At 40.7% G+C, this 68982-nt stretch overlaps 9 protein-coding genes across 13 annotated transcripts in view; 4 read left to right on the forward strand and 5 right to left on the reverse strand.

Annotated features, from left to right (window-relative positions):
* Window positions 1–694: 694 nt before the first annotated feature.
* Window positions 695–8843, reverse strand: slc7a9 (solute carrier family 7 member 9; the record flags this gene model as incomplete). The annotated part of the gene is made up of 12 exons (XM_079163064.1): window positions 695–756; window positions 928–1102; window positions 1474–1623; window positions 2018–2114; window positions 2389–2492; window positions 2724–2847; window positions 3020–3064; window positions 4300–4399; window positions 4514–4639; window positions 5397–5639; window positions 6421–6568; window positions 8715–8843. The coding sequence occupies 12 exons, from the start codon at window positions 8841–8843 to the stop codon at window positions 695–697; spliced, it is 1503 nt and encodes a 500-aa protein (XP_079019190.1).
* Window positions 8844–12088: 3245 nt separating this feature from the next.
* nudt19 (nudix (nucleoside diphosphate linked moiety X)-type motif 19) lies at window positions 12089–15599 on the forward strand. Its single transcript, XM_079159710.1, has 3 exons — window positions 12089–12985; window positions 13239–13446; window positions 14079–15599. Exons 1-3 carry the CDS (start codon window positions 12188–12190, stop codon window positions 14300–14302), a joined length of 1230 nt encoding a protein of 409 aa, XP_079015836.1. The 5' UTR covers window positions 12089–12187; the 3' UTR covers window positions 14303–15599.
* Window positions 15600–20208: 4609 nt separating this feature from the next.
* On the reverse strand, window positions 20209–20949 carry LOC306700245 (regulator of G-protein signaling 9-binding protein; the record flags this gene model as incomplete). The annotated part of the gene is made up of 1 exon (XM_079165202.1): window positions 20209–20949. One exon carries the CDS (start codon window positions 20947–20949, stop codon window positions 20209–20211), a length of 741 nt encoding a protein of 246 aa, XP_079021328.1.
* A 9577-nt stretch (window positions 20950–30526) lies between these two features.
* zdhhc7 (zDHHC palmitoyltransferase 7) lies at window positions 30527–41786 on the forward strand. 2 transcript variants are annotated; one of them, XM_079159480.1, is made up of 8 exons: window positions 30527–30662; window positions 31703–31798; window positions 35265–35615; window positions 36789–36913; window positions 37060–37156; window positions 37578–37659; window positions 38256–38386; window positions 38665–41786. In XM_079159480.1, the coding sequence occupies exons 3-8, from the start codon at window positions 35271–35273 to the stop codon at window positions 38866–38868; spliced, it is 984 nt and encodes a 327-aa protein (XP_079015606.1). In that variant the 5' UTR covers window positions 30527–30662; window positions 31703–31798; window positions 35265–35270; the 3' UTR covers window positions 38869–41786. The 2 variants fall into 2 exon arrangements, with proteins under 2 accessions (XP_079015606.1, XP_079015607.1); XM_079159481.1 differs by having other exon boundaries at window positions 38686–41786.
* Window positions 41787–43004: 1218 nt separating this feature from the next.
* On the forward strand, window positions 43005–49347 carry terfa (telomeric repeat binding factor a; the record flags this gene model as incomplete). 2 transcript variants are annotated; one of them, XM_079163242.1, is made up of 13 exons in its annotated part: window positions 43005–43155; window positions 43557–43652; window positions 43821–43957; window positions 44041–44127; window positions 45044–45184; window positions 45541–45665; window positions 45910–46449; window positions 47127–47225; window positions 47892–48008; window positions 48098–48226; window positions 48518–48600; window positions 48691–48737; window positions 49071–49347. In XM_079163242.1, the coding sequence occupies 13 exons, from the start codon at window positions 43005–43007 to the stop codon at window positions 49230–49232; spliced, it is 1914 nt and encodes a 637-aa protein (XP_079019368.1). In that variant the 3' UTR covers window positions 49233–49347. The 2 variants fall into 2 exon arrangements, with proteins under 2 accessions (XP_079019368.1, XP_079019369.1); XM_079163243.1 differs by lacking the exon at window positions 47892–48008.
* An 84-nt stretch (window positions 49348–49431) lies between these two features.
* nip7 (NIP7 nucleolar pre-rRNA processing protein) lies at window positions 49432–51762 on the reverse strand. Its single transcript, XM_079163261.1, has 5 exons — window positions 51623–51762; window positions 51425–51511; window positions 51202–51340; window positions 50437–50577; window positions 49432–49982 (listed from the first exon to the last, which is right to left on the reverse strand). Exons 1-5 carry the CDS (start codon window positions 51676–51678, stop codon window positions 49863–49865), a joined length of 543 nt encoding a protein of 180 aa, XP_079019387.1. The 5' UTR covers window positions 51679–51762; the 3' UTR covers window positions 49432–49862.
* A 42-nt stretch (window positions 51763–51804) lies between these two features.
* On the forward strand, window positions 51805–56720 carry cdc42se2 (CDC42 small effector 2). 2 transcript variants are annotated; one of them, XM_079165053.1, is made up of 5 exons: window positions 51805–51884; window positions 53584–53823; window positions 54382–54483; window positions 54583–54661; window positions 56036–56720. In XM_079165053.1, exons 2-4 carry the CDS (start codon window positions 53770–53772, stop codon window positions 54655–54657), a joined length of 231 nt encoding a protein of 76 aa, XP_079021179.1. In that variant the 5' UTR covers window positions 51805–51884; window positions 53584–53769; the 3' UTR covers window positions 54658–54661; window positions 56036–56720. The 2 variants fall into 2 exon arrangements, with proteins under 2 accessions (XP_079021179.1, XP_079021180.1); XM_079165054.1 differs by having other exon boundaries at window positions 51838–51884; window positions 53671–53823.
* A 3419-nt stretch (window positions 56721–60139) lies between these two features.
* On the reverse strand, window positions 60140–64855 carry LOC306698022 (interferon regulatory factor 1-like). 2 transcript variants are annotated; one of them, XM_079162164.1, is made up of 7 exons: window positions 64714–64855; window positions 64443–64542; window positions 61817–61996; window positions 61554–61715; window positions 61396–61448; window positions 61076–61166; window positions 60140–60613 (listed from the first exon to the last, which is right to left on the reverse strand). In XM_079162164.1, exons 1-7 carry the CDS (start codon window positions 64801–64803, stop codon window positions 60513–60515), a joined length of 777 nt encoding a protein of 258 aa, XP_079018290.1. In that variant the 5' UTR covers window positions 64804–64855; the 3' UTR covers window positions 60140–60512. The 2 variants fall into 2 exon arrangements, with proteins under 2 accessions (XP_079018290.1, XP_079018291.1); XM_079162165.1 differs by having other exon boundaries at window positions 60489–60577.
* A 1518-nt stretch (window positions 64856–66373) lies between these two features.
* The window catches only part of LOC306701107 (uncharacterized protein), a 4871-nt gene continuing 2262 nt past the window's right edge, over window positions 66374–68982 (reverse strand). The window contains exons 7-10 of the mRNA XM_079166354.1: window positions 68956–68982; window positions 68730–68808; window positions 68053–68126; window positions 66374–67965 (exon numbers count right to left, since the gene is read on the reverse strand). The exon at window positions 68956–68982 is cut by the window's right edge and continues 67 nt beyond it. Coding sequence (XP_079022480.1) covers window positions 66981–67965; window positions 68053–68126; window positions 68730–68808; window positions 68956–68982 — 1165 coding nt within the window. The 3' untranslated portion in view covers window positions 66374–66980. The remainder of the gene's footprint in view (window positions 67966–68052; window positions 68127–68729; window positions 68809–68955) is intronic.

Here is a 68982-nt window from a genome sequence, read left to right on the forward strand (position 1 = left end):
ACCTTATACTCAACAAAATTGATACATTTAATAACAACCATAGCTTACACAATGCAACATTTCTTTCAGTATATTCCAGTGTGAAAGCATTATTAAATAATGCACAAACATCCTGACAGAAACTCTGATGTTTCAGTTTACAACCACAGGAGCAAGATAAATAAATGTTTCCACATTGTGTTGCATGCTCTGCTGAGCCTCCATGTTGTCTTTGCAATGCATTTAAGATGTTTCCCCCTTCCTTTTGCTCAAGTGCCGAGTCATGCTTAAATTCATACGTCATATGATCTTTGGCCCAGTAAAAACTTTATTGCACATTATGAAGAAATGTTTAACATATGTGCTTAATGATTCATTTAAGTGCTGGTTATGTTCATAGTAAAGTTGTGTTTTTGTCAGTGATTTATTTCTTCATGTGGAGAAAGACATCATGAGGATATGGTCAAACCCTCAGACTCCTCAGAGCCTTAGCATATCCAAGTGAATTCTAAAAACAGCAGAGGTATTCCTATAGGGCACTCTTAAGAAATGTGAATCCTCTTTTTTTGTCCCTAAACCCACATGACAAATTATTTCATCTTACACTCGTAGGTTTTTGAACACTGTGCATCCCCTTTTACTTTTGACATGCAGCTACAGAGGAGAGCTCTGGTTTTGGGCTCTGGTCTGACCTGGTTGTCGGTTCGGTCCCCTCTCATTCGGTTTTCTCAGGAGGAGCTACTTCCATCAGCAGCTGGAGATGCATGGTGATGGGCCCTACAAGGGAATGGAGGTCATGACGTCTCCATGACATCAGCACAACACAACGCTGTATTCAATTCGTTACTTTTCTACCTTTTAAGCACACTATTTCCAATTTTATTCTATACTGATGGTCAAGAACAAATACACATATTTCAATAACTTAAAATGTCAGAGTAAGCTTACTCATCAGTTTGCGTGCCCAGTTGACCTTCCGATGGACGAAAGGGTAGTAGAAGAGAAGTCCACTAAAGATGAAGATAGTACAGTAGAGGTACTCCAGTTCTGGCTTATCAATGATGGGAGCCAGGACTAAGTAGCAGGACACCAGGACGATTAGGCCTGGTATGACAATCGGCACCTTTGAGTAATCACACAATCACACACCTTCAAAACAAAATACAGCTTCAAATGGACACTTTCACTATTTCTGCAACTGAAAACTAATAATGCAATAGCCTATTGAGACTCAAAAATCAACTTGGTTGTATTTCAAACAACCAATCCGATCATTGCAACTGCGTATGGGTGAGACAAAACAAGACAGTATTTGCAAAAGCTTATTTTAAACTTTCAAAATAGTGAAGCCTATATTTAGGTTTCTATTAAGAAATGTGGAAAAAAATCTAGACAAGACTTGATTGTGTGTAAAGATAAAGATCCAAGTTAACAAGTTAACCAGAACACATAAACCTGTTGAGTCAAACCACTAAAAAAGACAGCAAGCCTCACCTTTAATGGTCGATGGAGCTCCTTCCTGGTGAAACGCATGACTATGAGAGCCAGTGCTGTCAGACCGTAAAACACCCATTGAGCAAAGCTGAAGTAGTTTATGAGGGTGTTAATGTCTGCTGGGATAATGTAGAAAATAGACAAAATACCCTAAAACAGACAGAGAAATGTAGTGTTAACTGGAAAGGAAACAACACAGTGAATAGATCAATTGTCTGAATTTGAGTGATATATTGTTTTTTATGTATATATATATATATATATATATATATATATATATATATATATATATATATATATATATATATATACATATAATAATAACAGTGCAAATAATAACAGTGCATGATATATATATATATATATATATCATGCACTGTTGAAATTACAAAAAGGGTTTTTTTGACGAGCTTTGAATTGTAACAAACTGTACTCAACATAAGGTGAACGACCATGCAGACGTCTATACGTTAAACAAGTCAGATGATCATAGAAGACCAAATTGAAAAATATACAAGAGGATCATTAAGTATGCAGGACTCACATTGAATATTAGAGCAGGGGCTGGAGTGTAGCGCTTCAGGCTAATATAGGATAAGATTTTAACCATGTGACCCTCTCTGCCAGATACATAGGCCAGTCTGTGAGAAGAGAGAAATATTTATTGTGCTGTTAAGTTTTTGTTGAACTGTACTTTCTTGAGTTTTTTTTTTTCGATTTCGATTTCTTTCCTCTTGTCTGTCTCTTTCGACTTCTCGCGAACATCAGTATTTTCTTTTTCCACTTTCAAACTCTGTTTACTTTCTTTCTCACACATACAAATATGCACACCACATTTTACACATGCAGACAGAGGAAAATGTATTCTTTTACTTCTGTATATTTCACAAATAATGTGACAGTTGTCTCTTTTACCTGCCAGCGGTGAAGCAGCTTCCATTGGCAGAGCCAAATGTAGAGAATACAACAAAGAGTGGAACAATCCAAGACATTGAGTAAAAGACTCTGTCTCCAAAAGTCTAAGGAAGCACAAACAAATCCTTCATTAAATGAATACTGAGCTGTTACAGAGGTTTGATCTAAAATGATATTGAATAAACAAAATGTACATATACTGTACAAATATGTGAAGAAATAACATGGCTACCATAGGCAGTTCTCATTATGTAAATTCATTTTTTATTTAACACCACACTGACAAGTCATTACTGACTAATTCTCAAACCATGGCAAACTTCTATGCTTCTTACCACGGCAACAGCTGGAGACAACAGCAGTTCAGTGGAGGTCATAACAGTGAAGTAAGCGACGTTGACCAACACGTAGCTGACAGATACCAAAGGGATCCCGATGAGGATGGCCAGTGGCAAGTTCCTGAGATGAGGGAGCGCAGCCTACCTTGTCAGACAATGCTGCTTTGACTTTTTGTAATGACCATTACGTATTGCAATAAAAAAAACTGTTCAGATTTCACTTGTATAGGTACCTCGTAAAAACTACTGAGTAGCATAAGTAACTGTTAAAAACGAGTTGTAGTTTGTCTTACCTGGATGGGTTTTTCAGCTCTTCTGTAATGAAATTCAGTTGATTCCTAAGAAAACAAGAAACAAGTTAACTTTAAAGGTAGCATAATGCCATTCAACAAGAATTTAAACAACTGTAGTTCTTTAATAACAGGTATTTGTCTTCGAAATAATCTTAAAACTTTGATCACTCTCCTCTTCAAAGCACCACACTGAAATTTGCATGGACTTGCTCAGCCAACCAGACAGGCCTAGTTTTTCCCTGCAGTGCTAAGTAAGTGTTCACTGCCACCCCTTCAATGTCAGTGACATGGTATTTTGGTATTCTATGCTGTATTTCACACAGGTGTTGCCATCTAATTGGCCTTATTGGTACAAAGGGGTATAGCCTTCACCCCTGCTGTGATCCCAACATGCGAGCATGAAAACGCATTGGTCACATGAGGTCAACCTTTCCAGGTTCCCTCAGAAATAAGTGACTGAATTGGAGAATGCAGGTGTCTTAAATGGACCTTACACATTACAAAGGAACCTCACCCGGGTTATAATGCTCTGCCACACACTCTGGCGTCAAGAGGAAGCTAAAATCTCCCAGGTGGACACAGCAGGAGAAACAAGCATTGTGCAACTCCAGTGTTAAAGTGCACACACAGGCATAGGAGATTACTAACACCTCTCTAAACCAACACAGGCCTCTTTTACTGTGCAAAGACAGAAACTATTAGAACTGTTCAACCAATGCATCCTTTAAGTACATTCAAAGGTGGGAAGACCATGACTGCTGGCTGACTTGAGGAATGGTGTTTTAGTAATGGTGCGCATGTACCATCCCTGAATGTATCTGATATGCACAAGACCTGAGGGAACAGCTGGGGAAGTTGCTGCCACTCGCTGGGCCCCACTGCACTGCCATGTTTCTGCAACCCAGTAACATGGTATCTCATCGCCATGTGGATATAGCATACATATAGCTGTTGACCATGCTTGAGAGATTTGTATTAGTTGATGACAATCCCTAACTTGGTTAACTGTTGTAACTGCACTATGTGGAACATGTCCTATTCCTATAATAATAAGGTTGCCCAAGGGTTGAATTCACACATTTGGAGAAAGGGCACGAGGCTCGAGAGTAGCTGAAAGGTTGAGAAGGGTCAGCAGTGCTCCTAATATAGAGCCAGCATAGCGGGAAACGGCTCATCGTATCGGTTGAGAAAGTACACTTCAATGCACTGCTTTAGATAGGAGTGTGGCCAACCCCATACATCATGTTAAAGGGCAAAGTGAAGTGAAGTATAACTATTACCATCCATCATAAGCCCAAAGCCCATTATAAAACGCAAGTCCGATTGCTCCAAAAGACGGTGACGTGGCATCAAATGCATTCGACAGATTCTCAGTGTTTCCTGGACACAAATATACAACAATACAGATATACATATTATTTAACATTATTTAATATTTCACTAGAGAAATTGAAAGAGGAGTTGAATATTAAAGACACTGAACATTAGGCCCACCTCTCGCCAGCATTACCATGCCGGCTACAACTATGACAAGGATGATGAAAAGTTTGGCAACAGTGAAGAAGTTCTGCACGTAGCTCGCCAGTTTGACACTCAAACAGTTGACGGTGGTGATGACAACTGAGAAGCAGAAGAAATTTAAGAAAATACAGTACAAGTGAAATAAATTGCATCCATAAAAGAAGAGATATTATTTCTTAATTACCTCAGAAAGTTGTCTTCCCCTTTTGACGTAGATTTGAACAATTTTATAAAATAAATATAATTGAATAAAAATGCAATTGCTTTCCTTTGTCCTTTGTTGAAATAATGTGCAGAATGTTTTATTATTGCATAGCTAGTCGAAGCCATCAGTAAACTACGTTGGCTCTTATTTCCCAGAGTCCCCAGAGAAGATAATTGCAAACTGTACTGAACATACAGTATATCATTCACCAGGTTAGCTGTCTCACTTTCAACTTTAATATTAGATCATTTTCTTCACTTCTGAAAATTGCAAACTAATTTAAACCTGCATTAGACATGTTGTGGCCACTAGGGGGCAGTTTAAATCACCTATAAACATGCACTCTCCTTTTACCTCTCTTTTGGTCTCCACCAACTCCTGAAGGAAATATCTGGCCCTTTAGATGGTAAATGCTCCAGCTAGACACTCAATGTGCCTGTCTGCTGTTTGGTGATGTAGTGTATAGTACAGTTAAGTTACAGGCCGTAAAACCAAAACAATGCGGAGGCAGTCATTTTCTTGGGGTTTGTCACTACGAGTGACTCGTTTCACATTACATTAATTTAATCCACTGTTCAACATCCATTATAAAAGCTTTAAATATGTGATCAATAAGTTGTGTGTAATACACTGCTTTTAAGTGAGACTTACTTATAGCTGCTGCTGACAGACACTTGGTAACAACAAGAGGAGGAGTACAGCCGGGATAGAAAGGAGTGGAGGCATATTCTGCAAAGCTCAGAGTGATGATGGCGAAGGAGGAGGGCTTCAACACCATAATACTGGTCCAGGAGAAAAGGTAGGCCAGGATGGGGCTAAAAGCCTCCATTAGATACGAATACTCTCCCCCCGATTTGGTGATCATGGTGCCAAGTTCAGCATAGCACAGTGCTCCTGTGTAGCCACACACACAAATACACATCAACACAGAGACAGAGAGAAGAGGAGAGATGTAACACAAACTCATAAGGGACTTTTATAATTGCTTCTGGTAGAAAATTTAAGAAAAATTCTAAACTTTCTCCAACCAAGAAACATTTGATTAAAGCAAACTCTCCGTCCACCCTAAAAGCCAAATCTGTGGTAATAACTTCATCCCCAGGAATCATAATGCAACCCTAATGAAAGAGTGGATTATAACACTAAAGGTTACTAAATATAATAATGTATGTGAAATATACTACAACCGATTTCACACGTAGTTGTTAGTTAGTAAGGAAAGGAATTAAAAGGAAATATAATCATTGATTTTAGGAACAAAATACTGTAAGTGCTGAGTGGTCAAGCCAGCCTGCCAAGACCAGTGAAATAAAAACTATGGTGAAATAATAACATGTTTTAATGTCATAAAGGTTCAAAGTCTATTACAGACAAACAGCAGATCATAATGTTTGATTACACAGATCTTTTCAGTGTGATAGCGATGACTCAAGTTAATTATCCCATGAGACAACAAGACAAGAGCTTAATCTTACAGCACTGACCTCAACGATTACAAAAATAAATGTGTATTGCATCATAAGGCCTTTTGTTTGCATGTGTTCTGTGTAAAGTATTACGTAAATTGCTCTGTGAATCTCTGAGCCAGTTTCCATACAAAGGCAGAAATCAAAGTAGGGAGACGTATTTTATGCTGATTACTGTAAAAAGATATTGGTTTGGATGCCATTCTCACCCAGTGTGGCTAACACGCCACAAGCAGCCCAGATGAGAAGGCAGGGTCCCACAGCTCCAGAGTACAGCAGAACAGCCTTAGGGGAGATGAAGATGCCCGAGCCAATCATCGTCCCCACAATCAGACAGATGCCACTTAACAGGCCAATCTGAGCACAGAAACAAGAGTAGATGTGTTGCTTCAAGGCTCACAGTTCAATTTCTCGAATGTTATCTTCAGTGAAATTCAGCCAGAAACGGTCAAAAAGAAACTTTCCTCTTTACATGCTCTATGCTGTGCAATGACAATAGTGTTTAATAGATTATGGGATGAATGTTGTGATAAAAAAAATGTTATTCATGACAAGGAAAACTTCAGATCAATCCTTCCTTTGATGGATAAAAGAATGAAAGCCCAAGTTGTCCTTATAAATGGTTCACTTCAACACAAATGTGGTCTTTCCAGCTAATTTGTTGAACAGGCAGTCCTGCAAACACGTCATTGGGGAGATATCTAATAGGGTCGGTCTCAGTGTCTCCAATTTCAGATAGGGAGGGAAGTACATCTAATCTAAACTGCCAGTTAGCCAGGCATCTCCCCACCCAAAGTCAGCCATGTAAAGACCACTGTGACCCGTCTACTTAATTAGGTGAAGGCCAACCAAAGCTAAAAGGAGAGTGAATACTGGACATGTTGCAGTGTGTGTTACTGGATGTATACAGACAATGTTAAACACTGCAGCAATAAATGCTTGAGAAGCCAATAGTATCTTAATGTTTTGTTTGTTATTATTCTTGCTTATTAAGTTTTTCAATATCTTCAACTCCTTTCCATTTAACTTTATAACTACTGACATATGGTTATCTTTTTAGCCATGCTAGCGGAGTAGCTCCAAGGATGGCAATGTGAATCAGTCGGTTGGTTCATGTTTGATCCTGAGTGACAAATATGTGATTTTCTCATGGTCCTCAGAGGAAGAAGAAGCCTCCTGACTGTGGTGATCCCCTGACTTTTTCTCTGGAGCCACCATAAGACTGACACTTTTGGTTTTTAGTGGAAAAGTCTCAACTTCTGAATGGCTTTGGTACACACAACCCACTGACTTTTCATGTACCAGCAGGTCTTTCAAGCTAATGATATTTCTACTAAATGGAGCTCAAGCGCAAGTTCAGTCAGGAAGACACTAACGGGTAATATCTGTCTCTCCTCTCCTTGTAATTACTCTATCAGCTGATTGGGGGCGTGCACTTTTAACTATCCAACCAGATGCGGCACAGTTTCCTTAAGCCAATCATATCTGCGCGGTCAACTTTAAAAGTGTTCTCTCTGCTGCTGTCATTTCAGCTAAGCAGACGCGACCCTCCTCCACCCCAGTCACCTCCAGTCAGCATCACATTCATGCTCCTGATTCATCATCAGATTGGAGCAACTCCCTTCACCACCACCACCACCAGTGTCTGGACTCCAGGGGGGATTAGGCCTATTGGACCTCGGTATCCCTACCCTCGGTGATAGTACTTCATGATGGAGTCCAATCGCCAAAGACTTTGCACTTTTCATATTTGCTTGTGTAATAAATCATTGTTAAACTATAAAACAAGTCTCTCCTGATTGAACTAATACTATACTGTACTAATTAGCTAATTGTTAGCATACTGGAACACTAAAGTAAGATGGTAAACATTGCCTACAAAGCATGTTAGCATGTTGACATGTGCATTTAGCTTAAAGCACCACTTTGCATGAGTTTAGCCTGCAGAGCTGCTTGTGTGGCTGAATACTCGTCTTGTTTTATCTGAGCACCCAAAAATAATCAATGACTACTCTCATGGGACTCTTTCATTTTTGCAACTGGAATGTATGCTTAGGAAGAATCCAAATTCATCCCACACAAGCATGTTGTGGATTTTATTATGATTTCTCATCTCAACTAACCAGATATGTCACCTTAAATACTTCTTAATTAGAGTGAGGGGAAATTATGTTGTGCTAATTTATTATTTTTTTTAGAATACGGTTATGATACGGATATTCAATTTAGGGCTTAGGGAGCTTAGGGGGCCTGGACACCACCACTGAGTGGATCACTGTGGCGTTAATATGAAGAGACGGTTGTTGTGGTACTCCCTGGTACTCAGTTCCAGCCCCCATTATTGTAAAAAAGTACAGATGATGGGATCCTACTGTGTGAACATCTAATGAGACTTGTTCTCAGGAACACACACACACACACACACACACACACACACACACACACACACACACACACACACACACACACACACACACACACACATAAAGGCTAACATACTCACATCTTTTTGCAGCACAGTAGTTTTCACAGGCTGCTTGTCTTTACAGTCCAAGCTGTGGCCTGTGGAGCCGTTCTGCGACTCCTTCCTCCTCCTGATGCTGCCTTCATCCATTTCAGTCTGCTGGTGCATGAGAAGACACAAATGAGTGCACACATTCCACACCAGTTACATTACCTTTTTTTTTTTTTACAGCACAAGTTGTGTTAGTGTATTTTGCATTGTGGATGTATCTAATCTAATCTAATCTTTGATAAGAATTTAAGGGAAACACTGTGTTCTTTTACCAGCGGTAGAAAATTCCTCCCATCTATAAAAACATTAAGGCTCACACAAGCACAGCAACTCAATGAAAATCCACCAAAACCATTGGATTGACATAGTTCATCCTGTGATGTTACTGATTTGTAAAAGAAGTTTGTTTGGCTTTGTACAGTGTTTCTTTTGGTTTCTAGATTATAAATAAATCACTGTGGCACAGTCGTTCTGAGCCGCTAATCTAGCCACACTAAGTGATATCTTACACAGCATTATCTGTTCGTGGAGCAGCTCATAAAAGGGATGACAGATTTAGTCTTTTAGAGGGACTTCATCTTCTGAAAAGCAGCTAAATTCATCTATTTCAATTTAGGATGAACTTTCCCGTTGCTGTAAGAGGACGATCATAAATTCCATTCCAAGAAGTCATGCACCTACAAACCATTGTTTGTTTGAAGATTGTAAATCAGAACATTGCAAAGTTTAGTACAATTATTGTGAGGCGTATGGAAGGATACTGTACATAGATAGAAACAAAGAAAGATCAATAGACAGATATAATTACGAGTGAGACATCAAACACAGTGATACTGTAAAGATCACACAGTCATCAGGATAATGTTTAACTAACAATTGCTGTGTAAATGCATAACATACATGGCAACTCTTTGTCTTGTTCACTAGTTCAAGACAGAAAGTAGATTTTTAACATAATAAGAATCTTTTAATTTGACAATGGCTTTGTTAACATACTAATTGAGATATTATTATGAATAAATAAATACATATGTCAACACATTTTTCACTTACATATGACGAAAACCACCTCTGTGATGCTCTATGAACCTCAAATGTTTTAAGTCCCGGTACAGTGAACCCACAAATAATACTGGGCCAAGTTAAATGAAGGAGAATAGGAGCAGGAATGTCTGATACAAGTGAAAACCTGGGGCTCCTTGTGACTGAGTTCACTCCTCCAGTGGGAGGTTTCCAGATCTTATTGGACATCCTGGACAGCCCTGCACGAAAGGGAGGTGGGTATGACAGGGCAGCAGAGTTGCTCTGTAGACACTTACAGGACAGTTTCAATTTTCAACAGAAAACTCTGAAACACTTCCTCCTCTTTGAGCTTGCCTAGCGTGACTTCCTTCACAATGCCTCTTTGATAAGGATATATGACACCCCTGCATGTGTGTGCATTTGTGAATGTGTGTGTTACATTACCTTTCTACTCTGCCTCTCCTTCCCCTCTCGTCTCTTTAAAGTCTTTCTCAACTTGCTTTTAACGCTGTAATATATTCCTTTCTGTTTATTTCCTGAACAGACCATTTTGTCAGTGTGTTATCAGATTTTATTATGAATATGTCTCCACTTCAGCATCAATTGTGTGAAAACTTCTGCTTCATTGATTTGGCTTGTGTATTTGTGTAAACTCCAGCTTTTTGTTGCAGACTGTTAAAGCCTTTGAAATGAGAAAGGGTTGAGCTAAGTATGAGAAGAACTTGACAATTTAGTTGGACAAAAATAGGGAAATTGTACACAAAAATGTGCAGATCTGTGGATTGTTTTTGATAGCATTGAATGGTTTTGGGGGCATGCTCTGTTAAATTTCTTAACATTAAAAATCAAAGGTAGAAATAACTTCAACAATTCAGCCTTTTATGAGTATGATATAGTCTCAGTGATAAACAGAAATAAGTAGAAGGTTTGCACAGTGCTCTATTTATTCACACTATAATACTGTAAAAGTAAACCTCAGTCTAAGTGGATCAAAGGTTACTGATTCAGGGTTCAATTTCTGTGTTCAGGCACTTATTCTCAAAGATGACATTCTCAAAAAAAAAGATGCAGGACATGTACGAATAGTAAAGTTACAACAATCTGGACTTTTTGCTGTGTAATCTGCTATTGATTTGTATATCTGACTTACTCTGGTGGCTGCAGCTCAGCTGAGGCACTGAAAAAGAAGGGACATTTTTATATGAAGCCTGTAAGAGAATTTGAACAACTGCTGCAGACAGACGCCTCGCCTGCTCATGAGAACAATTATTTATGATCCCAAAAAAAGTTTCAGACACATTCACCGGGTCTAAGAATCTGTCAAAGTGTATTTACAGCAACAATTCAGACTTGTGAGCCCTTGTAATATGCTTTCAGTGCTGCATATCAACTAACAGAGAAAGAAAATATTCCCTAAAAGTTTTAAAATAGTTTGTGACAAATCACAACTCATAGGCTGTAATTATTTTGTGGATTGTGATAATTCAATTAAACAGATTTGCAGAGAGCTGTCTGCGTGTTGCACACTCCTTACACTTAATTCCATACAATTTAGTATGCCAGAAAAATATTTAATATATCGTAATACGTCAATGCAGTATTTGAAAAATACCAGGATGTCCTCCGTTCGCATTTTGTGCTATACAATGACGCTTAATTGCTTTCATGGCTACTCTGACCTACATTCATCTGTGCAGCGGAAAGGTTCATGGAGCAATGTTATGACGCCAAAATATGTTCCAATTAAATGCTAACTACATGCAAAAGTACGGGCTTTGTCAGGGCAGAGCAGTAAAAAAGAAAAAGCATGTGATTTGTAATGCAGCTGTATGGCCTTACATGGCAGCTGGATTCTCGCGATGTCCCGAAATCACGAGAGAAATTCGGGATCGCCATAGAAATAAAATATTTTACACATATATTTCACATAACACGACGATAATGAATTCTCAGTAACAAACCATCTGGCATTACACGCTATGGTGTGATACTGGGTTGCAACATGAAACACATGGTCATTTAAACTCTAAGACAATTCTCCATCATTGAAATGTGAAGCATATCCTTCTGTCCTGCTTTACAAAATGACAAAAAAAAGATTATTTAAATGATGAATTTAAAAAAAATAATAATGACAATATAGGTTATATTGTATGAAATGAAAGAATTTTTGCAAATAAGAAACGCCTATTGGTCAGAGTCATGTGGACCGGAACAACGCCTGACCAATCCTCGCGCTTAAATGCTACGCAGGGCGGGTCTTGTCAAGACCAACGCGTTGGTCCTCCTTCAGACGCATGCGCAGCCGTCGAGGCTTTCGTCATAGGGAAGTAAACGTGGTTTAATCTGAAATATAGTGGTTGTGTCCTATAGCCGGCTGAGCAACGGGTAAACAACTTTGTAAAGCGTTTAGTGAAAATTAAGAAAACAGTTTTAGGATGAACACCACGCTGAAGCACTGGAAGGAGGCGGCCACTCTTATTCTAGCCGCGGGTCACAAGCTCGGTGCGGACACTTTAGCGTCAAGGACACCGCTGACAGCCGCTGCAGGTTCACCGCTGGGGAGCAGCCATGGACGGTCACACATGCCGCACACATCCAGCTGTGACTACGACGTTTTACTGCTGAAACGAAGCAGTACAAGTGGATTCATGCCCAATGCGTATGTGTTTCCCGGCGGCATGGTGCACCCTTCGGACTTTTCGAGTGAGTGGCTGGACATTTTCAAATCTTTCAGCAATTCTCCTAATTTTGGTTTGAGAAGTGTCACCCAGCCGTTGGAGACCAGACCTCCAATGTTCGCCACAGACCGACTGAAACTGGGCTCCCCTATCCCGGGAGAGGTCGCCTTCCGGATCTGCGCCCTGAGGGAGACGTTTGAGGAGTCCGGTGTGCTCCTGTTTGTGTCTAAACTGGAGGAGAGCAGTTTGTTAAAAAGCATAGAGGGCAAGTGTACCACGGATCGAGAGGGCCCGCTACCTCACAACGTAAACGATCTGTGCAGTCGTGAACTGAACAAGTGGAGGGATCTGGTAAACCAGAACCCCTCTAACTTCATACAGATGTGCAGAGAGTTGGAGGTGTTGCCCAACATCTGGGCTTTACACGAGTGGGGCAACTGGTTGACCCCCGCGGGCCGATACGGTGTGAAAAGGTTTGACACGGCTTTCTTCATCTGCTGCCTGCAGGACATCCCGCAGGCACTCCAAGATGAAAAGGAAATCGTGTCCTTTAGGGTGACTCATCAATTCAACACAACACCTTCACATCTAATGTTGACCAAAGAGTTTTACAGGGAAATGTAATTTTTTTTTGTTTGTTTAGTCTAAAATAAATGATAACTTTTCTTCTAGCAAAAGTTATACACTATTACAGCTTCTCAATTGTGGGTATTTTCTACTGTAAAACATTCCGTATGTAAATATAAATACAAAGAGAATCAAAGGGATCTGTATCAACATTACTGCTTCCTGTCTCTGTGTTTTTCAGTGGTCCACTCCCTCAGAGGTCCTCCAGAGCTACCAGGCACAGGAGTTGTGGATCGCCCCTCCGCAGGTCTATGAGCTCAGCCGCATGTGCCGCGTACCTTTGCTGAATGACCTCCACAACTTCTCCAGCCGGCGTGCCACGGAGGGCTGTGAACAGCTGCTGCCCGTTTATTCTTTAAAAGATGAACACTACACAGGGCTGCTGCCAGGTGCCGATTGTCTTATCTCACCTAACACACATCCAAACCAGCAGTGAAGCGTGCCAACTTCATGCTGTTTTTAGTTTTTTTATTGTCAACAAACCCCATGAAAACACCAAAACCAACAATGAACTGATCCCACTAACAAGTATCGTCTGTGTAGTCAAAGCCTGACATTATTCTTTTATACCATTGAGCTCCATTGTTGTCCAAAGAACTATTAAAAACGCACCAGGAGGCCATACTGTTGCACTGGGAGACATGTTATTTCATGATGATCTTGATCATAATGCAGTCATTCCCAAATACTCCATCCTGATGCCATACGTACTGACTATCACACCAAATCAGCTGCTCAATACTACAGTTAAGAAGTTGTAAAGTATTGAGACAGTGACCGATGTATTGCTGGTTTCGGTCTTTCATGGGATTTGTTGAATGTGAAATATAGAATTTGATCTTTTTTAGAATAGTGAAAACAACAGGTTTAGGTAGTTTAGCGCTATAGTGACTGGATTCTACTTGCCGTTATCATTTTCTAGCTAATGAGGTTATTGTTAGTGATGAAACAGTAACATGAATGTTTATGGCAGATTAACCATTTGTTGTTTTTCTTCTCTTGGGCTCTCCACTCTTTGCAGGTGACAGATGCTACCCGATGGCCCCTTCAGGAGACGCTGGGGTGGGTACGAGCACAGACCCTCAGCTGGAGGATCCTCAGGAGGAGGAGGATTCTGCACTGCACCGCTTTGTGACCGTAGATCCGTACACTGTAACTCTACAGATCACCATCACTCCCAAGTACAATCATCTGCTACCAGTTTCAGAGCAGACCTTCCATTATGACTCAAAAAGTAGGCTTTGACTCGCTCTACCTGTTGTAAGAGCCCCACAACTCCCCTGTGCACATACAGTGAAGCAAGACAAGTTTGCTGCTTTTCATAGGATCAGATGGGCCCTTTTCACCGCAGACATGTTGCCTTGTCATAGAAGGAAAAGCACAGTTGTTGCTAATCACATAATGCTCCTGTTCTATTCATTGACTGGCATGTTCATTTACAAGCTCGCAAAAGATCAGTTAGCAAACCCGTTATTTCAGCTCAACGCTGACATTACAAAACATTGGCACATTTTATTCAAAAGACGTATTTGTACCAATAACTCCTAATGATTGCACAAAGTTTTACTGTTTTAAATCCTGGTGTGTCCACGCTCAGCCGTGACCGTGTGACACATGCACAATACCAGAAAACTGAAACAGCTTAATGGAATTTAGCCATAGTTGATTTTAATAATAGCACCTGTTGCATTAACTACTGTGACATGTCAAAATGTCTTCAGTGGGAAAGGTTTATTGTGTGCTTGTCAATGACAACGACTCGTTTTCAGTACGTATCAAATGGACTGCATTAATGACGATTAATTATGCTTATTTATTATTTCTTCCGTGTGACTGTTGTGTCATCAGATCTGGAGAGGTCTGTCCCTCCACCAGCTCCCTTACTTGTTTTATTTTTAAGTAACACAAATTTGTAATTGATGAGTAAGGAGTGATTGCTAATGGCTTTATTGTACAAAGGTTTTACTCGGACACTAATTTCACATAATTTGAGGAGGCCACTTCTGGAGGATCATCATTGACATTTGTTTTAGTGTAAGCTGCTGAGTGTTGTTTGATTATGGAGCTCATTCCTTATCAAATATGCTGATTTTCTTATGATTGTTACTTGTGATTGTGCCCAAAATCACAAAGGACAACACTGGAGGGCTGCGAGATATGACCAAAATCTAGTAATTTCATATCTCAATAACCAACTTTATAGCAGTTTTCTGGTAAATTAATATATCGATAGCCCAGATGAAATAATCACATGGTTTTGTATACTGTTGTGTGAATTAAATACTTGACAAATGAAAAACACTGACTATTTCTCTTACTTAATTAAAAACGTTGCAAAATAATCAGATTTACTGACACATTTTGGTTAGTTTGTGCTTGTTATCATTTAGATTAAGGAATAGTGTTTCACAATATCTTGATTCATGACTTCCTCACAATATGAATCCATTGAAAGATGATAAATTATCATATTGAAATATCGCCTACATTGGCCCACTCGTGGTGAGGTATTAAGAATCATGTTATTTGTGGAAATAAATAATTGCTCTTAAATAACTTCCTGTCCAGACCTTGACTTTATGTTTTATTTTGCTCCACACTTTATTATGAAGTAACCATTTCATTTTGACCAATTTGAGCTTGTAACCATAGGAACTGTAAATATATCACAGGGATTTCGAGGTGTGTGTGTGTGTGTGTGTGTGTGTGTGTGTGTGTGTGTGTGTGTGTGTGTGTGTGTGTGTGTCATCAGTTATGGTGATCCTTCTCAGGAGGAGTGCATCTGTCTGGTGGAGACACTGCGGGGCTTCAACCCTTTCTCCTTTGGGTGTCTTCCCTGCTCACAGCAGTGTCCTCCATGGCATTTTGATAACTCATAAGAAAACATCTCCGTCAAATGGATTGTACCCTGTTTGCCATTTATAAATTAATTTATTATTAAACGGATCAATGTATTCATTATTAATTTCATCTTTTTACTGATGCTGTCTCACACTGCTGTTAGGAGATTTGTGCTTATGGTGGTTTGTGATGCTCACAGTGAGTGAGCTGAAGAAAACAGGCAGAATAATGAGACTGTGACAATATATACAATGCCTGCTCTAAAAAGACGATTTATACAAAGTAACTGTGTAGATGCAGTCACAGTATCTACTTTGTTCAAGGTGATTTAATACACAAGAAACGTATCACCTTGAAGTGTTAAAATCATTTGTTTGATGTTCTTTTAAGCACAATACATAGGATATACATATTTAAGGAACATAGTTTATGACCATGAATCTTTTTGGCACAGAAACGTTACACACACGTTAGATGCGACATACCAGTGGGCTGTGAGAGAGGAAGAGAAGGACTGATCTATATATAGAGTGATTAAAGGTATTGATTTTGGATTTGTCTGATTCTCTTCATCAAAAAGAAAATGTTGCTGCTTGTTTTTCTTCCAGCAAAGATTCCCTGAAGTCACTCTGACCTGGTCGGAACGTTTGCTTCTAAATTGCTGAGGCATACAGGTCAGCACGGCTCAATCTGATTTTCATCTTTTTTGACACACTTCATCTGTCAGCGTGGGGGGGGGGGGGGGGGGGGCTGCTGCTGAGGTTTTTGGTCCCCTGTTCAGCTCTGCCCTCCTCTGTCCTCACACCACGTCTCCCCCTTCTGCTTCAGAGTGCTGTGTTTGTGTAGGATGGCGGTGACAGAAGGGGGCCGATTTAAAGTAACATTGCTCAACCTTCTGTGCTGTTAGCGGCGGAGAGTCTGTTGAGGGTTTCTATGGCAACACACAGCCTTGGAAACCCACCGTCTTCGTCCAGATGAGGTGATGATGATGATGATGATGCAGTGGTCCGTCTCTGCCCAGTGTGCAGCTTGCCTCTCTGTCAACCAGTCTGCTCAGTTTGTTTGTTTCCAATGCGACGGATTGAAGTTGCTAAATGTCCCCGTCATTCATATAAGCTTAACCAATGTAGAGAAAGTCGATTTACTCACCTGTAAAAGGACACTTTTTTTTTATACCCAATGAAGCACATGCTCTAAAACTTTGATGCTGTTTCTATTTTGAGAAGCGGCTTGCGTAACAGAGATTGCAGTGAAATTGTTTTTTGGCATGCCTGAAACTTTCTCAAAGTTGAATCAAAATAGACTTTATCATGAACATTAGTCGTTTACTTGAAACTTGAGGGAGGAATTTTAAAGAGTTTCAAAAGGCTTTATCTCTTCCACTATTTGATTCCCCTCCCTTTCTTCCCCATGTTTAATTAATCACCTTTATATTTTTGGAACTCTGGATGACAATGTAAGTCTGTTGTGAATATCAAAGAGGTTCATGGCTCACTGTTAGCAGAGCTTAGTGCATCTGTGAGACGACAACAAGGACAAACCCTTTTGTGAATCGGGTGTGAGAAAAGCGCACCACTGATTTTCATGCATTAAATGCTCTCCCCTCTGTGCTTTTAGGAGTCGAGTCTTCTTACATTTCAGCTTTTTTTTCCTAAAACAATAATCTATTAATGTTTCTCTTGAGGTCTCTAACCTCGAGAGGGTGAGAAGAGACAGACAGCCTGGAATAAGAGATTAAAAAGGAAAAGGCGTTTGAGTAGTCCACTGAATAAACATTTAATGTCCCAAATGATTGCTATCCTTATCTGCAACTTCAATATTTTATACATGCCAGATTCTTCTTTCAATACAAGAACAATTTTATTTTGCTCCATTACTCCCACAAGGAGTCAGGCTTCTCCCCAGAAGAGGAGGGAAGCTTTAATTAAATGTGATCCTTTGAGATGAATGCATGCTTCCAAAGCCGGCAACTAAGGCTAAGTGTTCTTTGAAGGGGTCTATTTATGCAGTTATCGGGGGAAACTCCTCAGGATTGGGGGAAGAGATCATTAAAGTCAATTTAGAGCTCATTTGATGTGCAACTGTTGAATTGCGAGCAGTTACAATAGACTTTTAATTAGAATTCACATTGGAGCATTAATTCAAATGTATTTTTAAAGTCATGATGACAAGTTAGTGTTAGTGACATTTTTCAGCAACCGCAGATGATGAACAGACATGGAAGTATTTATCCTGAGGTCACATATGTTTCTGCCTGAAAGCACCAACTACCTGATGTAAAAGTTTTTTTAATGAATAGTTAAACAGAGGCTAGACACCCAATACTGACATACTGTGGATTTACATATCAGCTACTTCTGTTTATTAGTAGTTCTTAGTATCCCTTTACATACTTTTGATGTACTTCATCTTTAAATCTCACTCTAACATTTTTACATGAAAATATTCAATATTTCCTTTTAATACAGCCCCATGCCTTGCAAACAGTGAGGTGGTTTTTTTCAGTAAATTCCCTTACAATAATTTGCCAAAAAATATCTAATTTACTCTAAACTTTGATCATGTTTAATATATTGTTGATAAATCTTCTCAATTCTATAGTTTTGGAAAATCAAATTAAAACTATTTTGGAACCTTTGGAAGAGAGATGTGTTTCAAATATATAGTTTGGAGGAAGAAATGAAGTGATGAACCTTGAATTTTAAATATTTTTGATATTCCTTTTCTAGTAGTTTTACTGTTCCATTACTGTGAAAAGAAGTTAACATAATTGGCATTATAGATGATAGGAAGTTGTAAAAGAAAATGTATCTGCCCACAGATATTACATCTTTTTTGTTCAACCTTTCTGAATCCCTAATAGGGAAACACATGATCATCATACAAGAGCTTTGTGTAATTTCCTTTTCTTCTTCTTTTTATAAATAAATAAAATCATATCTAAAGAGCCAGTGTTGTCAGAGTCATGTTGTGTTTATTTCTATTAATTATATTATCGATCTTTGTTAAGACTTCTAACTTGAAGCTATTTCTGGGCTTACCTCAGGCTAACTCCCAGCCCATTAAACTAACATGTTCAGGCTTTGGCTCTGACAGCCATCCACTGTCAGTTCACCTACATGCAGGAATACCTTCAAAGACTCTTACAACTAAAACCATTAGGGAGTTAAAGCATCTGGGCGTCTCCCATCTATTTTAAATCGAACAGAATTTTAAACCCATTATGTCAAAGATAGCTCAAAATACCTCTGTGTACTACGATGTAGTATCTCCAGCTTTGCAGTGATTACAAACTGGGCTCATCTAAAGTCATCAGTTTAAACTCAATACTCCCCAAAGCCCTACACATAAAAGAGATACAACAGAAAACTGCTTTGGCATTGGTTGTAAAACACTTGGGAGCTATTTCTTCAGACTGCGAGCACATCTTCAAGTGTGTTTCAAAATTTTATTATAATAAATATACTTATGTATGTACATTATCTGACACAGCAGTCTGTATGAACAAACCCTCTATTCACATGTTGCAATGTATACATTCAACACTGCTTGCGAGAAAACCCTGAAAAGGAACATGAACAGGCTTACAGTGCATTATTAAAAGACTGTGGACTTCTCTTACGTCCCCAAGGCTCTTTCATGAAGCACATTGTGATTTGATGCAATGAAGTAAAATGGGTTTACAACAATTTGTCTATAGCCTACAGATTTTATGAAGTATTAAAACTGTGCTAACAGGAGTGCGGAACAGTGCGCATTTTATCACATCCAACTGGATCACTCTATATTACTTCCCATACAACAAGACCCTTTCCTTCTCTGACTATGCCCCCCTGCTCGTTTAAACACGTGATGATTTTGCTGGATTTAATTCATAAATGTAAAGCATCAATGCAGCAGAACATCAAGAGGAATACTTAACAGTAGGCTAGATTTACGCTTGAGCTTTTCCACTAATCCACTTGGATTACGTGTTGTTTGCATCATCCTGATGGCCAGACACTCACGTAATTTCATGACTCCAAAAATACACGACCCCTTGGCTCCTCAAAATACTTAACCTCAAATTGTGCCCGACGTCCATTCTATTGTTCTACATTATAACTAGTGCAACTCTTCGACTCCACCAAATACATTCACAAAATGCGAGAAAGATGAATAACTTCGCGTGTCCATATTTTTTTTTTCACCACCTCAAATAAAAAGCGCTTTCTCTCTCTTGTGGAGCTGCTGGCTTTTATTACCACGGAGACGCGCTCGTGGGCAGCCGCGCAGGGGTGTCCATCAGGGTGGGCTGTTGGTTAGACAGCTCAGGACATATTGATGACCAAATATCCTAGAACCACAGCGACCGTAACGATGACAAAGAATACAAGCACAGCGCAGATCGACGCAAAGCCAGCGTCCCTGTTGCCTCCCCCATCCTCATCTTTGGGCTCCTCTTCGCAGATGGAGATGACACCCACGGAGGAATTTCCTACACTCATGTTGGACTTGAGCTCCGCGCCTGCCTCCTGCTTCGCCTCGACGGCCCACGGCGCCACCTGCACCTTCATCTCCATCTCCTCCATCATCTGGCTCACATGGGAGATCTCGGACTGCAGGTCCCGGAGGTCCGCCGTGTCGATGTTGCTGTCCGCCTCGTACTTCATGTTCTGCACGCTCATGGCCCGGGCCGCCACGGTGGTGGTGCTGCCGGTCATCCCTGTCTGGATGAGGTGTCTCGTGGGAACCTTGAGGGGGAAATCCTGCCCTATCTCCAGGGACCTTTTCATGTCCACCTCCAGGAGCTCCATGCTGCTCGAGAACAGCACCCATAGGCGCTCGTACTCGGCTCGGTCATCCTTGCTGATGGTTTTGTCTTTGAGCAGAGAGGTCAGTTTAGTCCTGTTGGCCACGGCCAGCTCCTGGGCCTTTTTGCGGGTCCTCTTCAGCTCCTCGCGCAGGTTCTGCGAATCCGACGTGCTGCCCAGAGCGATTACCAAATGCCTGTAGCAAGCAGTCACTTTGTTCAAAGCGTCCAACATTGTTTTGCACTCATCTTTCCCCATGGCTGATTAAATATCTACTCTCCAAAAAATATGAAATAATAAACAAAAGAAGCTTGACGGGAAATGGCGAGCTGTTAGTGACGGTGCTTCATCCACGGTCATTGGTTTAGTTTCAAAAGGAGCACACCCCCAGCTTTACAAATCCCCTCAACGCACTAGTCAGAGCAAATTCCTTTCTATCCATGCTCCTTCCTGTCTGCAAGCAGTCACAGAGAGCGGCTTAGATATTAATGCGTTCGTAAATGGCTTTAGGCTACCTTTGCACTTCCCCACTCGAGATCAGACAGCGACGGAGCGTCTCTCCTGCTGGGCGGATGCTGAGTGGATGTGAAACAATCCAACCTCCCCTTTTTTAGGAGATTGATATCCAGATTCAGCTACAGGTGTCCCAACGTCCGCTTTCCGGCTGTTTGTGGAGAGAACACGGAGCCTTTCTCGTCAGCAGCTTAAAATAAAGTCCGTTAATGTGCAACGATGACGCGCGGCTGGGGAAATGGAGATCTTCACTGAGAGTTATAGAGAGAAAAATGCTTCAAAGCCTCCATAACGGGGTGCCAAACATCGTTTTGGGGTTTGTTTATCGGTGTGGGGAGCTGTCCGCTTCTGCGCCCAAATGATGAGGTTTAAATACCAGTAAGCGCCTTCTGAGGTCACATGTGTGCACGAAACAGAGCCATGCAGGCAGGGAAACAAAGCATCTGCGCTCCTATTGGTTTGATCCCACAGATGTCTCTTTGAAATGCCTCCAGTCATTGGCTGTTCTGTCCCTAATGTGGGCAGTGCTGTGATGTCTCTCAGCTGTGATGTCAAATCACAAAGTCCTAACTATCTGCCACTACCTGCCAGTTGTCATCTAGATTCCTGTATGTGTTGTCAGCTATACTTCCGGTGACAATAGAAGCAATGTTGCTGGTTGCTGACAAGATATTCAGCCTTTTTGTATTCATCTTTGCATTTAAAAATAGTTCTGGTAGAGCAAGTGTGTTTGAACTACCCTACACCAGTTTATTAAAGACATATGTAACTTGAAGTGTAGAGAATGGAACTGTGTGTAACAGTAACTGTGTGAGGTGTGTGCATAAGTGCCAACCACATAATAATTCATCATGTTCGCAAAGTCCATTAGACACGGAGCTGCCTGCACACGGTGTTGGGCCAGAAAGGATGCTGTTGTTGTGCCCAGTGTCGGTTGGATAATGTGTTGTTTACCTTCTTGGCTCCTGCTGTGTTGAGAGGTGAGAGGCAGATAAGACTCTGCGGTGTTTGCCTGTTGCTCTTTTTGCATTATTGAGGCGGATGAGGCCTAATGATCCATTGACTGCAGTGTAAAGCTAATGGACTTAAATGCAGAGGATGCCTAAGGAACTGAGGGAGAGGCTTGTTTGCTTTATTGTTGCATGGGGATTTATTCAAATCATTTTTTTTTTTAATATCCCATTGAAAAGTCATGCATATTCCTTCAAATTGACTGCATTATTACGTATGCACGACCATCTATGACTCCCTATTTCATAATAAGATTCATTAAATCTAGCAATAAGTGCCTCGGCTCTATGTTTACTGTGAACTGTAATGTCCGGTATATTTTAACTCCTGCAAGCCATGCCAGGGATATCTGACAAATAACAAATATCTTGGCTGAGTCAGATGTTTTGTTATGATCTTGCCTAATGGTTCTTTTTTTCCATTGAACGTGTTTCCATGGCAACCTCTCACCTCTTGGCAAGCATTCTTCGGTAATTTTTCCTCAAGCTATTCAATTACTGTCTTTCATGCTGTATTTAGAATTACAGTTTAGCTGTGGTCAGAAGAAAGATTCATGAGTAGCTGTTGGATTAATTGTACAATGTGAAGGTGTGGTTCTATGGCCTTTTGGAAGCTAAAAAAAACATCACGGTAGTGTGTAGTTCCTCATTAAAAAACATTTTACAAAGAACGTACATTGCAGCGTCCTTGAATTTCATTCTCTCAGCTCACAAAACATCAGTAAGTTATTACAATCCTGAGTTAACAAATGCAGAAACACAGACAAAGTCCATAGACAGACATGACCCATGGCCTGTTGACAACTACAAATTTAGGAATTTGTAATTGTTCAATCTCTTCTTATACAGATGATTGTGGTTGAAAATAATCTTTTTAACCTCCCGGTGAGAAATAATCAAGATGAGAAACCTCTTAAAATATAAAAACATATTTATTTAACAGACACTAATAATAATTCAGCTGAATGGATAGAGCTCTTTCCCCACAGATGGTTCGGAGGTCTAACAACAAGGAATAGACAAAAACAGAGTATATGCACATTATCTCGTGTCCTCCCCCCCCCTTTACTTGGAACTGCTAACAGCATAGAGGAAGAATTGCAGGACTATGTCGTCTGTGGTGTCTGTCTGTCTGCTTACCTATAATAAGATTGCTGATATGCTGGCCTGTTAGATTCAAGTGTTAGGATGAGTCACACATGCTGTGGTCTGATTGCTCTCACATCATGGAAAACTCAATGTGATTTCCTGTGCAGAGGCTCTCTGTGGTTTTCTGTTACACAGAAGAGTAACAAGATAGTGAGGAGCTCCAGATGTTTTTACACGGACGAATGCTTTACACTGACTCCTGAAACGACAAATAAAGCCTGACAAATCTTTTTTTCTAATGAAATATATTTGTCTAATTAATTATTGTCCTGCCATTTTGTAAGAACAAATACCATGTATTGCAAAATAATTCCTGATAGGCTATTCCAGTTTAATAGGATTTCACATTTAACATACGAGCCATCCATTTTATATTCATTGTCAGTTTTTAACTTGATGTGTATTAGCCGGGTTATGATCATGAAGCATAAAATGGCTGAACTCAAAAGAAAAAAACAAAAGCAATAGCATTATTTAGTAGGCTACAAGCACACAAAATCAGTGGGAATCTTACATTTTTATGCTAAATATGGATGGAACGATTAGATGATTCAAACAACACATATGTCAAATTAAGGCCATGGTCACAGTCCACATTGGGTGACATAGCAGCATTTGTGACTACTGTTTGACATCTGTCTGATACATCAATCCATCCCTTCCACTGCTGTAATATTTTAAAAAAGGGCCAGATGTGTTTGTGTTCATAGCAGGAGCCAAATCCTTTGATTTGTGTCACATTGTCAAGTAGTGTTTGCTTTGGGACGCGTGTTTTTGTTTACATATGAGCCCCAGACACAGAGCAGATCTGGTTATTATCCTTCAATCCGGATGCAAATTGTGTAAAAATATTTTCTTTTGTAAAAACTAGCCTAGATCATATATGATACCACTCACATGACAAATGACAGCGAACTGTGCTAAAAAAGAATCCAAATATATGGCATGCTCGGTTTAGACATGTCAAGCCTGGAATTAAAATGAAAGATGAGCAAAAACACCCCCAGGTTCAAGAGGTTAAGATGAAAAGGAAACCAAAGGAGAGAAATACTACTTGGTATAGGGCGGTTTTCAAATGATGCCATAAAATGATCTACAAACGCCATAATCCAGATTAGCAGGTTCCTAAAGGTCCAAGGATTAGCAACATAATGCCCTCAGATGTATCTTTTAATGGAGGCTGTCATTCGTCTCTCACGCATTTCCATCACATGTAATCAATGGTTTAGGCAGAAAATAGAGCCTGCTTGCACTCACTATACACTTTGTGTGAGATAATGGTCAAAAGATGTAAAGATGTTTTCCCCAATAATGCCCCAAGCAAACACATTAGAAAACTCTTGAATAACCTCTGTCAGCTGTCTTGATAATCCCAGTAAAAAGCTCCTGCACTGACTGCCCTTTGCTCTCTAACATTCATGTAGGCTTTCTATACAAGGCCCACATTAAACTTTGACTGGCACAGTCTTCATAATGTGCTGCTTCTACTAAATGTTCAAATCCGTTTTGTTATTTAATAAAAGGTTTAAACCTACCATGTCTATAGGTAAGGGGAAAAAAAACTGTAGCCCCCAAAGTAAACCCACATAAACTCAGGGGAGAACAAGAAACTCCTCATAGAGAGGACTCATTCAGTGAAGTAGTGCGCCTTCTTGCTTTAAGGCAGTATAGTAACCGCTAACCACTGAGCTACTGTGTGGTCAAAATATCATCTAAAATCCTGTGAAAAAGCTTTTGACTCCCCTAAATTTGACATATTACTTAGCCATGCCCGCATCTGAGATTAAGTGTGTCTTGAACAGGATTAGAACTCTGTGTAGCCCTAATCTGACATGATCATGCCAAACTAATTTGATGTGCTGTTACTGGTGAAGAACAAATATCACTTAAAAGCCAAAGATATCTTGGGCATCAGGTTTAGATTTGGAAGCACGTTGTTGCTTGGTTTAAGTGGTTTGGGATCCAGGCGGATGAGGGAGCCCAGAGACGGAGCCTGTTTGTGGAAGTATGAGGAAGATGCAGTCAGTTAGAAACAGAGGCAGAGCATCGACGGGAGAGAGAGTGGGAGAGAGGGGGCGAGTGAGAACCAGAGAAAGAGGAAGTCTATCTTTGTTGAATTATTGATGGACATCATCCACTATGTGGTCTCTTACACGCCGCAGCATGCAGCAGCGGGGTGAACCGTGAGTCACGCCTCAACTCCACGAAGGTCCAGAGAGGACCTCCACTCAACCGTGACGTACAGACACACACACACACACACACACATACACAATAAGTCTCCTCTCTCCACTCCCTATGACAACGAAAGCTAAGCTTACCTTAAAAGCCCTCATATAAACTTTGTATTGATCTTGGCAAATATGACGCAGCACTCTAACTGTGTGTGTGTGTGTGTGTGTGTGTGTGTGTGTGTGTGTGTGTGTGTGTGTGTGTGTGTGTGTGTGTGTGTGTGTGTGTGTGTGTGAACGGAGCAGGCTGAATTTACGATAAAAAGCCACCCTTTTGCCATGCTGAAGATGCAGTCATCATTAAAGACCCACTGTTGTTTAGCAGCAGCGATGTTTCTAAATAACTGAATTAGTATTTGACCTTTTCAGGAATACACTTAATCACTTTCTTGCAGAGTTAGATGAGAAGATTGACACCAATCTGTCTAGAAAATATAGCATGACGTTTATATATAATGTAAAGACATGAGGGCGGTATCAATCTTCTCATTAAACTCTCCGCCAGAAAGTGAATAAGTGTATTTCCCAAAATGTCAAAGTTTTCCTTCCAATTATACATTCTCTTTGGATTTGAGATGGGCCGGCCAACGAGTCGTCATGTTTTTAAATTGAGTTAAAGTTCCTTGACAAGAGGTAAAAGACATGGGCTGGCACCAAAGCATGAATGTCGTTTTTTTAAAGGAGAGTGGAGTGCTACAGTATGAAGTACTTTCCATGCTAAACTGAGATGAGCCAAAAGGATGCGCAGCATCTGCTCAGTAAAGGCTTAGCTCTAATCCTATCACATCAAGGTAAATTCAGGCGAACCCGAGGGATGAGAAAATTAAAAGTGATATACCTCTAATAACAATTCAAACAAATACAGTCTCAAATACAGTCTGCCGCTTGCCATCTCTGGTGTGTGTGTGTGTCAAGGAGGTACTTGTTTGTCCTCTCCCCAAAGCCTCGATGTAATCTAGTGTGCAAGTCCCTTTCTGCAGAAAATAGGACAGTCCAGGGAAAAGAGGAAATAACCATCGGATTCAAAAGATGTCTTCCACGAGGCGCTCAAAAGACATTCAACTCCACCGAAAAATATTATGTAAGAGCCTTCTAGAGGTACATTAATGACTTTTAACAAGCTTGAGCTGTTTTTTGTGGCTTATTTGTAAAGCTCATTATACTCCATTTTACTTTGCTACTGCTTGTGTACACTTCAACCAAGCATACAAGGAGAGCTGATGGCCATGGGACCAAAGGTTCTTGGCCCTTGTCCGTTTCACTGTCGTGTGTTTAGAAAAGCCAACAGATTGCCCCACTCAGAAAATCCCCTCTAAAAGGCTTCTAGGTCGGATTTGTGTGGGCGGGGCGAAGGTGGGTGCAGCAGAGATAAGCCGGTGTAAAGTTGGAGGCCATTCCATCGCGGCATGTCTCTGTGTTATTCCTCATACATCAGTCAAGACTTTGATTCTTCTGCTCTGATTTACTGTCAGTCTGCCGTTTCCTGTTCATGTTTGTCTTCCTCAAGGAGAATCTTCTGTGTGGAATGTGTCAATACTATACTGTATGTATTTACAAACTGAGAGAAGAAGATTACAAAGAATCATCTTCATCCTCAATCTAAAGTTGTTGTTTTTTCTGAAGTGAACCATGTTTTTTTCTGACGATATTTATGCATTCACCCAGAAGGGTCACCAAACCTAATGTAGGAATTGTCAAATATCACATTAACACATTTGTGTGTTCTAAGTTAATTCGATTTTTTTCAAGATTAGCTATATAAAGTTGTATTATTCCATATAATACTGTGAATACATCTATGTCGCATCCAATGATTGCATATACCCATCATACATTGCGACCAACTGCAGCTATGAACTTTTCTCTTCTTCTCCTTCTCTTGCTCTCTTTTTACCACAGATAAACTGATGTCACGCAGCGGTATTTAATTCCCGAGCACCAAGGAAATTCCTCTTTAGGTGTTTCTCTCTTTAAGAATTTATGAAGACTTTTCTGCCTTCTCTTTTTATTTTTAACTAGACATTTGCCTCACATTGTACGTCCCAACAGGCCTCCACACTCTGACATCTCTCAATGGAGCTCAGGCCTGGTACTTTTGTCTTATAGCATAAAACACAATTTATATTAGGAAGGGGGAAGTGTGCAAGCAAATAAAAAAATACTTTCACATTTTCGGAAATACTCTTATTTGGTTTCTTGGTGAGAGATTAGAAGATCAATGACCCTCCAATGTATGTATGGTAAATATAAAGCTACATTCATCAGCTGGGCAGCTCAAAGACTGCAGCACACAGGCTCTGTGCAAAGGTAACAAAATGTACTGACCATGTCGATACCGATTGTTACATCTAACTCTCTGCAAGAAGTGATTTATGCCAAAATGTGGAAGTACTGCTTTTTAGAAAACACTGGTGTTTAAAGTGAATTTATTCAAGTTTTTCAATCCGATAGTTCAGTTTTGTCATTTTACCTCAACAGTCTCTTAACTGCGTGTATTGCTCCTTAAGATTACACTCCACATGCATGTTGAACCATTTTTATTAAGTACAAATAAACTCTTTGATCGTCTCTGTGTGACTAAATTAATCTGAATGTAACACAATAGATAATGCCAAAAGTAGATTGAAATGCATCCTATCAAAATGAATTGGTTTACTGAGGTAATCATATGTGATGCATGTGCTAACAGATTCTTTAAACACCCATAGCATATCAATCTGTCAGCTGTGGCTTTGTTCCTACACCACTGACGGACAGATTTCTGTGATGATCACCTTTTCAAAATGTTTTTTTTTTCTCTCTCATCCCCTCTGATGGAAGCAAAGCCCCACGTCTTCTTTCCCCTTTTCACTCCTGCAGCAACACACACCCTAACCCACGGACCAGCTACAGTCACATCACAGACTTGCTCCAAACCACTCTGCTCTCCACTCCACTTTGCTTCACTCGATTTCACTCCAAAAGCCAGCATGCCAACAGAGGGGTGTGGGTGAGGGGGTACTGCACCAAAACAATAATGCACATGGGAAACCAAGGCCCCCGGCGGGAGATTTTGTTTGTTACATGAGCACTTAGCATTCATTATTTAATTGGAGACAAGACTCCCGATTACATCAAGAGTTAAAGGGAAATACCCCTCCTTGTCTCAAATACTGTTCTCCCTAATGCATATTCTGGTACTTCCAAGAAGGAGATGTCTTAGGGAATGTACAGTATAACAGGTGGGGAGAGGCTTTAGGAGAATGCAGAAGACAGTTTACATGCAACCGTTGTGACTGCTCTTTTGGCATTCAGTCAGAAGCTCATCTAGCCATAATGGAGAGAGTGAGAGAAGCAGTTCTGGAAATGGAAACGGCTTCAGCCCGCTCATTCAGCCTTTAAGCTGCTTTAGAGGATTGCTGGGTATTTTTTCTCTCCCTCTGTCTAAAACAGACAGCTGATATTGGCTCTGAACCAGAACAGCAGCCTTGAGCTTTCACTGCGCAGCTGCACACACAGGGCAGAGATGGGCCAAGCTGCTTTGTCTTGGCTTTATAATCCATTCTTGGAAAAGACATGTGACAGCAGAGACTGGCCAGGAAGGTCATGCTGCTCCCTGCTGGGGACATGCTGCTACAAGGGGGCCCTTTTCCCTTGCTGACCACAAGACACCCTGGTCAGGTCAAGCTAAATATTTCACTCAGTCAGACTGAGTGTTTCTCTTCAGCTGGCAATCACAAAATACCTGTTGTGACATCACTGACTGGACCAGAAGTATAACATGCATGAAAGTTTTAGCCTCAGCAGAACAAATACAGTTTTTTGCTTGCACAGGTTTGTGCTGAAGTTCAAGATTGGTGGCCTCTGTAGAAATGTCAAGAGGATTCAGTGAGGTTGGTCTTTTGAGAGAGACTGGGTTGCGATCAGAACTGTAAAATATTCATCCGTTTTATATACCTGCTTATCCTGGTCAAGGTTGGGGCGCTGGAGCAGTTCAAGAGGAGGTTGATTTGAAAAGTATCCAAGCAACCTTAGCGGTGACAGAAATTAATGCAGACTTGATGTTCACTGTAAAGGTTTACACAATTAAAATTCATAAACACTGGTATGGCGCCTTAATGCAAGTCACTGCTTTTTTTCTAATGCATCCATGGCCTTCCCCTTGTCCTGTGCATGAGCATGAACAACCCCGGCTGCTGACTGGCTGGAATAGTGTTGTGTGGCTCGGTTGAAGCCACTTGGTTTGTTTCCTGTTTACAGAGCCCCAGGCTGTGTATGAACACCAGATGTTTTACTCAGTGCACAACCCTAAGTCTGTGATGAGATATTTGTAGAATTTTACAAAAAAATGTATTGAATTTGAATCTGTGACTTCTTAAAAAGCGAATTATCCTATTTATAGCCAGTGTTCGGTTTGTCCATTCTGGGTTACTGTAGAAACATGGCGGCAAGAAAAGGACCCGCTTATTTTTAGGTGATTATACGCTAAAGAAAACATTATTAGTAATATATTCCATTTCTGCCAAATTTAAATGAATAGTTAAAAAATGTCAAGGGCACACATCCTCAATTCAAGGCATTTAGTAATCTCTAACATATTAATAATAAATAATCTGATTTAAATTTAAATATATACATGCATGCATGCAACATTTAACAACTTGACTTTTACAAACTATAAGTTATCTCAATCATGATAGCTAGACCTTTAAACTGCAGAACTTCAATGCAGGATAGTTTCTCCAAGTTTACTCGTGGAGTGTTGCACTAACGTTACTCTATTTAGCAAATTAGCACTAGCGAGTGGAGAACTGAGATGATCAGTTTTGTAGTTGCAACCATGTCACAATCCACGAGGTGACGCTGTTTAACTAACAATCACTACCCCGGACATTCCCGAACGGTAGCGGAGAAAGCCGAGGCTAACCCCGGAAGCTCCGTCGTTACTGGTGGCTGTCAGCCCGTTGTTGGAGCGATGTGTTACTGCTGCCGAGGGTACGGCTGCGTTACAACTGGAGTTTAGCCCAAACACAAGGCTTGAAGATGTATTAAGACGGCTTTCCCAACTAAAGAAATTAGAAATATCGAGGTATGTCATTCAGCTGTCGCTCGGGAGGCTCTGCTTTTGCGCTCGTCGCTCGCACATAGCATGCTAGCTGTGTTAGCTTCGGCTAGTTAGCAAGCGAGATTTACCATCCAGTCCGCATGCATGTGAAGTGTCAGACTAGCAAACTGTGTGTGTGTGTGTGTGTGTGTGTGTGTGTGTGTATGTGCGTGCGTGCGCGCGCGTGCACGTGTGTGTTGAGTTTCAGTCACGACCTTTACAGTTATCCTAAAGAAGGGCTCTCTAACGTCACACCTCTCTAACTAACGTTAATCTGTTGAGGTGCTTCAGTGGTTTGTCTGGTTAAATCACGTCTTATGTAGCCGGACTCGAGGTTGGACAGTCTTAGTTATCCACTTACACTATTAAATAGATGTAAAAATGTCACTTACATCTCAGTGTGGAAGCTATTGTAATAGTAATTAAGAAAAACACGGTTGATAACGATTGTTGGTATCAGTAATTGTTGCATGTCGGTGTTCCTGCTGTAGTTTGGTGGTTTGCACAGAGACCTCAGCTACATTGAGGTGGTCAAAACACTCAGGATTCATTACCCCCCCAGACTCATTAGAGGAAAGTCAGTCAACAGACTACAAGCAGAAAATAATTGTCAGTGTCACCACATTGCTCTGAATAGCCTTCATGATGGGTGTATTTTTTTGGGGAGTAATAAGGGAACACATGCAAAAATCCTGGACACCACACAGACTCATTGAGTTGGGGAGGAAGCAAGCATTGTACAAACTGTGTCAACGTGTGGGAATCTCATAGAACAGCCCTGTAATAACGAGTTTTATCATGTTTTGTTTTTGTTGAAACTTTTATTCAGCTGTATGGTCATGATGAAGGCAGAGTGTGGTCTACACTCCATATAAATACAGTTCCAAAAAAAAAAAAACACGACATTCAATTTTAGCAGACTCCATTAGGGTTTAGCTCGGTATATAATGAACTGGTGGAGTGTTTAATATGTTTTTAATTTAAGATGAAACACACTTTGTTTGTGTTTGTGTGTCCTTTTTCAGGTGTCGGACTCCGTGCCAGCCTACACGTCTTCATCCCGAATGCTGGTCCAGGAGCTACACGCCACAGCATGTTATTGTGAGGAGAGAACATATTAGGTAGGTTGCCCCACAGTTTTCTCAATGTGCATGTTACACAGAGAGGAGCTGAAAGAGTGGCATTTGGCTTTGGCTTGCGAAAAAGAGGTTTTATACTGAATGTTTTTTACAGAGGAGACTATAGAAATAGCAGGTCATGTATTGGTTGTGTATGTAATACTACTGGCTATTAGATGTTTTTTTCATGTATTCAGTTGTGTCAACATTGTCACCCAGAGGTGGTTTTATTTTTAGTTCCCACTGTTTTCAGTCGCATTGACATCAGGTTGGCCCTTAAGCTGTTTATGCAATTTGGAAATGCGACAGTGAAACACAAACTCACTTAGAAAATCGAAACCCATTTGTTCCAGGAATATTTTTGGCTATTGTTTTTCTTTGACAGTCGATGCCAGCCCTGGCTATGACTTATAGTGTGTGTGATGCCTCTGCGACAGAGTGATCCTGCAAAGTGATCTGAGCAGGAGGACACGGAGGTTACTGTTGGTTGTGTATGTCTGAGATGAGGAGAGGAGGGGAGACGGTGACCAGTGGGAAGGACACAGCGGGACAACCAGCTGGTGTGCTTTTTGGGATCTCCCTTTCATTGACACAGAAGAATGAATTTGCCTTAAACTAGTTTAGAGCGTCTTCTGCCTTCTTTAGGAAGATGCTAAAGTTTTTTCCCGCTCAACAAGAAAAACAGCATTTACGCTGGTGGCGATGCATTGTAAACAACACAAATGACTTTTTAAGTCATCTTGACAGAGACACCCTTTGGTAGGGACCTATAATTCTACAAAGAGCATTGCAGAACAGTAAAGTTTCTTGAGATTTCATTTTCTAATCAGCCATAATACGGAGAACGGGTTTTGTACTAGTACTTTAACTGTCCAAAAATGTCTGCTGGCATTGCTAGCATTTTTCTTAAACTTCCGTCGTCGGCTTTGTGAGTATAAACAATCAACAAACTTCAGTATAACTTCCTTCGCACACATGTAGCACGACCTATGTGCTCGAGCATGTTCTATGAGTTATTCCCCGTACAACTCACTCACTAGTGGTTGATTTTACTGATTGAGCCCATTCTTGTGTCTCGTACTTCCTATCATTTGATCCTGCCTTTGCGACACACTGCTCTAATAGAATCCTGCAAAACAAACGTATGAGCCAGACGAATCGGTCACTAATCCCTGTGATTAAAGGCCCGTGTGCACTCACAGAGGTGTTTTCAGTTACTCTGACCATTAGACCTCTAGTCAGGTGGAAGTTGGATGGAGCAATGTTGTGATTTAAGTGATTTACTGTTTGTATCGTGATATACGATTTTAAAATCAGTACAGTAGCACAGATTTAAAGTCACCACCAATTCTATTTTCACAGAGAACTTCCATTGTTGTGTCACCAGCGGTGACAAGTCTTTAACCAATCCAATTTAAGTGCTACGTGAAGATTACAAGCTTAACTGACACTTACCTGTCTTAGTGCATATCCTTTTGAAAGCCAGGAGCAGCAGACCCACCAATTATTCTTTCTCTCAATAAATGTGTGACCTGAACTGGACTTCTAGCTGGACCTCTTGTTTCTCTGTCTGTCAGGAGGACATCTTTGTGAGGCTGCAGCTCTGCAGGCCAAACGCATCTCGTCTCCGTTGGCATTTCCATTTTTACAAGCAATTTAGATGACTGACACGGAAAGCATTTGGATGCAAGCAGGAACAAACAGCAGGGTGGTACCCATCTCGCTGAAAACGTCTCATTTGATTAAAAAGCTGAGCAAAAGGAGGCAGTCATTTGCCTCAAAGCATTACATCAGAGTCCACCACAACAATGCATCAACGAATGCAATAAGTGCCTCTAACTAACAACTTCAGTCAATTCTGTGGCTAAATATCAGATATTTAGGCAATGTTCTTTAAACTGTGCCACTGACATTTCAGGAATAGATAGGCTGTGTCATGACAGCGCAACATGTGTGCATAGCAAGTTTATAATGCCCTTCCTGTATTACACAACGACAGACTTCAAAGTGAGAGAGTTATCTCACGGCTATGTCAATACAGTCTACCTATATTTTATATTATGCAGTTAAATACACTCTTATTAGTAGCCACCAGAATTTAATCGTGTCCCTTTCACTTATGGAGTATTGCTTAATTTGGGCAGAGAGAGATAAATGTTTTTGACCTTTGGCTAATCATACAGTGGATATGATTATATGACTATAGATTATTCTTAGCCCGTATTCCTCACATGTTCCTCAGCTGCAGGATCAGTTTCCTGAAGGGATCAGGTCAGCCATTGATTTATCTTAAAGCGGTGGACATTGTCTCACGGGTGGGTCATGGACGTTCTCTTGTGACCGTGACATAAATACAGAGGAACTCCAATGACTCAGGTCTGTTATGATAACAGCTGCATGGCATTTACATTTGCCCCGCTTGTGGTGTGGTTTAAGGATGGTGAGCAAGATGTCTGTACAGCTCCTGGGCAGTTTGCATTAAACATGGAGAAAAAAAAAAAAAGATATTCAGGGTTCTCATGTTATGATTCCTGGTGATTTTGGTGACCTTGTGACAAAATATCCCCAAAGTTTAACTGTGCTTTCTCTGAAAGGACTCCCAAGGCTGTACACTGCCTCTTTGACATGTTTATTTCATGAATGACTTTTAATTGATTTAGTCTGCTCTTCCTACTGTATAGAGCAGGGGCTCTCTAACTTTTTGGGTTACAGGAGTTAAAACCAACCTACATTCTTCATACCTGTTTCATAGTGACATAAACGCATCTTTATTTGAATCATGTTAACACCACTTATATACTTTTAAACAGAGTGTAATTTTATATCAATTTAATTTGGACTCAACTTGACAGCTTTTTATTTTTTTACTTTTCAAGTTATTGATCTTAAAAGCTTTGAGAAAATGAAAAGTAGCAATACTGGCATAGTGCTAATACATCCAGATGTTTACTTCCAGTAAGTGCTTCAAATTTACAGTAATTAACTTATTGCTGTGTGTCATCGTATCAGAGTTTCTATTGGCCCAAAGCTAATGTGGTTGGGAGTAATGGACACAGTATGCTTGTCTATTGCTGCAAACGGTCCCCATCTGTAGACATAAGCACTACACAAGGACACAGCACAATTTTATCATCTTCAGCTAATTATTTTTCGGACCCCCTGGCAGATTGCCACGGACCCCACTTTGAGAATCACTGGTTTAGAGCACCTTCAGAGATGCAGTACACTGGATAAATGCTATTTCCTACTTGTGCAGTTTGTATATCAGAGTATTGTTATGATAATAGCACTACTGTTCTCACTGTGAGTCTTGTATCCCATTCCTTTGATGTTATTAGCTACTGTGATAAGTGTCCATCCTTCCTATAAAATACTGTATATGTCTTGTCCTTTTTTTTTTTTTTTTATAGTAAGAAGACTGAAACAGTAGCCCTTTTAATCTTGCTTTAAATATTTCCCCTAACCCTAGGGCAGGATGCAGTCTTCAAACCACCGACTGCGAGACATGGAGCAGCACCACCCGCTGCTGTCGGCAGGTGCAGATGTCGAGACGGGAAGCCTGGCAGCCGGGGTGATGGTTGGAGGTCCCCACTCTGGCCACGCAGCGGGGAACCGCACCATGTGGTTCATTCAGGACAGCTGCGGGATGGTGTGTGCCGGCATAACCTGGTTCCTGGTGCTATACGCTGACTTCGTGGTGAACTTTGTCATGCTGCTGCCCGGCAAGAACTTCTGGTACTCGCTGCTGAACGGGGCCACCTTCAACTCCCTGGCTGTACTTGCTTTGGCCTCACATATGCGCACCATGATGACTGACCCGGTAAGGCTAAGTTAAGTAAAGTAAGAGTGGGTAAGGTTGAGCGAAGGAGGGAGGGTAAGAGGAGGAAACAGAGTTTGAAAGGGCAGTTAAGAGGAGTAAGTGAGGAGTAAGCACACGCGGTCAATGCCAGTATAAAAGAAGTGACAAAAGGCGTTCTGAGAAATTGTGAGTCACTGCAACCATTAGAGGTCCTTGAGCATGCAGCCATAACTGGGCACACACAAACATTATGCAGTTTGCTGCTCTAAATTAACAGTTTACAGTTAAAGCAAAATTAATAATTTTAGGTAAATACAAATTGATTTGATATCGGTGCAATCTGGATAGAGTTTTGGTCAGGAGGAGTCGTACAGTAATGGTTGCCTTGGCAGTGGTTGTAGTCACGTACTGGTGCAATATTGGAATCTGAGCTGAGGGGAAAGATGTGTGAGCAGTATACTAAATTCTCCAATTTAATTTGAGAGAGAGAAATGAACTATTTCTTTGGAGCCGAACGATGTGCAGACATCCTGTGTGCCCTGTAGTTCAGTATTTGTTGTCTTGCACCTGAGCATATTTTCCTGTACGTGCACACACGTGGTTTCTCTTCTACACTTATAAGTAAGTGCCACAGGGATTATTCTGCACTTTGTTACTGATACTTTGTGACTATTTGTGAATTCAGCCGATTCATGCTTCGGGGGGGTTGTAGGTCAAATACTGTTGTGCTGCTGCTGCAGTGTTGACTGTTGTTTACTCAGAGAAGCTAGATGTGTGACGACAGCTCCACTGGTGCTTTCTAGCCCGACAGCCCAGCCTCAACAATTGCTCCATTTGAAAGTCCAAAATAGTACACAGAAGGTTGTGCAGCGGTGTGTAACACTCTAAAGGTCTTATGTTTGTTTGTGCATTTCGTTTTATGATTCACTCAGGTAATGGCTCACTTGTAGGTTCCCAGACCAAACAGATTACTTTACATCCAATCTTAATTAACTCCCAAAGACGAGTAATAATTGGGAATGTGTGTACAGGTGGTTGGTGTTTTATGCCCTTTTCACCGTCCTAGAAACATATAAACGATTGTGAAATTGCTGCAAACACAAAGACGCACAGCTTGAGTTCTCTGAGCCATAATGGCACAATGCATCTCTTCAGACATTTGGAACTGAAGGTGTTTGTCTTTGTCTGTCTTAGGGTGCGGTTCCTAAGGGTAACGCAACCAAGGAGTACATGGAGAGCTTACAGCTGAAGCCCGGCGAGGTCATTTACAAGTGCCCAAAGTGCTGCAGCATCAAGCCTGAGAGGGCACACCACTGCAGGTCAGTCTAACTGTGACATGCTCCTTTACCCCCCCCCCCCCCCCCCCCCCCCCCCCCGCCTTGTAGCATCCAAATTGTGCTTCTGAAAACATCTGTATATGCACATGTTGAGTCATGCATCAACATCTTCTCTTCCCTGGCTGCAGCATTTGTAAAAGATGCATCCGGAAGATGGATCACCACTGTCCCTGGGTCAATAACTGCGTGGGAGAAAAGAATCAGAGATTCTTTGTACTTTTCACTGTAAGTATACAGAAGTACTCACAGCGTAGTACTTTTTAATTTGAACAAGGGCTGTGGTAAAGTTTATGGATACAGTAATTACTTTGAATTACTTCATGTTCATTATAATAAATACGTTTACATTCCTCTTGACTCTACACATTTTCTTCATTAACATGTTTTTCATTTTAGAATTCCTTAAATTAAATACAAGGACACATGTGAGATGAAATGTTTAGTTTGTGCTCCTTACAGATCGCCATTAATAGAGAGGTTGATCATTTAAAAAAACTATAGCAAACAAGCACCACACATTGTTTTTTGTTTTTTAACTGAGGTTATTACCAATGTGAAATAAACTAGCCTACAATAACAGTGTCTGCAAACCAACCTAGTGGGATAAGAGTGACCTTTTCCCATTACCTCTCTCCTCTCTTTGCAGATGTACATAAGTATGATTTCTGCCCATGCGCTGGGCCTCAGCAGCATGCACTTCTTCACCTGTATTAAAGTCCAGTGGAACGGTAAGGCCTCTCGCTGGGTTGCAGAGACAACTATGACTTGTGTTTGAGTCAAAAAGACAAACGGAGAATGTCAGAGAGATGAGTCAGAAATACAGCTATTTATACAAGAGATTGAGACTGCTTAGAGATATGAAGAGAGACAGAGTGGAAAAGGGAAAGATATCGTTATCACGTTCGAGAGAACAGAACAAGTCATTGGAGTTGTGCAGCACAATCATCACAGAGCTGCCATTGATCTTGTCCTGCTCCCTTGTGGATCTCTGTAGGAATGAACCAGAAAATCCATCCATCCATCCATTTTCCTCCGCTTATCCGGGGTCGGGTCGCGGTGGCAGCAGGCTATTCAGCTGCTGCTGAACCAGAAAATGAAGATATTATTTCATTCTTCGTAGAGCAGCTTCTACAATATGATACTTTTTTGCGTATAGATTTAGTTTTACAGTTTGTTAGAATCAGGTAACAGTTTTGGGAGAATTCATCAGACTTCCAGTCGTATATTGATATACGCATCGATAATTTAGTCTTCATTTCATTTGACATTTCAGTTGTTCTGTGCAAAATAAGAAACGTGTTTCTTCCCCTCCCTCTGTGACTAGAGTGCAGTGCCTTCTCTCCAGGGGTGTCTGTGCTGCTGCTGATCTTCCTCTGTCTTGAAGCCATCCTCTTCCTCACTTTCACAGCTGTAATGTTTGGTACGCAGATCCACTCCATCTGCAATGACGAGACGGTCAGTACCCCCCCCCCCCCCCCAAATCTTTGCTCCTCTCAAATTGAATAGCTAGGAGAACGATGGCAAGGGAACCGTAGCCTTGATAACTGTGTTTGGCTCTTCAAGTATATAGAATATGTTATTAGTTTGATTTAATGCCTTGTTTTCCCTGGTGAGGAAACAAAGTAGTAAAATGATACTGGGTTTTTTTCTCAGGTTTGTTAATGTAATTGTGTATGTAGCATGCCAATGAGCCAAAGCAAGCAGTAACTTAATGAGGAATCTTTTATTCACAGAGGGGTTTGAATGTCTTGCAGGAGATTGAACGTCTTAAAAATGAGAAGCCCACATGGGAGCGCCGCATGCGATGGGATGGAATGAGAGCTGTGTTTGGGGGTTCGCCCTCCCTGCTGTGGTGCAATCCATTCACAGGCCTGCGTCTGCGGCGCCTGCTGCTGTTGACCCACGGTCGCCGCGGCGGGTCTGAGTTCTCTGTTTGAGAGCAGTGGCGGAATGTGACGCCGCTCACCAACACTTGACCGTCTCTAAAGCAACATTTCTTTGTATATCCTCCTCGGGACGGGGCAAGGATGGACCTCTGCTCCCTGAGGCCGTGCTTCACGTGTGGGTGACGGGGAGACAGGCTGCTCCAGTGGGACCCCCAGTCAACCACCACTGAAAGTTTGTTTTCTAACATGCTGATGTAGACCCAAGTCCTTGTGGTCTGCACAAGTATTCTGACCAACTGGAATATTGTTTCTAACATGAGCAGATGTTTTGGTTTGTTTGTGTGTGTTTTTTAGGTAAAGCATGCAGTATGTAACTCAACAGAGTCTTTTATTCCTTGTGAGACGTCCAAGGTGCTGTTTGAACTCAACTCATGCACCCTAAGTACACAACTCCAGCAGTTTGTTTTCTTTGCTGCGTACACAAGATTGAAGACGAGCATTTGAATCGGCGACATATCGTTCATCATCACTGGACCGGACGAAATGCTTGAAACTTGTTCCGTTGGACCCAGACAGAGGAATCACAGTCGAGGACATACACTACTTACATGGCACTTGAGAGAATGTCTGAATTATGCAGCACAGTGCTGCCTTGATTTGCATGTGTAACGGCTCAATCAGTCCGCATCTCAGCCGGGAATTGAGGCTTTCATTATGTTCAAATGAACGAACGGGCTACTGTGAACACAAGCCTCATTCATATTCAAGAGGACAGAGTGGTGTTTCTTATCTGTCCATCCTCTTCGTCTTGATTTCCTTCATTTGGATGGAATTGTTGATTCTTTAGCTTACTCAGGCCAGTAGAAATGTTTTGTCCCTTTTTTTTAAAATAACGTGTGAAGCGTCTTTACCTTTCATCGCGGTGGAAACTCCTCAATAGTCGACCATAATAATGTCTCACTGGAGATGACAACTGTTATACTGAATCTTCATTTAGATAAAAATAATCATTTTTTTATAAGTTGTACAGACGTGTGTGTCTATAAATGTGCCGTTCCACCACTCCTACATGCTGCTCCACGTCTCATTCTCTACCAATGATCAGTGACCCCCCCCCCCCAGACCACTGATATGCCTCCCTGTGTTTTCATAAAGAAGTGATTCAGGTTGAACAACTTCGGCTGCTGAAAAGACCGAATGTCATTACGTTTTTTCTCTTAAAACTGAAGGCTACTGCTGTGTGTGGTAGGAATCCATACACAAGAACTCTTGGAAAAGACTTCATAGCATTTAAACTAGACCGAGCCGAGTTTCAGACGTGGTGGCTTTGCATGCACAACCTCCTTTTGGAGCTCCATTGTGCAGTCAGCCTGTAGAATTCAAAAGGGGGGGGGGGGGGGGCTGCTTTGCTGAAAGAGGCTGAGGTAACAGGCTCATTGTACAAGTTGTAATACTGAACAAAGTCTCGGGGAGCTCAGCAGACACTTGCGAGGCCTTTCCTACTTCACTCCAGAAATGTCCGGCCTGTAACATCTAGTGGCAGGACAGAAGCAGATAAGTTATCCAACACTTGTCCATGCCTCTAAAACCACTCAGTCAAGGGAGTTTTTCAGCTTGAAAGATTTTGTCATTATTGGCATATTTATGTTTTCATTCTGTGACAACTTGTCTCCTATTTTCACTCTGCATAGTCAATGGGCGTGTTTGCACTGGATGGATGCGACTTCAGGATTGAAGCGTTGGACGATATATACTGCTGTGTGTTCTCTTCTGTGGTTGTCAGGAGACGGAACTCCACTGTTTACACTAAATGATGATATCTGATGCTCTTGACATGTCATTAGAATGTAAAACAAATCTATTTTGGGACTTAAGGGACACAGCACTGAAAGCTAACTAATATCAGGGGATTTTATGAATGCTGGTTTCTCATTTCTCATTTTGTTCTGCAGGACTGCATCACCTCAGCAACAGTTTTCAGATTACATGTTGAGAGGATATCCCTTTCTTATTCATGTCATACTTTCTCTATATTCAGCATGGTTCATTCAGCAAGTATATTAATGAGGTGCAAAATGAAAGTGATAAAAGTTCAGCCAATCACACAGCATATCCATAACAATCATATGCAATCATGACATCCCGAGCCAATGAGAGGACTAGTACTAATACACACAAACAGTTACTTGAGCAAAAACGTTAATGTCTGAAGTGGGACTTGAAGTAAGAGTGGCAAGACTAAGACACTGTTCAACTTGTATTTGTAGGACGTAGCAGAACGCCAGTGCTATATATGGATTGACAAATGTTTCTGTGATGAGTGCGTATGAATATTGGATGTTGATTGGTTTATTTTGGGTAAGCCTGGTTGATGTGTACAAGTATTTCACAATCGGATTGGTCCTGTTTCATGACTTAACTCATGCTGTTGTCATAATGTCTTGATTTGGGATTCAGTTACAGGGTATGTAGTTTTATATTCAAGGTCAGCATTAGAATCAATGAGTGATGATTTTTAAAGGGTTGTACCGATAATTGTATTTTCTCCACCTTCTGCTGTGTGACTTTTAAATACAATCAACATGGGGAGAGGATTGGTTGACAATGTGCAAAATTGTGTAAACAGATACACTATTCGATCAAAAGTTTGTTTTTTCTCATACTAGTTTGCTGCAGTTAAAGTGGATTTGCACAGAAAATGTTGAACATTTTGTGTTAATGATTCTTAACAGGATGAATGAATTACCATTAATATCGCTATGAACAGTCGAGAGAGCTTTTGTTTCCTACTGTCCTGGAGAATCTTTCCTCTAGAACAAAAGTATTTCAGCTTTACAAACAAATTATAAAGGTTACCATTAACAATATATAAATGGAATGTTTTATTCTTGTTTTTTTTTATATTAATGTGTCATAATCTTATGTCTTATATCTTCAATGTCATTCTTTTGCATAATAAACTTGATTAAATTAAAGCTATGAATAGTGATCGATTGTCCATCACACATAATTAACCGACATACCGTGTTGGAGATCTGCCCGAAGTTTATAAAAATATGTGAAATAATAGAAAATGATTTTAACGTCATCGCAAATGAAAAATGCACAAACAACCCAGAAGACAGGCCAAATCCCAATGTCCCCCCTCACGGACTTTGAGGCGCGCTCCCGCGAAGTCCGTGAGGGTTTAGGGCTGTCCCGCTGTCAAATCATCAAGTGTTTGAGGGCTCTCTCGCAGACATTTTGAGCCCTTTATCAACCCTTTCCGCAAGTCAGCATGGTATGCTGACTTAGCCTGAGGGAATTACCCACAAATCATTGCAATGTGACGTTAAACACGGGGTAACCAGTGGAGGCATGGAGACGTAAAAAAAAAAGGTAAACAAAGAGGATGGCTCACGTGTGTTCAGCCTGAAGTATTACATTTACACAGAAACATTAAGGGAATCAAAAATAAACGTGAAATCAGCGAATATGTATTTATTTATTCATCAAATATTAGATTTAGTCATTAAAGCTGTTTTGACAAAAACGAGTAAATAGATTATATGAAGTTACTTCATCTTGTGAGTAAAGATCCTGGAAGACGTTCAAATCAGGGAGTACAAAGTATCAAATAAATACACACAATTATACATCATATTTGTTGTCGTTTTCATGGTAACGTGAAATGTTGCAGCAAAGTGTTGTCCCATTCCTATTTACACCATTTCGAGCCCTCACAGTCTCTCACACTCAACCACTTACCAGGTGACGTCAGTAAGTCCTTGAGGGTTCAGGGTTTGAGGGTTTAGGGGGGACATTGGGATTTGGCCACAGTTACTTCTGAGCAGTAGGTGGCAGTATAACGGTTCACAAAGGAAATAGGGTCACATGTATTTATATTCCCTGCACAGGAACTCTCAGGAAGTACTATTTTCCAATGCCTTGATCAGGTCTTATAATCAGGTCTTGTCTCATTCAGTTGGATTGTGATATTAAGTGACATTAAGTTTGACACTTACGACGTCATCACAATACATTCATATGCAACGCATTTTAAGTATTACGCCTGTTGTGGCGACACACCACAGACGAAGAGCTGCCTGAGAGAATGTATTCAGGGTTTTTAACTTATGAATTTAGCCCCGCCTTCACCGAGAGATCCTTAAGATGAACTCCATCCAGCTTCCGTTGATGGTGTAAATATGGCGGCAAAGGAAACTGTAGTCAGCAACAAAGCTGAAGTGGAAGCTACTGTCAACCGCTGGATAGTGGACTACTATTCATTCCTATCGTTAGAATTGTTTAAAAACGAGAAATACGAAGAGTTCTGTGCTATTAGAGATTTAATTCACAGTAAGTAACGCACTACTTCACCGTGTGCTGGCCTCTCACCCGACGAGGAGTTTGTTATGCTAGCTCAACTGTCACTGTAGTTAGAAAAACGACAGTGTTTGGTAAGAGATCAACTTTTAGGGTTGTGGATTAATGTTAACTGCTTGATTTTGCAAATGTACGCTCCGTTACCCTCCCCCAACTCCATGTAGCACACAGTATACGAATTAGCATATATACTTTTTATTTATTTATTAAAGAAAAGTCACATCCTCCATCGTCTGTGATGGTAGCCCCAGTACTCCCACTGGACCATACACAAATAAAAGGATTTAAATAGAGTGAATTAGAGCCTCCTATGAGTGTGAATGTATTTATTTATTTTTTGGGGAATGACAAGCTAACTCCTTGTCTCGCTCTAGGTGTCTTGGCTCGTCCCCTGGAGTCCTCTGATGTCATGCAAACAAAGATCCGATTGTTGCAGTTTCTCTCTCGGATAAATGACGGTGAACATCTTGGTGAGATCAACCGTAATGCATTCATCATATCACTAACTTTGACGACGAAAGTGTATCCTTACTTCCTAACTGTTAAACCGAGTTCAATGCTAGTAGGTTTGCATCCAAACCTACCGGCACATAGCGACCCAAACACCACAGTGAACGTTGCTTCGTCTGTGTTTACAGACCTGTTGTTTGAGCCCGATGAGTCCCTTACTCCTCTGGAATCGGCCCTAACGGTGCTGGAGAAAATAAGCCAGGAATACAGTACGTCATTGCCGCAGCAGGATTTCGAGAGAGTACGCACTTCATTGAAAGAGATGGTGAGTGGATTTGTGTTATTATTTTTGACAAAGGCTTATTAAATCAAAAGATTCAGCTTAAATTCTTTTTCTTCTGTCCGTAGGTGGTGGGGATGTTCATTAAGAACAATCGGTTCGACAAAGCAAAAGAGGTGCTGAACAAACACTTTCCCAAATCAATGGTTGGTAAGGTGAGTTAATCAACTTCAACAGCACCTTCACTCAATAACTCCAGTCAGCATTTAACTTCCTCTCTTTTGGTTACTGCATTCATGTGGTCATCAGTCGCACTATGAGTGCATTGTTATGGAAAAGCTGCAGTGTCCATTGGAAACACAAATGTTGTGTATTGAATCATGAATCATCCATGTGACAATATTACAACTAATGAAATATAATGATTAATAATAAATAAACTAAACCGATAAGTTTGTGATGAAAATCAATATTTCTTCTTGTGATCGTTGGTATTTATTCTCAACCATTGCACTTCTGCATTTTTGTTTAAAATGGACACAAACAGTCTGGACGTATTGACATGGTATGTTCTTCCTTTTTGTGTATACAGTTTTATTTATATATTCTATGTACATAAAAGCTAAATCAGCTAATCAGAGCAGCTGGGGGATGAGTGAGCAGCAGCCTCCTCGTCAAACCTCTTGAAGAACCCTTTTTGCTCGCTGGCTCCATTCAAGTCCCCTTCAATCAGCTGATTGTAGTTGATGGATCCCGGGGCCTCCACATCTCCCTTGTTTTTGAGTTATTCGGCTCAATCTCCGTTCTGTAGTCACCCCTCCTCCAGCAGCCCTCTCCTTCAACTGTGTCTTGCAAAGTAAATTGACAATTCATATGAAGAAGCAACAGATCTTCTTTTAAATGGCATCCTCAGTCATGGGATACAAACATCTATATACAACACTTGTCTGCTTGTGTGTGCAAGACCAACAACCAAAATGTAAAATATAATCAGGCTATTATAATTAGATATACATATTGCATATATCTATACATTTTGAAGAAATATTCATGATGGTTTAGGTTTAATTTTTGGTGTGCATGCCGTGTGTGTGTGTGTGTGACACTACTTGATGTCTGTGTTCTCTGCAGAAAGCGATATTCATGGGTCTCATCAAGAAGAAGAGTAACGTGCATGAAGTCATCGAGCAAATCGACTTCCAGCAGTTCAAGAAAGAAATGTTGGCTTTTTGCCAGAGTCTCTGCCCGTTCAACGTTCCCTTTCTCCACAAGGTATGTTTTAGGCAAAAGATAAAGGCTCGTTGCATTGAAACATCTATTGTTCTAGCTTTCTTTATGTTGATGAGATATTTCTGCTGAATGATTGAATATTAAAAGTTTCGGTTTGAGATTTTAAAGCCCTTCAAAGTTAACAGCACACACTTTGATTATATCAAAAGATCTTTAGAAGCACATTCAGCTGTTAACTTTTGAATAGTACTTATGGCTTAAGTCCAATAAGAAAGCCTTACCTGTAATGACTTACACATCTGTTCAGCCAATCCACAGATGCACCACTGTTGATTTGCTGCTGTTGGTAAATGTCTTAAGACTTATAATGTGATTTGGTTTGTGTGTGTGTGTAACAGGCTGCCGCACAGCTTCTTGATAAAAGGATTGCGGAGCAAGATGTCAATGCCGATGGACCTGATGAGCAAGACGAAGCAGTCCCCTCCTCCAGTCCACCAACAAACACCATTCAGTTTGTCCCATGGTAGGCTCTTCCTCCCTCTCAGTTCATTTCATCATTGGACTGCATAATAGCAGCGGTGAAACGGACACGTTACAGTTTGAAAATGTGACACAAAGACATCCATTGTGTTCCCTGTAGCCAGGTCTTGTCCCCAATACCTCTCTCTACAGGCTGGGATGCTTCCAGTACAATTGTATGGGAACCTTTCCTGTTCTAAGCTAATATGTTTACTGGAGACCCTTCTTGTCTCTGTCCTATCTACCAGTAAACACACAATAATCCAGAGGACCAGGCTGGAGATGGCCTACAAGGCTTTGGCTGCAAGTTCAGGTGAGGGAATATTTGCTCAGCTGGAGGAAGAAGTGGAGAAAGAGGAGCAGGCGAGAAAGGAAACCCTTTCGCGGCGCTTCTTCTCACCTGCTCCCCGGAAGGCCACCATTCTGGACTCGGAGCAGGATGGGCTATTTCAGAGAGACTCTGGAAGCCCCATGGAGGCTTCCCCAGCAGACCAACCACCACAAACGGATGCTGTCCTTCAAACAGAGTCGGGTTGCCTTTCAAAGACACCCCCGGCGCTGAGAAAAGGGCACCTTAACACTGTGGCACGGCTGGTGGTGGAGCCGGACAGCCAGGGGAGCTCTCAGTGCACAGCAGCTGCACATGAGCAGGAGACAGATGTCAGAGCAGAGGAGCCAGCACAGCCACCGGCTATACCCGATAACGACTCTCAGAGCCTGGTGGCAGATATTGAGGTTTCCAAACCCATGCGGAAGATCCCCAGACGAGCCAACAAAATTTGCAGCAGGTAAATATTTATTTTCAAGACGCATACTTTTTGGCTGTATTTAGAAGTCACTTTTTTTTACAAGGTGATCACAGAATACTACAGAGTCGAGTGATTTGGTCGGGGGTCTGTAATTTTACACATAATAGTTGCGCAGGTGTGTTTTCACTTTCAAAAGATTTACCGTCTCCACCAGGCGGCTTTAATTAATTAGTGGAGATGATGGCTTCCACTCTAGTGGTGTCTCAAGATGCAGGCGGTAGCTTTGAGCTCCTCTCACCTCAGGGATGGAGGCCTGTCTGAGCACTCAGGGTGTAACACAGAGCACTCATTCCAATAATACTAGTTCTGAATTAAACAACTATTCCAATAAAGGAATTAATTATTATTGTGTAGTAGTGAGTCCAGTTTGTTTAAAAAGGGTAAAAGCATTGTATTTTAAAGGAACTATTCACAAATGTTTGAAAACAGGAATGAAGGTGTCAGTATCGGGTCCCATTTGACTAACAACATGACATTGATTGTCTGTTTTCCCAAAAATACGTTCCAAGTTCAAATGATAAAAATGATTTTAATGTAGGTTCTGACGACACACAGTGGCACCATTTCAAAATATATGTTTTGCACCTGGCTTTGTAGCTTCCTGTTGCTCTGTATTGCTCGGTGAGTGTACTAAAGCTGCTTGTCTTGTCGTGCAGAGCCTCAACTAGTTTGGTAGAGTCGTCAGCAGACAGCGAGGAGGACCACCCTGGCTCCGTGGGAAAACACCACGACCAGTCCAAAAGTTTACTCAGCAGGTAAACATAACGCTGCTATATGGGTTATTACTATGTTGTAATCTTCAGGTATGTTGGTGAGAACACAGGGCTGTTAGGATAGCAATGACTGTCTCATCTTTCATAACAACTTAACATAACAATCAGATGGGAAAACACCGGCACTCACAGATTAAGAGTCCTTTATATTTATTATCTAGCTGAAACGCGTTTGTTTTGTGCCGTAATAAATAAGAAGACCTTTTGTCTCTGAGTGTCTGTGATTCCTTTCTGTTGATCCTCGCCACTACCGTGCACTTGATATCTGTGCGAGCTGCTGCTTCCCACAATTGTCCTTATTTTACACAAGCTCCGAACCGAATGAATTGAAAAAGTTTGCATCACAGGAGTAAATGAAGTTTCGGTATAATTTTTAACCTAAAGAAAATCATCGGCTCAATCAACGTAACGAATTCCAGGAATATTGTGGAACCACAGAAACTAATTCCTGCAACTTTACTGTGAACTACAAGTCACTTTTGTACACATTCCAGTTTGTTATTCCAACACTTCAAGTCAATTTAAACTAGGAACCTTAAAGCAACACTACTTTTGTGGTTCACATTTGATTCCACTTTATGGGATCTGGCAGGAAATGAAATCCTCTTTACGTAATGCTTGACTTGAGTCTCAACTCTCATCATGCAGTCACTCCACTAAGTCAGAACAGCCTGCATCAGACAGTGAGGAGGGCCCACAGGAGTCACCGGCTCTCTGCAAAACACCAGTGCGGAGAAAACTTCGTAGAAAACTTCTTCTCAGAAAGCAAGTCCAAATAAAACGATGTGATGTCACTATGTTGGTTCATGATTCAATGACTGTCAACATTTGATAAACGTTGTGTTTACATGCAGGGTTCCAGAAGCCGTCTGTGTCATAGATTCCGCGTTGGACAGCTCACCCGAACTGTCCCCCGTCCCCCGAACGAGCTCTACTCCTAACAAGGACTCTGCTCAAGACCAAGCTCCTTCCCACTCAAAATGGTTAGTGAACATTAAACCAGCAGCTCAAGCATGACGTGAAACTAAGTATTTTAAACCTTCACCAAAAGATAATTCAGCATGCATTTGGGTGCCTTAAAGCCTAAGACTGCCACTAATGACAATGTATCTATTAATCTATTAAATGATAAATTTTCCTCTCCAAATTCAAAATTCTGTAGTCTATGTCATTGTGTAATGCAGCACAAAGATGGTTATTTGTTTGTCACAACTGTTTATCAATTAGCATCATGAGTCGGGGTGCCTGAAAATAAAGTCTGCTCTTGTTCACAGGAAACAGCTGTACAACAATGCAAAGGAGAGCAAGGAAACGTGGAGCGATGAAGAATCCGATTCCGGCTCCAGAAAGAAAACCGGTAATATTTCTGTTATGTTTCTACTTAATTTTTTTTTATAGTTGTGAACATCTTGTTCATGTGGTAACGTATCTTTATTTTTACCCAAAGGAGTGCACAATGAGAGCACCATTTCAAATTCGGGCCACAGGAAGAGGGTAAGCGCAACAATACATGTTTGTAATATTTAAAAGTCAACAATTAACAAATAATCTGTTGTGCTGCATTTATGTTCTGGCGGGAAGTCTTGAGATTGAGAATTGGCTACATTCACAAGATAAGACGATCATTCAGCAAACGTGTATTTCTAAAAGGGATTTGGTTTATTCTTACGTTCAAAAAGTTAAACATTTGCTGCCGTCCTGCAATTCTAAGATGTGATTGTTCCAGCACTACACACGCACAAAAAAAAAAAAGTATGTGGTCAGTTGCATTAACTCAAACAAAAATAAAACAAAGCATAGTAACCTTGTGTTCCTGTTGTGTTGCAGAAGTGGAGTGAGATTGAGACAAATAAGTTGAAAGAAGGGGTCCAAAAATTTGGGGAAGGAAACTGGACAAAGATCAAATCATATTACTCCTTCAACGACCGAACAAACGTCAACCTCAAGGACCGATGGAGAACACTGAAGAAATTGAACATGATTGAGTAGTTCAGGAAAAGTTCCAAGTGGCCAGATGGACATTATACAATGAACGGTTTCCACCTCTACATTAATCTCTTGGTACCTACGATGAAATAAATTGTTCTCAGGGGCACTTGGGTTATTCCTCTTGTTCGTGTGTCTCTTTCTCCTATTTTCAGCATCAATCATGTTTCTATATGTTATTGTAGTTCAATAAATTTTCGGGGTTAAATGTGTAATTAGTCGTCTCTTTATTTATAGAAAAGAAAAAAGGAACTGCAAAGGTGTCTTACATGCATTTTCACTGCAGCCATACTTCAGTAGCTAGCTCGCCAAGACAAAAATACAAAGATAGTATGGATTTATTTTAAAGATGACATTTACAAAAGAAGATCACAGATCATTTTGATCAGGCAGTATCAGGAGGCTCTGAATAGGGAATCCTGTAGCTGGGTAGATTAGAGTCAATAGAGTGTTTTTTGTTTCAGTCCCTACACTGTGCATTGGAATCATAGGACAGTTGTAACATCTGCTACTAAGACACTCTTAGATCCAACCAACCTCTTCCGAGTGAAGAAACCTGCTGCTCTGGGTGTGAATTTCAGTGAATGTTGCCGAGCATGAAATGGGTTGAGAAAAAAAGCTGTTGATGCATCTTTATGTTAATGTGTCTTCATTCCGGATGAACTCCCCTACGTCGGCCTGGTGGAACACTACGATGGACATGGGGTCCACTTGCCGACACTCCTGGGTACACTTGGCTGCCACTCCAAAACCCTGAGAAACAAAGACACGTGACTGGTTTAGAAACCCCCCCTGAACAAGGACAAATATCTGTTTGTCATATGATCTAAATGTAACTATTCTAGCAAATACGGTATTCTGAATGATGCATTGTTGTGAAGAAATGCACTCTGATCTAAGTGCCGCATATGCTCTTATGAGAGCAATGATCCCATGTGCATTTTCAACATGAGTGGCCCCAGGGCCTTCATATTGACCCATATTAGCCGACCACTATATCTTCAAAATAAACAACAGTTTGGTTTTCTAATCATTGGGAAACTAAATGGGTGAACCGCAATTTCAATACTTAAGGTCCAATATGAAAATTGTGATTATTTTTTTTTGTTGTTGTCCATGAACCACGTTCTAACACTCATAGGTTAACAAGAAAAAAAAGTTGTTCTGATTTCTGTGAGCAATACGGCACCATATTTCCAAAACTTACCAGAGGCACATCTGTCAAGGAGTAGACCACTACTCCCTGGTACTGCATCGTGTTCTCAGTGATTCTCCCAAGCCCAGATTTCATCACATGGTTCCCATAGAGGAAAGACTGCTCTGATCCAGGTTTCAACCACACCTTGAACTAGAAGACATGACAGGAAGCTTCAAGTAACTCATATATGCATGAGATAAAATGTTCTAATTATATATATATTTACTATTTAAAAAAAAGGAGAATAGAACAGGATACACTGTATGCACAAACAGTCATAGGCCAGTACATTATCAACACAAATCTTTATAATTGAAGGTAGGCCCACCGGGACAGCCTGAGAAAGATACACATGCATACAAAACATCTGGGGCTGTAGAATGTTCATTATTAGATTATTAAAGCCAAAAATACAACTAAAATTGCAATTCACGGATGATAGCATTGGAGCAAAGACAATATAGGATACAGAGAACAACAATGTAAGTATATTAACGTATTATATTGTTAAACAACCTATTGGCAAAACAATCTTCATATTGACCATACGGGTGGTCTAATCTGTGGCCCTCCAGAGTACACTGCTCGTGCTATAAACTTTCCATAGACTTAATTTAACATCAATGCAAAATGAGGCTCTACTGAAAAGGACTTCAACACGTGTACTGCCTCACTTTATCCATCTCCTCGCTGCACCTCATTGGCAGTGAGAAGGGAAGGGATGCAAATGATGGCAGCAGAGACATATAATATAAATGTAGCATCCATACTGACCTTTGCATAGGGCGCGAGGAAATCCAGAGCTGTGATGTGCAGGCGGAATTTAATGGTCTTTGTGAACTTTCCAAAACATGTTCCCACGGACACGAGCTTGTCCCGAGAAATGTGTGTGGCCAACTTCAGAATCTTCTCACTGTGGAGAGACAATGATATTTTGGGATTTCTGAATGATCTACAATCATTACGGATAGTTACAACATGTTGTGTCCTGGATTACCTCATGTAGTACACACGGTCATTGTGCAGCCTGAAACAGTAAGAACCATCGGGTCGGTCCACTAGTAGTTTGATGTTGTCACCGATACTGTTGTGGGAGAAAAGACATGGCTCACACACGCTGGCTAACAAGGATGCTACCATGTTTTAATATATATGTCATTTGAGTCTTAATAGGGGAGCAAATATGTCCACTTACTATTTCGAAAGCTTCTCAAACATGGTTTTCGTCTCTTCGTCGGTTAGTGGCCTCATCCTGAATATCTAAAAGCTACTTTAATCAGAGAACAGTTGTATCTCTGGTGAGAAGCGTGACAACGTGGGTCAACACGGAAACCGTCACACTTTACGGCGGAAGTCGGCTGACGTCATCAGTGAGCGTAGTTCCTGGTTATTTTTTTTGCATTCTTTAGCTTTCAATCGATCGTTCGTCTTTACTCCGATAAACCGGTCGTCGTCTGGTAAGTTTATTCTCTTAAAATCATCAAAACTCTTAATAATGTGTTATTTATAGAGCCGGTGAACACTGACGTGAGCATTCATTTGTTTTTACATTTCGTTTTTTTTGTTGAACATTGGAGTCACACCTTCGAAAAAACGGGCTCAGTTAGCCTGGTTAGCTAGCTGTCAGTGGAAAAAAACACGAACCTGTTAGCTCGGGAGCTAACAGTGTTAGCAGCTGATAATGCTAACGCTGGTTATCGCTACAGGGCAACCACCGCGGGCTACTAAAGCAATTTGAATACAGTCATAGATGTTACCACCAGTAACTATATTGACTCTCACTCGGTTGTGATTTTCAGCTCGGACCCGCCGCGTGATGACGAGAGTCTTTGCCGCAGCGGGGCGAAGTTACATAACATTAATTTGTTTGTATTAATAGCGATCACTTGCGTGTGATCTGAGGCAGAGCAACGCGTCGGTTTTAATGGTTTCAACATTCATTTAGATCAACATTAACCACTTCTACTGTGCGCTCAACCTCTGGCTACTGATTCACCTGCATTGAGTGCACAGTGTTCAATGTCAGCCAGAATTACAAATAAGGAAATCTACTTTGTCAGCATTTGGCAGATCATTTGATCCTCTCTGTCTGCAAGCAATGATGGCTGAATTAAATGCCTAATACACATATATATATATATACTTATACACAGCAAAACCACTATATCCACTGACACATATCGAAATATCTCGTCCTGCTGCTGCTCAGTCATACTTAAAATGTACAACTCATTCATTAAAATACATTCGAAGCCTTTGTTCCTGATGAACTATGTTTGAGACAGCCTTTATATTCAATTGTATGTTGTGTCTTTAAAGTTACACTCTACATCTTCACACATGTGACACATCCAGAGTCACCATTTGGAGATCCTGTATTCTACGAGCATTGTGTGTCTCATGATATGTCATATGTCATGTTGAATAGTAACAGACAGCAGAGGTGGTTTCAGTCATTTTGTCAGATGCTCCAAATTTTCTGTTCTCCATTTTTTGTTGTCTGTCTCTAGATTATTTCAGCTCCGGGGGAGATATTAAAAATGGATTTCTTATAATAGCAGCGGTGATGATAACACCATAATGTACAGTGGAGCATAAGCCGATCAGTGGCCGTGTTTATAATGAAATACTTTGTTGTTTACACAAGTGATGACTTACAGAAGGTAAAGTAAATCATGTTGATCACTTGGACAACCTGTGTTTAGAGTAGGAGACTGCTCAGGATCCCACGTAGAAACATACAGAGCACTTTGAGCCAATTTTGAGGGCACGCCTTGAGAATTGTACAGTAGTTTTTAATGTTGTACTACTTGCAACTAATTACACTATGATAACTTTAGAATACCCCCAAATGTATATGTACGGTAAATGTAACAGCAGTTTAAAAAAAGGAGCTGTTTTTCATCAGAGCTATATATACACCAACGTCCATGTCTTTAGGCTTGACCTGATTATCTGTCGGTCTTGCCAGAAGAGAGAGCTGCTTAGGAAGTTGCACGCTAGGCACAAAACTGGGTTCTCAATCAACCAGCACCAAGCACATGATGCTACTTCTCACTTTTAACTATTGTTATTAGGTGGTACACATCACCTATGTATCAAAGTATGTTGGCGTTCAATACATTTATTTTTCCTCCGTCTTTCGCCTGTTGACAGGAGCGTGCTGCCCTGTGTTGGTGGGGGGGGGAGTTCTTGTGCCAACGGTTCACCCCAGACTAACCAGTGGTCTGCGTCTGTCATCAGTTTCCGGCGTGTTTGTGGCAACACTGAACAGGAAGACAGACGCAGAGAGACGTCTCGACTGAGAGCGGAAACTGCTGCGGCTTCTTCGTCAGCCTCAGAATGACTGAGTTCTGGGTTTGTTTCAGCTGCTGCATTGCAGAGCAGCCACAACCCGTGAGTATGAAATCAACTCCAAAGACAAATTGATTTACTCCATTTTAATGTAGGGGTCAAGTGGGGAAAATTGGTCCGACATGTGTTTTAATATCTAGGTGAATAAACAGGGCAGTGTTATGCAGTGTACTGGCCCATGTGTCTTCCACTAGACTCAAGCTGTGAATATAATGACTATCCACCATATAATTGCAGTTATGTCGTGCCTGAAATATATATTACATCCACTTGTTTTACTAAAGAGTAAATAAAAAAGTGGTATAGCGCCACATCCTGCTGCATGACACAACACTTACTTAGAATGAATGAGGTTTATTTTTGTGACATTGCGCCTCATTGTAGTCCTCCAGTCTGTCAGCTAACAGATTAGATAAAAGGAACCACGAATGTCGACCTCAGTCTCTGTTTAAGCTCCAGGTTCACTACTAATGAAAGAAAGTGTCAGAATGTATACAGGAAAGACTCAGCAGGCTATTGTTTACCTCTTCTCCATCCCCTCTGATTATTATCTTCAGTTTTTTTTTTTTTAAGCGTTTTGTTTATGGTACTCATTTTCAGAAACGGCGGCGACGGATCGATCGCTCCATGATCGGGGAGCCGACAAACTTCGTTCACACCACACATGTAGGCTCGGGGGACATGGGCCTGGGATTGGCATCAGTACGTTTTTTTTCGTCACATTTTCGGAAATATTCGACAAACGGAATGAAGCAAAAATTAGTTTTCAGTCGATTAACATTTACACCTTGATGTCTGTAGGTGGACCTCGTTCAAGCCCAGATGAAATCTAAAGGGGGCTACGTGCACGGAGGATCCGAAGGTTCTCAGTTGTAACAAGGTGAGAGATTCTCTACTCAGTGGAACCACAGAACTTAGACCACAAAGCCGCACAAGCCCAGTTCAGACTTGTTTTATGCAAATTAATATTTGTGAGCACTTAATGTTCAAGTTTGTTTCTCAGGAAAATTCGATCACCTACATCTTTTATAATATGAGCAACATGCAGTATGTGAGAAGGTTTATTTCCAAGTTCCATACTGTAATCTAGTGTTTAAATACAAATATATTTTTAGACTGGAATCTAAAGACTTACATCTACGACTAAAAGTCCCTGACTTGACCCCGCCCATGCTTTTCATAACAAACTAGAAAGCAGATCTCCGCCAGATGTGTCTGCAGCTGCCACTGCTGTAAGGCGTCATAAAACACACTTCATACAAACAAACAAGCGGAGATGTAAGCAGGCAATCGACTCGTATGCATCATATAAGACATTTCATACAATCGTGCCAAAACAAAATTAAAAGTCACTAAGCTGTAGCAGCAGTGTGCTCAGTGGTGTGAGCACCGGAAGTTCTGTTAGCTGTTAGCCAAACACACTGTGCGAAACTCTAAAAGTGAGCGGACTCAGCTGTGTTGTCACTAGCGGCCCCTGCCGGCAGGGCGGGGCGGTTCAGAGTAGTGAGCGAGGAGTCAACAGGCAGTCAATGGCACAACGCAACAGGCAATAAAAGCTGTTTTGATGCAACAGAATGCAGTGTAAGCCGTGGACAGACAGCGGGGCACACTCAATCATGTACGCGACCGGTCACGTGATCGTCCTGGGGGAGATAATAATCGCAAAGCATGCTTCCACATGACGGCAAGCTGGTCTTAAGTAGCCTTAAAAGGAAACTGGTGGACCGCCTCGGCAAATATTTGCACTGTACTGTATATGGTCATGTTTTATTTGGGGACTTCAGCACTCTCCCTTGAAGGAAAAATGTCCTTAGTCATTAGCTTTGTTGTGCTGATAACTACTTCCATTTTCCTTGTGACAGTGACTCAGCGTTCAGGAGAATGTTTTCATCTGTAAGGTTTTTTATTTCTTAGTTTGATTTGGGCAGTAGCATTCCTTTCTACTGGTTTTTAACTGGTTAACTATTAATGTTGCCCACTGCCTTGTTTTTAAACTCCCGCTGGATGTTGCCACTTTCATTTTCTACTTGTCGACCTCGTCCATCTTCAGCCCAACAATATCAAACATGACATCCCAAAAAGTGACTTCTTCACCCAAACTTTGACTGAACAGGCTCAGATGTGACGGTAGACTATTGTGATTTGGCCTCAACACACACACACACACACACACACACACACACACTCACACACACCTCCACTATCAGTAGCAATTGAGATCCTAACATTTGTTCCACTCTTTTCCCCCCCGCAGCCCTTCAAAGTCTTGTGGAAACTACTGTTGTTGATATGAGGAAGCGTTTTCAAAAAGCAGTTCTGTCTGTAATGGACGCAGGACCAAAAGATGAAACTACTGCTTTTCCATAATGTTGTATATATTTTTATTTTCCATTCCTTTTTTTTTTTTTTTAATGAAAGCACTGCTATCCATTTGCTGCCATACTGTTGCACTGTAAAGAGTAACTGTTAAGAGTAGATCAGAGGGTTTAGAAAGCTCATAATCTCAGTCAGACGTATGCTTGTGTGGATGCATGAGGAGAATATTTTCCAAAATATTTGCTGTTGTAGCCCATTTGGATGCCTGTATTTATTATCTGATTTGCAAACGGACCTCATGGTGGCTGGGCCACGCTGGAGATTTGGAACATTCAGTTTCTTTCTTTAATTTTCAGAGGTTTATCAAAGGACAGGTAGAGGCGGCGAGGCAAAAAGCGACATGTTCACTGTTTTTATTCTGAGAAATACTCATTCTCTGAGTTGCTTTCAGGGTTAAAGATTGCTGTCTTGTAATAAACTTGAAATGAGTAGAGTACACTGGATCATACATTGTACACTCACACTTGCTTAGGAATTTTGCATTGATTTCAACTGTTTTTTTTTATACTCATTTAGATTTGAACCATATAGAATTTTAATAAACTATGAACTTCTTTATCTGCCTTCTGAAGTCATGTTCATTATTCGTTTTACTTGTGTCGTTTGGCAGCTTGATGCTGCAAATACTGAGCTCTGGTTCCAACGGGATTCATATTTTTCTATTTTACCAACAGTAGACCAAGAATTATACGTGGAAGTAAATCACACCGCGAACGCAGCCACAAATGTGGGCCAGGTTTCATACAGTTAGCGGTATTTTCAAACCTACTGTACCAAACCTGCCTACTGTATGTCCATCAATGCCTTCTTTTTGGGTCGTTGTGCTGCTGTTCCTTTTCCCTCCGCACAGTTTGTATTTCACACAGTGTCTTTTCATGACATCCTTTTTCTTTAAGTTTTGGGTTGATCCACCCCATAATCTTGGCACAAATGATCTTGTCCCTCTGGAAATCTTCATAATGTATGTTTTTTTTTTTTTTTTTAAACTCGAATGTCGGACCTCTTAAAGCTGACGCGTGCTACTAAATACTTGACCCACCTTTTGTAGCAGTGTTGCTGCAATGTTAAAAGATGTTTCATTCAAGGAGAGATCATTTTCTATAACGGGTTCCTCTCGTAGGGGAATGTAAATGAGTGCAGCTCTTATTGCCAGATTACGCTGGTTATCAGTTGTGCTAATGATCAGAGTGGAGTTATCATTCTCCCTTTTTATTGACTGGCTTTGTCGTCCCTCAGTATTGTCAAATGTAGTCCAAATTTCAGAACCGGGCTCCATTGAAAATACCTTTTTCTTTTTTCTTTTTTAAATAGTGACAGAGCAGCTGCAGTATGAATATTTAATGCATGGCCCCTGCTACTTGGGGTGATCATCATGTACACACTGCTCATCACTACTTACTGTCATTCTGAGTCAAAAAGTGAAATGTGTGGAGCGAACCAGCAGGCCTGGATTCATCAATACATGTCGTTATGTGTCCTCGATGTACATCTTATGATTCACTAACAACACAATGTGGTGGTATTAATAAGTCAAGCAAAAGTGTTAGTAAATTGGTGTTAAATGCGTCCTATTGTCATTCTATTTATAATGAAAGAGAGTGTTGGTACCCGGCAGCACAAATTACCTGATGAATATAGTCACATTTGTAATATCTTATTATTTACGGCCTGAGAAGTGCTGGTAGCCATTTTCCCAACACAGATTTAGTCATGCGATTCATCGTGCTAAAATATTGTCACAGTGCTCATCTGTTCCTCTTTAAATGTTTCTGTCGTGATTCCTGTGTGAAAAGAGATCCACATATGTGTAGACTAGTTAGTGTTTTCCCAGCTCTGTGCAGAATGCTGTGGTGTGTAAGACATACTGGGACAGCAGTATATTATGTGACCAGCAGGCTGTGCTTGTGGACTGGTTGAATGTGACTTTAAAATTTGTTTCCTTTTGGGATTCTTGTAATTGGACTTCTTCTATGATGATACTGTAAATATGTAACATGAAAGTAATGGATCCATCGTTTATATGTGTTAAGGGTCATGCATATTTTAGGCTATTTTTCTGTACACCATCACTGGGAAGGCAGAGAGTTGGAGCAGTGTTTTTGTTGTTCTTTTTTTTTTTTTTACTTCAGGAACTGCCTGATATGTCGTTCCTACTTTACGGGAAGTTCATCTGTCTTTTTTCTGCATTTTTCAGAATAAACAATGAGAAATAAATGTTAAATGTTGATGTTTGACCAACTGTGTGTTCCATGTTTTCACTTCGAGCCAAAACTCCCACATCCATTGGGCGAGAGAGGGGAAGCTCATACAATTAATACCAAAAATACAAAAAGGGTCCTTGTCAAATATGAAGTGGTAAAAGAAGTCCACAGATCATTTACTTAACTAGAATTACCAAGACAACAATGTGGAAATACTCTTACAAGTGAAAGTCCTGCGTTCAAAATCCTACTTAGGTACTAAAGTTTCAAAAGTAAAATCACCCCTCTGCTGAAAAGTGGCCCCTGTCACTGATTTAATATTTTCCTATGATATTGGAAGTAGCCTTCTACTGTTGCTGGTTGAGGTGGAGCTAGTTTTAACTGCCGTGGATAGTTCAGTAGTTTAGTCATGTGGCACATAACCTGGGGGTCTGGGCCCCTCAAAAGTCTCACAAGAGATATTTCAGGCGCTGTGAAATGATTAATTGGAGAGGAAAAAAGAAAACGAGGTTCTCTTTTTTTTCTTCTTTTTGAACATTTGACCTCTTTGGGCCTTTGACCGTTATTTAAATGAAACCGTCTGAGAGGTTTAGAGGTAAAATGTCTCTTTGGTGCAACTGCTAGCAAGTCATTGACATCTGAAATGTAGCTTATTGTGTTTTTTATGAAAACAAATTAAATAGTAACTATATCTGTCAAATAAGTGTGGAGTAAAAAGTACAATATTTCCCTGAAATGTAGTGGAAGTAGGAAACAAGAAATGGAAATACTCAAAGTACAAGAACATTAAAATTGTACTCAAGTACTGTAACTGATCAAATGTACTCAGTTGCTGTCTACCACTAAATAACTATTCATGTCGGTTTGATATCAAATGCCAGTTTTTTTTTGTATTAAGTCCGACCTAACAGCAAGAGTCTTTGCGTACAGGCTGCATTACATTCAGGTGTGCCACTGTCAAGGACTTGGCGTTGTGTAAGGTGACGTCAAAGGAACAGACTCATAATTAGTGTTATTGTTTGCACCTGTGCTTCACCTGCTGTGACAAGTCAAAATGTCTCCTACGAAAACAGCTTGTAAAGTACAAGCACAAATAACTAGTGTGAAAATGTAAGTTTTGGTCAGTTATAAGCAATAAAGTAAGGCTGTTAACATAAAAGTGTACTCTACTGTTTATTGACCTCACATTCCCTATATGCTGAGCTGTCAGCATATTTAAAAGCAGCTTTTAAGAAGACTAAAGAGGTTCGATTTCAGTCGGTTTTATCATTTTAAACTGAACCAGGAAGTGTAAGTAATAACTTTTTTGTATACGTATTTATTAATAGTGAAGCGCTAACAACAAATCGTATTTTATTTGTTTACTCGAGTGTTCTGTGCTGTTGAAAAAAATCTTTCTTAAAATGTTTAAATGTGGCAAGTCTTTAAAAGTCAAACAATAAGGGCACATTACAGTTTGGCTTCTTTGTATTTATCACATCAGTTGACAGCAGTGTAATAATGACAGTGAGTGACTGCCGAATATCATTAATTCCACTGCTGGTTATACAATTTATTGAAGTGATACACACAAGTCATATACAGTACGTATACACAAGATTTAAGGTAATGTGCTTCAGTTGCTTTTACACTTTGTAAATGCACGATTTTTTTAATAATACAAAACAAACACAAAACAGGTTGTACAATATCACATAAAACAAACTGCATTATGTGCTCCATGAAAATACACAAAATGTATTATATGTTTTAGAAGACTCATTAAACCAAAAGCTGTTCTGCACTTCTTTTACTGTATGTTGGCTAAATATCCAGTAAAACGAACAAGAGAGTAGAGAAATGACTGATCCTGCACTAAAGCGAAATGAGATCTGTTTACTCTGTGAGCTTGGTGTCATGTCAGTGAGTTTGAGGCACTGAACCACAGTGAACCCATGTGATGATGACAGAGACAAAGCTTGGCTTGGAACAGGATCTTCATCTCAGCATGCTCAGCAGAGAGGATGGCCGACCGACTGACTGACAGAGCAATATTCTCCGTCCGCCCTGCCTCTCTTGTTTCCCTTTTTCGGTGGTCAGCTCAGCAGACAGACGACAGGAAGAAAAAAGCAGCAGGAGCAGTCGTTTGGTGTACGGCTACGGCATCAGTGTTTGCTAGTGCATGGACCAATCGAAGAGCTCCTTGACGTAGTTTGGACCAGACGGATCACTGCAGTTCTCTGTGTGCAGAGAGTACAGGTTATCTTCACCAGCACCTGAGGAGCAGAAAACAACATGTAAAGCTGAATAAACACATGCAAAGACAGGAACAGATGGGAATTCTAAGCTATTTTAAACATTATAGGATTTTATTTTAAATTATTGTCCAATTGCAGCATTAATTATCACATACACACATCCACAAACACGGACATTTGGCCTACACATCTAACTTACTTATGTAGGTTTAGATGGGTAGATCTTTGTGGCTTGGTCAGCTAAAAAAATGTGTGCTTTTATTTCATCTATGTTGATCTTTCTCACAGCAATACTCCCCCTAAAATCCACATTTTGTCTTTAATCGGCAATATATCTTTTTTGCAGGACTGCATTCATTTGTGAACACGATGTCAACCTGCTACTGATGCAATCTGACAGATTTTTGACTTACCCTAATTATTTGAAGAAATCACAAAACTATAAGAATACTTTAGAAGTTACTGTATATGGGGTCGTACAGTGCCAGTGGTCCCACAGTGTGTGTGTTCTCCATCCTCTCTGCTCCCCAGTCTGGTTCCAGACGTCAGTGTTGCTTAAGTGGTCCATCAACTACGGGAGACAAAACACTTACAGTCAGTCAGGCAGATACCTAGAGCACCACCTACAGAACCCAAACTGCATCCCAGGAACATGCAAAGCAGTTAAGTCAAATAGGATGCAGTTTCATCTTCGATCTTTCCTCCTCGTTTTTAGTTTTTGGTCATTCTGCCAGTGAGAGTCTCTACGATAGTGTCAGCCACACAATGTTCAGACAGTTAGTACATGAAAGGTCTGATACCTTAAACACAGCTTCATTCTGCTCCTGGTCCTCTAGTTTGGCCTCCCACGTCCCTGAACAACAACAATAACTATCATCGTTATCAGGCTCCAGAGGCAACGTCTTTTATAATCACAGTCAGCAACAACAACAACACACTCTGACAATAAGTGTCTCACCGAGCGTTTGCATGTTGCCAAATGTGTCTTCTGCAGGGGTCTCCACCTTCTGCGGTGTGTCTGAAATGGGTCTTGTTGTTGTGGGTTGCCATGCATGCGTGGCGTGTGTATCATCACCTAAACTCGCCTGTTTTTCTCGAGGCCTGCTGAACAACCGCAACCCTAGAAAAAAAAAAGGTCAGTACTGTCACATGAGGTGTGTCTGAGAATATGTCTGAATATTTTTACCTCCGAAGAGATACATACATTTTAAAATGTCTTACCTCTCCTGCGTCTGTGTGTTTGTGTGCTGGGCAGCATCCTGTAGACTCGGTAGGCATTGCTGCCTCTCTTCTTGCTGTGCTCCCGCAGCTCACAGATGTCAGGCAGGGAATTCAAGGCACAGCGGAAATTTGCCTTCCATGTCTTGGGATCTGGCTTGTCTTTGCCTGGATGGTATCGTCCTGAAGTAAACAAGTACAAGCATTGGTCTAACACAGAGGAATATGACATTTGTAAACACACAACTAAAAAAAGGATTTTGATGCATAAATGCACTTCAAGTCGGGGCATTCAAGATTAGCTAATAAAGCAGGACCCACCGACGGGCCCTTGTCAGTTGGCAAATCAGCCTACCTGAAAAAGCAAACCATTGCTATTGCCCAGCAATAGTAAGTTGAGTGAAGAGTAACTTATTGTAGCACTAGGCTGAAAAGCAGGAATGACTGCAACAAGTTAAAGTGTGTTTCACCTCTGACCACACTCTGGCTGTGATTTGGTGTGATCAGAGGAGTACTTTGTTCCACCTCTAACCACACACAGCAGTGGAGTCACCATGTCTTGGAGTGGAGCTGTGCATCACTGCAGCAGTGTTTAACCACTGGAGGTCAGCAGAAACACACGTTTGATGGTGCCTTACAGGAGAGGTCCTGTGTATTTATACCTAGTTTATTACCTATAAATGTGGCTATTATGACCCTGTTATATGGTAAGTTTGCATTCGCCTCCTCCATTGTAGAGACTGGCTGAAACTCTGCGGACTGAAACATCACTGGAACAACTTGAACTGTGTTGCTACCATCAATCATCAAGTGTGTGACTTCATCCAGTGTGCTGAGTTTGCATATTTAGCAGCACGGTGTGATTTGGATCTTTGCAAGTCCTGTGAGTATAATTACCAGCTTAAGTAATAAAATCCCTGGAGCTTCAACAGATCCACAATGGATCATTTACAGCCGACAAGGGCTAACAAGAAGAAAAGGAGCACAGGTGCAGCAGCTATATTACACACAAGTCGCAACCTCACACTGTCATTAATGACTTGATGAGTCAGTGATGGTTCAGTTATATAATCTGTGTACTTTTCACTTAATGTTGTTTTTTTTCATTATAAGTTCTTGAATATTGAGCTCAATTCTCATTCTCTTTTATTCAACTGCCGAATATGCTTTTTCTAGATTTGTGAAGTGCAGTTCTGTTGTACTTTGACAGCAATACGATCCCCCTGCACACTCGCAACAACTGAACTGGAGCTTTCCCATGATATGATGCAGCTACAATCACAAAGTGTGACTTTTCCCAAGACGTGTGTGTGTGTGTGTGTGTGTGTGTGTGTGTGTGTGTGTGTGTGTGTGTGTGTGTGTGTGTTTATGACGACTTTACTCAAGTCCTTACTCATAACGTACAGAAATGAGATCACTGATAGAGCAAAAACATGTGGTTATGAGATTATGAATATAAAAATAATAATTGTAAATTAGAATGAAGTGTAAATGTTTCTTATTCTGTGGATTCTGGACACATAGTCATCCATGTCCTGATTTCTTAGAGAAAATGCTAAATACATGGTTTACTATACATTTTGGGGGGATTTTGAGTTTCACATCTTGTGAACTTTGAATTTAAATGTAAATACAAATCCAAGCATCAACAGGGAGAACTGGGTTTGAAAAGTTTTAGATGTGCAGTGTTTGCAAATGCTAAAAGACACAGGAACAAATCAATCATATGTATACATGTGTTTTCCTATGAATTTAGATTATATATATATTTTGGCATACACTGGTGCTATCTAATGCTCTTGTGCAATTATCATACCTTAGCTGGAAACTGGGAGGATGATTTAAATGGACTGAACAATACAACCATGGCTGCTACTGGAAAGACTTGAGCAGGAAACAGGTTTGCCGGCAAATGTCTTCAGGATGGTTGAACTCATTTCCAACATTCAGTGGAAATGACCAAATGCCTCAGAAATTATGTAAATTAAAGAAATGATACTCTGTTCTAAGGATTATTCTTTGGACTTTTCTCATGAAGGTAGTCATCCAGTAAAACCAAACGTTTTGGGGCACGTTTTGACAGACCCCTGACCAGAATTGAACCAGGAACGCGATGAACACCAGGACACCCTTTAAAAGTTATAAAAACTAATGCTAAATACTAAATGAGGCAAGAGTTTAAAAAAGAAATCCTGAAATTTCTGTTTTAGATGTGTAAACACAGTTAATTACATTTAGCATTGATTAATACATTTGACACACGTGATATATTTTGACATTATTAAGATATTATCATCAATATCATAACAATGATTTCTACCATGTTGCCCGGCTGTAGTGCTGTGACCCAAATAGTCCATTCTGTTACTAGAGATCACAAATATAAACTTGGTATAATAGAATAAGTACAAAATAAGCTTGTTCTATTGTGGTGTTAATAATTTGTTGCTCTGCATTATAGCGTCAGCATGCAAGTGTAAATGTAGGAACATAACAATAAGTAACAGGCAAAGTGCTTAGATTGATAGAATATGAGCTGGACAACCCAAGATAATAAGAATTATTCTGAATGGACAAAGGGGCCATCCAGCTGGAACAAATCACATTTGTATTAATGTGGGGCTCCTACCAGTGTGCATGGCCCAACTCCTGAACAGTGTAGCATCTCGGTCAATACTCCATCCATGACGAGCGGCGTGTATCCACGGGATTTGGAAGATTCGTGCTGACTGTGGAATAAAATAAAATCCCGGTAACACGGAATACATTGTCGACAAGAGTATTTCATGTGTGCATATATTCTCTGTCTGCTGCCCTAAGTGATTTAATCTACAGCAGAACATTTTGCACCCAGACACGCATGGGTTTGTCTGGGATGAGGGTGAGATGGAAGGGTCTACCTGGTCCAGCCAGCTGACTCCTGGATACCTCCCAGAATGAATCTGCTCCTCCAGCCACGGCCTCAGCCTCAGCCGGCCTGGTTGTTGCATGCTGCAGTCCAAGCTTCAGGTGAGCAGAAAGGTGGAGATGTGTCACTGGCTACACAGGAGTTTCAGCAATAGCAGAAAATGTCTCAGGAGCTGAGATTTAAACTGGAGTGTCTCTTCCTCCCCTTCCGCCCTCACTCCTCCGCTGCATTCTTCCAGCCACCTCACAGTTATGACAATCCCTGTAACCCTCCAATAACTCTCCTCGCTGCTTAAGTGGCTCCTCCAATTACAGGAAGTACTGTACTGTATGTTGATCTCTTCATGGCAGAGACTGAGGTGGAGTATGATGAGTTGTGAAGGTCCTTTTAATGCTTTAATGTCCTTTTTAAGCCACCGTTAACACTTAAAAGCCACCTAGTGGGTGCTGAAAGTTTGGTGATCATATGGTTTATCATGTGGTCCCACACGAAGCTACTGGGGCAGCAGTGAGACGGTGTGTATTCATGTAAAACAACCAGGTGGAAGCAGAGTTCAGAGTATGTGACAGATGAGCAGCTGTGCATGTTGCAACAGTACTTTTACTTTTGAAGTTTATATGAAAGAATGTGTTATTATTCTGTTCAATTAAGCAAGAACTTGCTTTTAAGCTTGTATGCCTTTTGTTAACACCGTTGCAGTTTGATATAATGTCATATACAGTGCACATTTTCAAATGAACATAAAAATATATATATATATCTTTAATGATCTAGTAAGCGGTATATGATCTTTATATATTTTATGAATTGTAATATTCGAGTTTTATATATTACTATATATTATATATATATTACTATTAGTCTTCTGCCTCAACAATTACTAAAATGATTAAAACATTAAAAAATCAGCAGCAATGTCCCTTTGAAGCAAACACAAGATAATATAAACAACTTTTATTTGAATAAGGCCCAGCAGAGGTTGAACTTCCTGCGCCAGCTCAGGAAGTTCAACCTGCCTCAGGAGCTGCTGATTCTGTTCTACTCCACCATCATCCAGTCTGTTCTCTGTTCGTCCATCACTGTGTGGTTTGGATCGGCCACTAAACAGGACAGAAACAGACTACAACGGACTGTCAGTTCTGTCCCATACATGGCCAATAAAACTGATTCTGATTGTGAATGATTTTCTGCCAAAGAAATAGGCCTTAATAGTAACCTGTGTTTCACGAAAGAGATCTAGTGCTGATTAAAGACAAGGATACCACCAGCTCTTTGTGTATCGTGAATTCATTGTGAAATAAGAGTCTGTGTTTGAGTTGTATTCGCTGTGACGAATATAGCCTGAAGTGATGTGTGTTTCTTTGGAAGTGGCTCAACAGTTCCAGAGAAGAGCTATGAGGAAGTAATTTCATAAGCCCGAATAGCACCAGCTCATTATGACAGCTGTCTGGTTTCAGATGTTTACTCGTGTATTTTTCCTTAAAAGGCTCAGTATTAATGGCCAAATTGGGTACCTATGCCCTTTTCTTATGATGACTCCTCTAGTCAAACTAAGCTTAGAGAGAGATTTAAATTATCTCCCAGAAATGAGCCTTCTGTTAACTCACATTTTTACTGAAGTCTTATTAACTCAACAGCAGAAACTGGATAGTTAGACATGATTTACAGCGACACAGTCCTCTTTGCTTTATACAACATTTAGGGAACACATTTGACCTTACACATAACATAGTTGAATATGACATGTGAGTTACGGACATGCGTGAGACTGTATCTGTTTTGTTCAAGCACTGGAGCAAGCACACATTTAAAACTCAAAACAAGTGCATTCTGTTGATGACAGAAATTTTACATGAATATTTGTATGTACAAACTTTAGGGATTTCTGTCACATCATAGGCAGTCATACACAGTTGCAACGTATTCATGAATTAAACAAATGTTGAAGTTGATATGGTGCAACGCCAACAACAAATATGCAAGACACACTTTAACAGTCATGTCACAGTTGAGAAACAATGTCATCAAAAAAGTCCATTTGTTAACTGTTCTGGAGCTTTCGTCGTATCACATGATCTTCATGTGCAGATATCCATGACAAAGGTATCGTATGACAAAGGTATGATTTAAAGAGTAGGAACACCATTCACTGTCTGTTATATCCGCCTCTACCTCACTCTCATCATTTAAATTTCTCAGCAATGTTTTTCAGCAATATAAAAAATGACACACAAAAAACGAATGCATACAAATTCAGCCCTACACACTCTGATAGCCACTGTCTGAGGTTAATGGCATAGACTGGTCAGCAGGGATCAAACAGAGAAAAGGTCTTTGGAGCTCAGAGAGACACTGGCCTCCCTGGACATTGTTAATGAAACATGGGAAGCTTTGAGGCATCTTGGTCAAGAATTCCTCTGTATACCTGTTCGAATGTTCCTCTTTCTCATCACTTCTCTCCTCGGGAAACAAAATATCAGGCTGCTCCACCAGATTCTGAAATGGCTGGTAGTCGTCATCCACTGGAGGAAAGCTGCACGAGCCTGCAGGCACATAGCCGTGGCAGGGGTTTTCATCACATATAGCTGCCCCTTCAGTTTTTACATGTTGCTTTGTCGCACCATGAACCGCCTCCTCAGAGCTCTCACAATTGGCCTCAACTCTGGACACAGGATCACATGACCCAATTGTGTTGGTGCCGCTACAGACGGCGGACAAACTGGAGTCTTCTGCATATGAAAATCCCCCAGAATCTGCATTGCACTGCTGATATGACATGTCCATTGGCATAATAGATGGAACCCCTGGTAGTAAATTAACAAGTAGACAAGTTGGTGCCTGTGGGTTAACACAGGTCACAATGTCACCCGCACTAGGATGGTATGCAGAGTCACAAAGCATTTCAGCCGGCGTCTGGACCTCAGAGCTGTCCGTCAGAATCTGATGTGGGCAGCTGGGAATGAGGATGGAATAGGTTTTGTTGTCAAAGCTGGTTGACCAACAACTCATGTCATCAGCTTGGACACCACAAGGGTTGTATGGAGAGGAGAGTAAACCACTGTCTTTGGTGGTTAAAGGTGAAAACGGGCCAAAATTGGCAAAGACTTTTTTAAGGGCATCATCAACACAAGCTATAATGTCAGCAGGTTCTGTATTAGCATAACTGAGACAAGAAGAGCCAGTACTGATTCCACTGCTTTGCTGAAGGCTTCCACTGCTAGTGTCTCCCGGTGAACCCTTCGACCTGAATAGAGAGAAACAGATTACTTAAAGAGCCAAAAACAAACACATAGAATTCCTTAAGGAAATGTTCTAGTGCAGCCACACTAACCATAGTTTGCTGTCATCTGGAACAAGGAGCTCAACACAGACAGGGGAGACGACGATTGTTCCAGGCTCAAAGACCTGCAACAAGGAGGATAAAAACAATTAAAACTACAGATTTGAAACATTTTGGTTAAATGAGTCAATTTGTAAAAGTTATTTTCCAATAGATTCTCCATTAATGATTTAACAGTACAGGAAAAAAAAAACATTTTTAAATTGACTTGTTTGACACATTTACTGAAAGTGGAGAAGTTTAAAGTTAATCATTAAGATGTCAGTATTGGTTGGTTTGGTGAAACCCGTACCAGGGTTGCTGGTGGTAACAGCAAGAGCAGTTTATTACTACAAGAAACGTCTGCTGAGCAGCTACTTTGTCACAAATACAACACACAACTGTTACATATAACTAGTATACTAGTATACAACTGCTATATATGTTTACAGTGCAGCCATACAAACTCTATACTGTATTGAAACGATGTTTCAATTAAACAGTAGAATGCAGAATGTAAATGCATTGAAAGGCTAACGTTAAAAAATGCCAAAACTAAACAGCATTAAAAAAATATGCTGCTCACATGTAATTAAGTAAAATAAACAGATGCAACAATTGAAGCTGCAAGTTTTTGTTTTTATTTTTATTTTCAGCCAACATCAACTTTACATCACTAGGTGACTCACCTTTGGCTTGCTTGGATGAATAACACCAAGTTTGGGATTTGGACATTTGGCAACTGTGTCCCACCACTTTGTTTTGAGCCTGAAATCAATTGGACGAATAAATTAACAAGAATCCTAAACATGTCACATAAACACAACATAGGAGTTACAGTGTTTAAAGGAAAAGCCTTGCATATAATTCACTAACAGAGAAATGCAAAAACAATTTTTTATCTGCATGACTTACTTTACATAACAGATGAATATCACACCG

Source organism: Pholis gunnellus, assembly GCF_910591455.1.
Source record: "Pholis gunnellus genome assembly, chromosome: 1".
Taxonomy (NCBI): domain Eukaryota; kingdom Metazoa; phylum Chordata; class Actinopteri; order Perciformes; family Pholidae; genus Pholis; species Pholis gunnellus.

What these genes read in the sequence shown, in the direction of transcription:
- nudt19 (XM_079159710.1), top strand. Translation starts at nt 12,188, where the DNA reads ATGAACACCACGCTGAAGCACTGGAAGGAGGCGGCCACTCTTATTCTA. An exon ending in AGGAAATCGTGTCCTTTAGG is followed by an intron (nt 12,986 to 13,238) that starts GTGACTCATCAA and finishes TGTGTTTTTCAG; the next exon opens with TGGTCCACTCCCTCAGAGGT. An exon ending in CTACACAGGGCTGCTGCCAG is followed by an intron (nt 13,447 to 14,078) that starts GTGCCGATTGTC and finishes CACTCTTTGCAG; the next exon opens with GTGACAGATGCTACCCGATG.
- zdhhc7 (XM_079159480.1), top strand. Translation starts at nt 35,271, where the DNA reads ATGCAGTCTTCAAACCACCGACTGCGAGACATGGAGCAGCACCACCCG. An exon ending in GAGAGGGCACACCACTGCAG is followed by an intron (nt 36,914 to 37,059) that starts GTCAGTCTAACT and finishes CCCTGGCTGCAG; the next exon opens with CATTTGTAAAAGATGCATCC. An exon ending in CCATCTGCAATGACGAGACG is followed by an intron (nt 38,387 to 38,664) that starts GTCAGTACCCCC and finishes TTTTATTCACAG; the next exon opens with AGGGGTTTGAATGTCTTGCA.
- nip7 (XM_079163261.1), bottom strand. Translation starts at nt 51,678, where the DNA reads ATGAGGCCACTAACCGACGAAGAGACGAAAACCATGTTTGAGAAGCTT. An exon ending in TTTGAGAAGCTTTCGAAATA is followed by an intron (nt 51,512 to 51,622) that starts GTAAGTGGACAT and finishes CTCCCACAACAG; the next exon opens with TATCGGTGACAACATCAAAC. An exon ending in TCCTCGCGCCCTATGCAAAG is followed by an intron (nt 50,578 to 51,201) that starts GTCAGTATGGAT and finishes CATGTCTTCTAG; the next exon opens with TTCAAGGTGTGGTTGAAACC.
- cdc42se2 (XM_079165053.1), top strand. Translation starts at nt 53,770, where the DNA reads ATGACTGAGTTCTGGGTTTGTTTCAGCTGCTGCATTGCAGAGCAGCCA. An exon ending in TTGCAGAGCAGCCACAACCC is followed by an intron (nt 53,824 to 54,381) that starts GTGAGTATGAAA and finishes ACTCATTTTCAG; the next exon opens with AAACGGCGGCGACGGATCGA. An exon ending in TGGGCCTGGGATTGGCATCA is followed by an intron (nt 54,484 to 54,582) that starts GTACGTTTTTTT and finishes TGATGTCTGTAG; the next exon opens with GTGGACCTCGTTCAAGCCCA.
- LOC306698022 (XM_079162164.1), bottom strand. Translation starts at nt 64,803, where the DNA reads ATGCAACAACCAGGCCGGCTGAGGCTGAGGCCGTGGCTGGAGGAGCAG. An exon ending in GAGTTGGGCCATGCACACTG is followed by an intron (nt 61,997 to 64,442) that starts GTAGGAGCCCCA and finishes TGTTTACTTCAG; the next exon opens with GACGATACCATCCAGGCAAA. An exon ending in AGAATGAAGCTGTGTTTAAG is followed by an intron (nt 61,167 to 61,395) that starts GTATCAGACCTT and finishes TGTCTCCCGTAG; the next exon opens with TTGATGGACCACTTAAGCAA.